This window comes from Salvia hispanica, chromosome 4 (assembly GCF_023119035.1).
Source record: "Salvia hispanica cultivar TCC Black 2014 chromosome 4, UniMelb_Shisp_WGS_1.0, whole genome shotgun sequence".
NCBI lineage: Eukaryota > Viridiplantae > Streptophyta > Magnoliopsida > Lamiales > Lamiaceae > Salvia > Salvia hispanica.
Window position 1 is genome coordinate 32,441,040 of NC_062968.1, and position 69,426 is coordinate 32,510,465.

The 69,426-nt window shown below is 36.2% G+C and overlaps 7 protein-coding genes, 1 long non-coding RNA gene and 1 other non-coding gene across 13 annotated transcripts; 5 read left to right on the top strand and 4 right to left on the bottom strand.

Annotated features, from left to right (window-relative positions):
* Positions 1 to 3,127: 3,127 nt before the first annotated feature.
* On the bottom strand, positions 3,128 to 12,850 carry LOC125185150 (CAAX prenyl protease 1 homolog). The gene is made up of 14 exons (XM_048081640.1): positions 12,765 to 12,850; positions 12,259 to 12,403; positions 12,069 to 12,153; positions 11,886 to 11,981; positions 11,657 to 11,722; positions 11,480 to 11,578; positions 5,033 to 5,146; positions 4,818 to 4,928; positions 4,678 to 4,740; positions 4,426 to 4,521; positions 4,175 to 4,288; positions 3,749 to 3,820; positions 3,603 to 3,665; positions 3,128 to 3,379 (listed from the first exon to the last, which is right to left on the bottom strand). The coding sequence occupies exons 1-14, from the start codon at positions 12,793 to 12,795 to the stop codon at positions 3,275 to 3,277; spliced, it is 1,260 nt and encodes a 419-aa protein (XP_047937597.1). The 5' UTR covers positions 12,796 to 12,850; the 3' UTR covers positions 3,128 to 3,274.
* Positions 12,851 to 24,065: 11,215 nt separating this feature from the next.
* LOC125222203 (homeobox-leucine zipper protein ANTHOCYANINLESS 2-like) lies at positions 24,066 to 28,831 on the top strand. Its single transcript, XM_048124698.1, has 9 exons — positions 24,066 to 24,657; positions 24,751 to 24,971; positions 25,056 to 25,173; positions 25,262 to 25,894; positions 25,963 to 26,064; positions 26,130 to 26,336; positions 27,264 to 27,438; positions 27,520 to 27,887; positions 28,152 to 28,831. Exons 1-9 carry the CDS (start codon positions 24,487 to 24,489, stop codon positions 28,491 to 28,493), a joined length of 2,337 nt encoding a protein of 778 aa, XP_047980655.1. The 5' UTR covers positions 24,066 to 24,486; the 3' UTR covers positions 28,494 to 28,831.
* A 19,125-nt stretch (positions 28,832 to 47,956) lies between these two features.
* On the top strand, positions 47,957 to 51,563 carry LOC125218619 (shaggy-related protein kinase alpha-like). 3 transcript variants are annotated; one of them, XM_048120331.1, is made up of 14 exons: positions 47,957 to 48,138; positions 48,226 to 48,285; positions 48,805 to 49,044; positions 49,130 to 49,222; positions 49,321 to 49,380; positions 49,458 to 49,730; positions 49,832 to 49,906; positions 50,104 to 50,160; positions 50,247 to 50,387; positions 50,472 to 50,522; positions 50,600 to 50,695; positions 50,808 to 50,891; positions 50,989 to 51,091; positions 51,173 to 51,563. In XM_048120331.1, the coding sequence occupies exons 2-14, from the start codon at positions 48,226 to 48,228 to the stop codon at positions 51,241 to 51,243; spliced, it is 1,404 nt and encodes a 467-aa protein (XP_047976288.1). In that variant the 5' UTR covers positions 47,957 to 48,138; the 3' UTR covers positions 51,244 to 51,563. The 3 variants fall into 3 exon arrangements, with proteins under 3 accessions (XP_047976288.1, XP_047976287.1, XP_047976289.1); XM_048120330.1 differs by having other exon boundaries at positions 47,957 to 48,285; XM_048120332.1 differs by lacking the exons at positions 47,957 to 48,138; positions 48,226 to 48,285 and adding an exon at positions 48,555 to 48,672.
* Positions 51,564 to 52,818: 1,255 nt separating this feature from the next.
* LOC125218621 (E3 ubiquitin-protein ligase At1g63170-like) lies at positions 52,819 to 56,259 on the top strand. Its single transcript, XM_048120333.1, has 5 exons — positions 52,819 to 53,508; positions 54,168 to 54,287; positions 54,364 to 54,496; positions 55,324 to 55,488; positions 55,742 to 56,259. The coding sequence occupies exons 1-5, from the start codon at positions 52,949 to 52,951 to the stop codon at positions 55,916 to 55,918; spliced, it is 1,155 nt and encodes a 384-aa protein (XP_047976290.1). The 5' UTR covers positions 52,819 to 52,948; the 3' UTR covers positions 55,919 to 56,259.
* A 1,216-nt stretch (positions 56,260 to 57,475) lies between these two features.
* On the bottom strand, positions 57,476 to 57,546 carry TRNAG-GCC. The gene has a single exon. It is a non-coding gene; the product is annotated as a tRNA-Gly (tRNA).
* A 365-nt stretch (positions 57,547 to 57,911) lies between these two features.
* LOC125218456 (cell division protein FtsY homolog, chloroplastic) lies at positions 57,912 to 60,918 on the top strand. Its single transcript, XM_048120126.1, has 11 exons — positions 57,912 to 58,312; positions 58,556 to 58,660; positions 58,763 to 58,836; positions 58,910 to 58,968; positions 59,349 to 59,386; positions 59,663 to 59,783; positions 59,866 to 59,934; positions 60,022 to 60,104; positions 60,189 to 60,257; positions 60,412 to 60,474; positions 60,591 to 60,918. The coding sequence occupies exons 1-11, from the start codon at positions 57,989 to 57,991 to the stop codon at positions 60,702 to 60,704; spliced, it is 1,119 nt and encodes a 372-aa protein (XP_047976083.1). The 5' UTR covers positions 57,912 to 57,988; the 3' UTR covers positions 60,705 to 60,918.
* Positions 60,919 to 61,474: 556 nt separating this feature from the next.
* On the bottom strand, positions 61,475 to 63,353 carry LOC125219340. 3 transcript variants are annotated; one of them, XM_048121289.1, is made up of 3 exons: positions 63,009 to 63,345; positions 62,276 to 62,422; positions 61,475 to 61,778 (listed from the first exon to the last, which is right to left on the bottom strand). In XM_048121289.1, the coding sequence occupies exons 1-3, from the start codon at positions 63,243 to 63,245 to the stop codon at positions 61,635 to 61,637; spliced, it is 528 nt and encodes a 175-aa protein (XP_047977246.1). In that variant the 5' UTR covers positions 63,246 to 63,345; the 3' UTR covers positions 61,475 to 61,634. The 3 variants fall into 3 exon arrangements, with proteins under 3 accessions (XP_047977246.1, XP_047977248.1, XP_047977247.1); XM_048121291.1 differs by having other exon boundaries at positions 61,745 to 61,886; positions 63,009 to 63,352; XM_048121290.1 differs by lacking the exon at positions 61,475 to 61,778 and adding an exon at positions 61,845 to 61,982 and having other exon boundaries at positions 63,009 to 63,353.
* Positions 63,354 to 64,445: 1,092 nt separating this feature from the next.
* On the bottom strand, positions 64,446 to 65,309 carry LOC125218907. Its single transcript, XR_007176045.1, has 3 exons — positions 65,163 to 65,309; positions 64,791 to 64,937; positions 64,446 to 64,719 (listed from the first exon to the last, which is right to left on the bottom strand). It is a non-coding gene; the product is annotated as an uncharacterized LOC125218907 (long non-coding RNA).
* Positions 65,310 to 67,460: 2,151 nt separating this feature from the next.
* Positions 67,461 to 69,177, top strand: LOC125224520 (elicitor-responsive protein 3-like). The gene is made up of 5 exons (XM_048127931.1): positions 67,461 to 67,596; positions 68,168 to 68,233; positions 68,437 to 68,563; positions 68,673 to 68,787; positions 68,877 to 69,177. The coding sequence occupies exons 1-5, from the start codon at positions 67,527 to 67,529 to the stop codon at positions 68,937 to 68,939; spliced, it is 441 nt and encodes a 146-aa protein (XP_047983888.1). The 5' UTR covers positions 67,461 to 67,526; the 3' UTR covers positions 68,940 to 69,177.
* Positions 69,178 to 69,426: the final 249 nt, after the last annotated feature.

Here is a 69,426-nt window from a genome sequence, read left to right on the forward strand (position 1 = left end):
GTGCCTCATCATTTTCAGCATCATCATCCCCTTCAGCCTCCTCCTCCTCAGCAGCAACATCCATTTCATCCTCATACTCCTCCTGTGTTTGTAATCTTACTCCAAAATATTCATCAAGGTTAACATCAGAATAATTTTCGTCACCCATCATCTGTGTACTTGATCCAACATGCCAAGAAGCACGCGGAGGGTCACTACATCCTCCGCCCATCTGCGACAAACCTGCATCTCATCTGTACCCTGGACCGCCAATATGGACACCTGGCCGTCCTTCGCGCCTAGCTTTGTGAATGATTGGTCTTGTAGTGTCAATCGCTGATCGTTGGGTAGGGACAAAATCAAGACGTTCAGCCTCCCCACATATCGTCATACAAGTCGACACCATGTTCAAAGCACGTTGGATGTCCTGATGATACGCCGTCTCAGATCCGCTAAGGCAATGATAGACATTGACCAACGTCTCCATCTGCACAAAACAAAGACATTATTCTACTGATAATGCACTATAACTATAAAAACGACAAAAAAAATTTATTACCATCATCATATGTGTAGAGGCAGTCTCATGGATGCCTGGCTGGCCATGGATGCCGGGTCTAGTAATGTAAGTGACAGTGATTTTTCGAAACCAATCCATGTAGTCAGTATTCGAGGCATTTGGATACACCTGTTGTTCTATTTCTCCCCGGATCCTCCAATACTGAACGTAGTTAGCATGATGAGTTTCCCAGTTTGTGGCTGACTTGCCTCGCCTTGTACTTTCCCATCTCTCATAATTGTGGAATCGAGTCTCACTAGAAAAATTATGTTGGGGGTTTCCAAACTGTCGTGTAACTCGATGACCCAAATGAGTCTCCACAATATGATAGCAAATGAGGTAGTTGGTGCACCCCCAAACATTCATCCCACGCGTGCACTCCTCTGGTAGAGGACGACGATCCAAATACGGCTCCCAAATAAACTGAAAAAAAAAGGTTAATAAAACAAAAAATATTCAACATAGAAGATTAAGAAATATTTTAAAAGTGGCACCTGATTGTCATGCAAATGAGCCAATTGTTCCCTGTAATAACTTTGAACATGTAGCAGGGCTCTACCCAAATTCAATCGCCCCCTCCAACTAATAATTCCAAAACAATACAAAAATATTATAAACATGCGATATAGATAACTTAATGACAAAGAATAAAGATGTAACTTACATTATTCCACACGGTGCCGTACCATCATACTCAACCCTATCAACAATCTCAGGTCGAATATTGGGTATCCTCTCCCAAGCCCACATATGTAGAAGGCTCAATGGGCCACCGATATCTTTCCTCTTTTGACACGAAGCTTCACAAAGGTAGTGATATAAAGTGGCAAGCGCTGCTGCACCCCAACTAAGTTGTGAACACCGATTCTCGTCATTTAGTAATAGAATGTGGTGGAAGGGAATTTTTCTCCCCGAAGTGTCTGGGATGATCAAACAACCTAGTAGGAGTACCACAAATATACGTGCATGTTGCATGTAATAATGCTCAGGTAGATCGTCGTCAAGACGGTGTCTCACAACATCTTTCAGTTTAGTGGCATTAAATCCCCCCAACTTCAATTCAGCCTGACTAGGTTCTATACCCAAAAGTGACAAACACGTATCAACCCAATACTCACTCGTGTGGTTCACTTGTGGAAGGATAACTGGTTCACCATCGACCCTTAAACCCCAAAGCATCTCGATATCTTGAAGGGTCACTGTAGCTTCACCAACTGGAAGGTGAAACGTGTGTGTCTCGGGACGCCACCTCTCAATCAATGCCCCAATAAGTGAAGCGTCCAACATTTTTGGCTTTCCATAACGGTACACGCCACCAAAACCCATCCGCTATATATGCTCCAACACTCGGTCATGCATTGGAGATTGAAAAATTTTATTATCCAACTTGCGTGGTTGGAAGGTGTCCGTATCATTCCCAGAGATTATGCTTTCCGTTATGTGATGCGGTTGCAAGTAAAGTATGCTCGGGTTTTCGGGACCACAATACAAAGAATACTCCCCAGTTGATGATGATGCCATTGCTATATATACATTAATTAAATTTTGTTAGCATTGAACATGCACAGAGACATACTACTAGGCAAATCTAAATTGAAATAAGTAAATTTATGCAAATCTAAACTATAAATTTGTTGACGGAACTCATAAGGTCAAAGGTAAACTCATTTAATCCATTGAATTTTTTCTCCTCAATTCAAACAATGAAACCCAAAGCTTATTTTTTTTACTCTTTGCAATTCCACCATTGTTCTATTTGCTATTCAAATCTCAATTAAAGAATCAATTCATATATACAAAGTCATACTACAAGTTCAATGCCCCAATAAGAATTTCAACCACATCGGTACATGCCACCAAATTTGCTATCATATTCTAAGAATGCACACTTTCTTGTTTCAATTCTTGCAAAAAAAAAACCAATTATATACAAACCCTAGGCAAAGGGGAAACATGGATAGAGAGAGATATAAATACCGTGAGGGGAGGCGGAACGTTGGCGGCGGCAGGTCGACGGGCGGCGGCAGATCGACGCGTTCAGAAGCGAGGAAGAGAAGCAGCGGCGCGTTCTGTTCTGAATTGCCCAATTTTATTCAGGTGAAATACGCATTCTTAGAATGCGTTTTAAGTTTGAATTTTGACTTGCTGTTTGACTGGCGAAATCACCTTAGTTGCGCATTCTAAGAATGCGTATTTAAACACGTATTCTTAGAATGCGTAACACCCATTTACAGAAAAAAAAAAAAAAACCCGCCTATTGATGGAAGCATTTTTCCAGAATGCCCTATTTATAGAATTTAGCCCTATTAATTTTGCATTAAAATCCATGTTGCCTGTTACCAAAATAATTTTTTTTAGAACAGAGATAGTACCTTAAAAATTCATATGAAGCAAATCAAGTTTTATTAACATCATTTATTTATCGGGCCTAAGATAGCTATGCCTGAAAAAATGAATGTAATGAACTGAATTTTCATGTTGGTGGTATGATACAACAAAACTTGATTCAAAATGCTCCACAGAGCCATAAAAGAGACCCAATGTCAATATGCTCACTCTTAACTAAAATCTCAGTTTCGTATTTTTTCGTAATGCTATTTCGTGGTACTAGTTTCAACCTCGTTACATGTAAGCGGATGTCTGTCGGAATTCACAAAAATAAGATTACAGACATTTTCATTATTGGAGCAACAACTTAACAAGATTAATTTATATGCAACACCCATTTACTTGGGTTTAATCAGTCTTCTTATCAGGTTCATCGAGTGCAACTAATCGTTCGACCAAGGGTGGATGCGAAGAGTGGTAAGCAGAATACCAAGGGTCAATGTTGATGTCCTCCTGTTAGACATCAACAAAATTGTAAGCTTCATAACAAATCCCAGAAGGCAGCAAACAAATCAAAGAGACTACTACAATTTGTTCTACTTTCAAACTAACTAGGGCAATGGTAGTAACATCATAAATACTTCCAACTTCATGAAACAGTAAACACACCTCTATAGAATATTTTGTGAGGACTTAGTTGTAAGTACAATGCAACGGAAACCAAAAAATAAATTACCGGTTTTATAAGACCAGCTTGTAGAGGAACAGCATAACCAAGCTTCTTGGCAAAAGCATCAGCCTTCGGAGTGATACAACACAATAGTCTCAGTTGCTATAAATTTATAATGACAATCAATTTAGGACAAAACACAAGAAGATTACCTGGAACTCAAAAGCACGGAGCAATAGATTGAGTGAAAGGATCACAACATGCAAGAGAGGTATCACCATATGCTGCAACACCCAATATAGAATTAATACCCACAACAAGACACAATAATTAAATTCAGATTGTAAAAGAGTGAGCTGCCAAGTATACAATTCAGTATCAACAAACAACATAAAATACAATGTAACAGGAAAATAAATGTTGTTTAGGTTTATTATGTACTACAAGTGCATCGGCATGTCAAATGAGGTTTAAAATTTCATTCTAATGCAGATAAAGCACATAGCTCTATCAACAACATGAAGCCCATGTGCTAGCCTAATTATACGAGATCTCGCCATAAGTACAGCATTGGATGACATCAAATGAACAACAAAAGCAACCAGTGCACGTGCAACCCTCAAGGATTCAGCTCATACCATAAATATGATAAATCCAATAAGAACAGGCTGTGTATCAAACCCAAAACTTTGGAAGAGGTCTTTTGAGTTGCGAACAAGAATGTATCCCCCAAACTGCAACAATGTCAGGATCTGCATTGCCAATTACCATTAAGCATGAGATATCATATATGCACTCAAGTTTCAGATCAGTAATAGTGACTTAAATCATAAAATTAATAGCTCAAAAAATACTTTCACCTAAACTCCATCTAGAACAATCAACATACCTGAACTCCAATAAAGAATGTGTACACTGTATGATTTAGCTTCCAGTGACCAAGTTCATGAGCAACTGCAGCAACAACTTCTTCCTCATTATTGGACTACATAGAATATGAGAAGTGGGTAATCAGTAACATTCCATATTATAACTCTGAGTCTCAGGTTCTCTCTGTTTAGTTTGCAGCTATAGCCATGAACCAGGATTTTGGCAAGCATTTAATTATCACAAATGAAAACAGTAGTTGTATACTCCTTACCAGTTGTATTAACGTGTCATACAGGACAATTCTTTTGTTCTTAAAAAATCCATACATGTAAGCCTGCAGAAAAATGTTTACAAATGAGTCTTCTTGAGCAGAAATGAGGCCAAAAGTGTGAGAAGAAAAGCATTACTCACATTGCTGTGACTTGACCGTGTTGACCCATCAACAACAAATAACTTTTCTAAGGGGAATTTAAGAGATGAAGCAAGATTCTCAATCTTGGTCTTGAGTTCGCCCTCTGGAAGCTGCTCATGTTTTAGACAACATTGATTAGAAACTTATGTTATTTTGCGTTATCAAAAGAAAATGAGAAATTGCTATTACATTAAACAGCTTTTGCATTACATACAGGAGTGAACTTGTTGAAAAGAGGGGCAATCAGAACTGGATAAACAGTCATCATTATAAGGGACACAATTAGCATGAAGCCCCAGAGATATATGGCCAAGTAAGGACCTCCTTTCTGCAATCAATCACTTGAGAATGTTATACAGTTCACCACATAAAAAATTCTTACTGTTATGACAAATAGGGAAATTGTGAATCGAGAAACAAAAGAACGTAAATAGACACAGAATTTACGTGGTTCACCAACGTTGTGTTGGCTACGTCCACGGGCAAAAACGGAGAACAAATTGTATTATGACTGCGGTTTTCAGATACAGATTTATGTGCTCTACTCCCATATATATAGACACACATTAGACAGACTGGGCCTAGGAAACATAATCCTATCCCAATTAGGAAATCTAATCCTATACTAATTCAAGGCATACTAACAAATCTCCACCTTGACTTGAATTCTCCCTTACAGACGCATCATCATAACACCAGACGAACAAACTTCTCCATTCTTGCATCAGATTTGCCCTCCACAGGCAACTAACAGCTCATGACATTAAGCAACTCCAAACAATGTTGGAACTTGCTCTGCGGGACCGACTTGGTGAACATATCAGCAGGATAATCAGCAGTACCTACTTTCTTCACCTCAATTCTCTTCTCATCTCTTAGAAAATGATACCTCACATCAATATGCTTAGTCCTTTCATGATGCACTTGATCCTTGGCTAAACAAATAGCGCTCTGACTGTCACAGAACACAACAGCTTGATCTTGATGTAAACCAAGATCACCAACTAGCCCTTGCAACCATATTCCCTCTTTAGCAGCTTCTGTCAACGCCATATACTCTGCTTCAGTAGTAGACAAAGTAACTACAGCCTGCAAAGTTGCTTTCCAACTAACAACAGAACCACTAAGAGTGAAAACATAAGTGAGTATCACCTCCATAAATGAGACCAACATCAGACGTACCTCTCAAGTAACGAAAAATCCTCTTCACAGCCTGCAAGTGCTCCTTTCCAGGATTTCCCATGAACCTGCTAACAACGCTGACAGCATGCGCTATATCTGGCCTAGTACAGACCATGGCGTACATCAAACTCCCTACTACATTAGAGTACGGGACTCGAGACATGTACTCCTCCTCAACTTCGGATTTCGGTGCAAGATCAGATGACAAATGAATGTTTGTGGCACTTGGAGTATCAATAGCCTTAGATGTAGACATGCCAAATCTTGACAAAATCTTCTCAATGTAGCTCTTCTGTGACAGAGAAAGCTTTTTCTTTTCTCTATCTCTAGAAATCTTCATGCCCAGAATTTTCTTCGCAACACCCAAATCCTTCATATCAAACTCAGCACTAAGCTGAGCTTTCAACTTCTGTACTTCAGACTTCGACTTCGCAGCTATGAGCATATCATCCACATATAGAACAAGATAGACCATAGAACCATCGTCAGCTTTGTTGTGATAGACACAACAATCATACGGACTCCTGCTGAATCCCAGCTTGATCATGTAACTGTCAAACCTCTTATACCACTGCCTCGGAGACTGCTTTAGTCCATACAAGGACTTCTTCAACTTGCACACATAATCCTCCTTGCCCGGAACCACAAATCCCTCTGGCTGAGTCATGTAGATATCCTCCTCAAGCAATCCGTGTAGGAAAGCCGTCTTCACATCTAGTTGCTCAAGCTCCAAATCATAATGTGCAACTATCGCAAGTAACACTCTGATGGAAGTGTGTCTGACCAGAGGTGAGAATATCTCATTATAGTCAACCTCCTCCTTTTGCGTGAACCCTCTTGCAACCAGACGAGCCTACTAATGCCCTCATCTGGTGTAGTGTCTTCCTTCTTCTTGAAAATTGAAAGTGCAGGTTTTCTCTCGGTCAACGTATATTTTGAAAGTGTATCCAACTGATCAGGATGAGATTCCCGACCTAGCTGAGTCGTTGGCACGATAACCGGAACCTGGTATCAAACAAATATTCCTCAACCCACTTCTACTGATTAGTATAATGGAGGTAAGGGTCGAATCCCACAAGGATGGACACGTTCGGATAACTGCGGTGACATTCCTGGGTGTTTTTGGTTAGCTACCACGCTTGGGTTGAGATTTTACCTAGGCAAGAAATAAAGATGGTACTCTACTGACTAGTAGGCGTGAAAATAACAGGCATGTGGTTGTGTTCGTGAAAATAGGGGACAAGGTGTCTCAGAGGTATATGAAAAGTAGACAGTTACTAAAAGAGGAAATTTAGATAACAAGGTATATCTGGTGATTGGTTGGCTCTCTGACAGGTCTGGAAGGTACAACTGAAAAGTAGGGAACAAAAGCAAAAGTAACTTAAAAGTAAAGTGGTCCAAACTAAAGTTGATTTTGACGTTTTCTTCTTCACCAAGCATTAACAGAAATCAAATGAACACAAACACCATAACTAAACTCAGATTCATGACTTCAAACTCAAGATCTATTGATTTAAAGTACTCAAACTTAAGATGGACGGCGGACTGCAGTCTTACCTCTACTGACTGACATGCAAGGTGGTGATTACAGTGCGGATCGAAAGACTCATGCACGAAAACTCAGACTGAAACATAACTATAAAATTCGATCGACAATCACAAATCTAGCTTACTCGAAAGAAAAATACATGCACGCACTTAAAAGTTAAAGGCGATAACTAAATCTAACTTTCCTAGGCAAAATGAAGCAAACTCAAACAAAAGAGACATTCGGAATAGAAATTTTATAACTAAAATGTTTGGATCTTCACCAAGTATTTCAAAAGGCAACAAAGATAAATGTTTGCACAGATCCAACGAAGAAAGCAAGTAAAGATTAAACTAGAAAGCGAGTAACGATTGTTTTTGCCACTCCGGGCGGTGAAACTGCTATACTACTACGACGAACTGGCTGGAATGGTGGGATGATGACTACTCCGGTAGACTTTTGGACGTCAAGTGACCATAGCTCTGGCGAGGAACGAGAAAGTGGATGATGCTGAAGGACTGATCTTCTAGAGAGAATTCTACTAAGTGTGTATGAGAGCCGAACTTCGAACGTTTTTTTTTGTCTCTCTCCAAGTGGCTTCTTTTATGGGGAGGCTTGCCCTTGCTTCTAGGGTAGATTTCCTTCACGAATTTGACCTTTCTACCCTTGTTAATGACCATCCCAGCTATCCTTCTTCTCCATCTCGAGCCTTTTCTCTAGCATGCATCCTGGTCAGTATTGCACCCTTCTAGCGCTCTTTTCACTTGCGTCACATGAATCGTCTCCTACTGACTTGGATCCTTTAATCCCGCACACTTTAGCAACTGTTTTGCAGATAATACATGCATTTCACGACATACTGATCAGTAACCAAGGCTTAGAATACGACTTATCAAAAATCCATTTGCAAGTGACAATCTTTCTCCCCTTAGGCCGTGGAACCAATTCCCAAATCAGGTTCTTCAAAAGTGATTCTATCTCTTCTTGCATTGCAGCGAGCCACTTGGCACGCTCACTGCCTGAAATAGCTTCCTTGTAGGTAGGTGGTTCATCTGCCGAAGGCTCATCTTCGACCTCATTGGCAACCTGCAATGCATATGCCATCATATCCTCAAAACCATACCTCAACGGAGGCTTCACATTTGTCCTCCTAGCTCTGTCAATAGCAATGCTTCTCTGACGAGCTTGTGGATGAACATCCGAGCTAGAAGTATCGGCGGCTTCAGCAGTAGTGTGTTGATCTTCTCCACCTTGGAGTTGTGATTCACTCACATCGTGAGTGACTTGCAGCTCCACCTGCTCATCAACACCATCCAAATCCTCTGTAGCAATAGACTTCACAGTAGAGTTAAGCATAGAATTTTCATCAAATACCACATTCCGACTGAGAATAATTCTACCCTCTGAAGATGACCAAATTCTGTACCCCTTAACTCCATCTCCATAACCAACAAATACTCCATTCTTAGCTCTTGGCTCCAATTTACCTTCACTCACATGATAGTAAACAGTACTCCCAAAAACTCTCAACATAGAGTAATCTGCAGGTGAATCAGACCATACCTCGTACGGTGTCTTGCAGTCAATGCCAGTGTGAGGTCCACGGTTGATCAGATAACAAGTCGTGTTTACTGCCTCTGCCCAAAACTTCCTAGTCAAACCGGCTTGGAAGAGCATGCATCTTGCTCTCTCCAACAACGTCTGATTCATGCGTTCTGCCACACCATTCTGCTGCGGTGTATGTCTAACGGTGTGATGGCGAACGATCCCTTCACTCCTACAAAACTCATCGAACTCAGACGAACAAAATTCCAGACCGTTATTTGTTCTCAATCGCTTGATCTTCTTCCCAGTCTGGTTTTCAATTAGAGTCTTCCACTCTTTGAACTTCTTGAATGCCTCACCTTTATGTTTCATCATAAACACCTAAGTCATTCTCGAGTAGTCATCAATCATCGACACAAAATACTTGTGTCCTCCAATAGACTCAATACGTGAGGGACCCCAACAATCCATATGAATGTAGTCAAGTGTCCCCTTCGTTCGACGAACACCTTTCTTTGGAAACTTGCTGCGATGAAGCTTCCCTAACACACAGTGTTCGCAGAAATCAAGTTTCTGCACCTTATGGCCCAAAAGAAAATCACGATTCGACATGATTCTCATGCCACGTTCTCCCATATGACCGAGCCTCATATGCCACAGCTTGGTCATATCCTTGGTTGCAACCTCGGATAATGCAATATTAGAAGAATTTGCTACGATGGAACCTCTTAGAACATACAAGGTACCCCGTTTCAAAGCTGTCAGAACCACCTTCGAACCTTTCAAAATACACATTACTCCACCTTCACCTTTGAAACTGAACCCCTTACTATCAAATGTACTCAGGGATATCAGATTATTCGTCATCTGTGGAACATGCCTAACATCGTTCAAGGTGCAGAAGACCCCATCATGAGTCCTAATCTTGATTGAGCCGATGCCAACCACCTTGCAGACAGCACTGTTGGCCATGGTAACATTGCCTCCATCTATCTGCTCATAAGTGTTGAAATACTCCCTGTGAGGACAGAGATGATATGACGCTCCAGAATCCAAAATCCACACATCATTACAGTGTGGCTGTTCATCCGCAACCAAGGCCAATTCTTCTTCCGAATTTGTGTCATCAGCTTCTGCCACAGTCGCAGAACCGTTAGCATCTTCCTTCTTGCACAATTTCTTCTTTATCCTTGGACAATCAGCCTTCCAATGCCCTGGTTCTTTACAATATCTGCAGATGTCATCTGGCTTAGGGCCTTTAGGACCTTTTGAACCTTTTGAGTTCTGTTTCTTCTGTCCGAATATCTTCTCGTCCTTTACCCATAACAGATAATCCCGATGGCGATCTTCTGTGGCTGAACTCGTTGCCTGTTGACGATCCTCTCTGATGTGGAGAGCAGATCGAACATCCTCCAACGAAAGAGTTTCCTTGCCAGTCATAAAAGACTCAACAAAATTTTCGTAAGATTCAGGCAGAGACACAAGCAAAATTAAAGCAGCATCCTCATCTTCTACTTTAACTTCAACATTATGCAAATCTAGCAAAATTTTATTCAAATTTTCCAGATGATCCCGAAGGGGCGTACCTTCCTGCATGCGTAACCGAAACAAACGTTGCTTCAAGAACAACTTGTTGGTTAGAGACTTCGTCATGTATAGACTCTCCAACTTCGCCCAAAGAGCAGCTGCCGTCTCCTAATCCGCAACTTCGATGATAACATCGTCAGACAGGCTCAATATGATGGTCGAGTGGGCCTTTTCGTCTAAGATTGTCCACTCCTTATCATCCTCCGTAGCCTTCTTTGTTTTGAGCGGCTCCCACAAACCCTGCTGCTTCAGCAGAGATCGCATCTTGATCTCCCATAAACCAAAACTATTTCTCCCGGTGAATTTGTCAACCTTCACGTTCAGAGCAGACATCTCGATTTACCGGACAAAACCTTCGCAGCGGAATTCAAAACCCTAGTTCGAAAACCAAGGCTCTAGATACCAGTTTGTTATGACAAATAGGGCAATTGTGAATCGAGAAACAAAAGAACGTAAATAGACACAGAATTTACGTGGTTCACCAACGTTGTGTTGGCTACGTCCACGGACAAAAACGGATGAACAAATTGTATTATGACTGTGGTTTTCAGATACAGATTTATGTGCTCTACTCCCATATACATAGACACACATTAGACAGACTGGGTCTAGGAAACATAATCATATCCCAATTAGAAAATCTAATCCTATACAAATTCAAGGCATACTAACATTTACCATAAAAAATTGCAAGAGACAGAGAGAAATATTGAAATGCAAAAAGGACAACAACATGTAAAGCAGCCATAACTGACTATTGTTTAGGGCTTAGAACTTATACAATCTATTAGTCTTAAATATAATATAAGATAGAAATACCTGCACTATAGTGATGATAGCAGCTACAATAGGAGGACAGATCACTATAGCTAATATAATTTCTTTGATCATGTCCTTAAAGAATAACAACAGTGTTTGCTGTCAAATAAAAAATAAATTAATCACAACTTTCAAGTTGTTAAAACCGAGTTATCAAAGTAAACTTAAACTACATACATTGTTGGAACCATGGCGGGCCTTAATGACAAAAGTTAAGTACAGAGAAAATGGTAAATAAGTTATCTGCAAAAATAGAAACCAATAGTTAAAAAAAGGCCATCAATTTGTGTATAGCTATAGCAGTAACAAGCCGTAGATTATGGTGATTTTTAAACAGTCAACAAATCCATCAAGTAACCGTTTGTTAGTCTTTGTAAAGAAAATACATGGAAACTCATAAACACACCTTAAACGAAAGCATAAAACCAGCTAAAAATGCAAGAGTGTGCAATATCTCATTTTCAGCATTAAAGCCAGCATACACCAGAACCTCTCCGCACCTCTGCAGTTAACAAGAAAACAAAATACCGGTAAGACAAAGAAACAAAGTAAGAGACCAGATAAGAAGGCGCGCTATAAAATGACTCACCTTCCAAAACCAGGGCAATACGCCCAAGTACAAAATTGCGACGTCGATGACTATAAATACAAATTTGTGCACAAAATTGAAATTGCTGGAGAGATAAACATTTATAACCAACCCAAGACACAACTGGTTAGTTAAAGAACAGATACACATTGACAGTATAAGTTATTAATGAGTGTTCAATGTTCAACACCTTTTGAGAAGAAGAGTAGCACGCGACATTTCAAACCTTGTTTGGCAGATTACTCTTACGAATGGCTTTGGCAGTGGCAACTTAAGAGCAGCACGCTGCCTCAAATCAAGATACGTCTCTAAAATGTACACCATTATCATATAACCTGGATCGAATAGAAGCCAAGACAAATTCAAGGAAAAAGATATAGTGGCATAACCCGTAGCTAGAGGCAGCTAAGTGTCAATCAAAATATAAATAACCACAAAATTACACCAACTCATTTCATTGGCATTCCCAAGAGCAGGTGAGCGAGTGTTAAGATATCTCTCTCTTTAGTTCATTGATTATCAATTCCATTATCGCATTTGATCTTCCATAATTGGTGTGTTGAATTTTGGTGTGCTCTCTGTTTTGATTGTGAGGAGAGTAACCGCCAAACGGAGATCAAGGCAAATCAAATGAGAACGATCAAAGATATACATACATATCACACAGAAATAGATAGAAGTGGGAGTGAAACCTACCGATGATCGCCTCAATGTAGGGAAACGCCATGGCGGAGGATAGAGAAAGTGGTTTTTTTATCTAATGCAAATGAGATCAACTCTTTTATGTGCTGCCATAAAAAAGGACCCGAAAATGAGATCAACTTTTTCTAAATGGAGTATAATCCTCCATCTCTAATCATTTGGCATCATTTGATCGACAAGATTTAAGTAAATGTAATAAAAAATGAGTAAATCTGAAGTGACAAATTTTAGGTATGGAAAAAAAAGAAAATAAGTGATAAATTTTTAAGCACAAAACTGTTTAAGCTTTGGAAGAAAAGTCAACAAATTTCGATCAATTTATCATGAACCGAGGTTTAAAAGAAATAACCATACAAAAGAATAATATAGATATGGTTTTTATCATCCTGGCCCATTCTCATGTTAAGATGGACCAATTAGAGTTGTAGATGGGTGATTCTATGTAGTCTTTTTTATTTTATTTTATGATTCTGTCCTTTTAAATATACAATACAATAACTCTCAATTTGAAATCCTAACAAACTCTAAAAAATAAATTTAACTCTTTCTAATTACACATACCAACATGTTAGTCTGTTAAATGATGTAATGCCAAGCTTCGACATAAATTTTCCAACTCATAACATTGTATAAAAATTTAAATATCAAAAGAACAAAAAGATTACTAGTATTGTTTATCTCTACTCGATCCTGCAAGATCTTTTCATGAGTTGCCCTTAATTACCTAAATGTAGTTAATTAACTGAATAAAGTTATTATTCTAAATTTAAAAGGCCATTAAATAATTGTAGTTAGCACTCTGAGGTAGAGGTATTCTCCTACTAAAACCGATGTGTTCGATCTGCTAACGTGCATATGGTCTGTTCATATCTTCTGCATTTGGCTGAATTAATACTCGATTTATTTAAGCTTATACTCCCTTCGTCCCCGATTAAGAGTCACACTTTAACCGGACATGAGTTTTAAGAAATGTAAAGAAAAGTTAGTTGAAACGGTTAGTAGAATGTGAGACCATTTTTTTATATTGGTTTTATAATAAAATGTGAGTGAATTGAGTTAGTAGAATGTGAGACATAATTACTATTTATGGTAAAAATGAAGTGTGACTCTTAATTGGGGACGGACCGAAATAAAAAAGTGTGAGTCTTAATCGGGGACGGAGGGAGGATGTGAAATAGAAAGCTCTAGTCGTCATCGAAGTCCTTTTATTGAGACGTAGCTTGTGCATCTAGCAATTTTATGACGTATATTACCAACTCTCATGAATACATTGTATCAATTCAATTAATTAGAAAAAAAAATATTCATAATTAAACTCCTACGACTTTATATAGGTCAATCCGTCAATGTGTAGATAATATTATTAAATACTCCCTCCGTCCCTATTAAAAAAATGGGTGGAAAAAAAGTTAGTGGAATATAGGTCTCACTTATATATTTATGTTTAAATGAAATGTGAGTAAAAAGAGTTAGTGAAATGTGGGACCGATTACCATTTATTATAAAAGTGAACCGAGACTCTGATTCGCGGATGGACTAAAATAGAAAAACGAGACTCCTGTTCACGGGCGGGAGGAGTATTGGATATTTCATTTATGAGATTTGGTTAATTATACACATGCGTCAAGAACATGTAATACAATAAGTCAATACTCAAACTTTTGAAAATGAAAAGGAAAGGAGTAAATGTTGTAACTTTTGTAGTCCAACTTGAAATTTGGTTCAAAGTTAATTATAAGCATCCAAAATTTGTATTCTATTTTGACTTTTGAGGAACATTTTTTTGTGTTTGTTTGTAGTATAATTTATGTTTAATTTTTTCTTCTTTTTATGTTCATAATAATTAAATGTCCAAGGTGTTATGTCAGTGGCATTTAAAAAGATAAATTTGCCGATTGAAATTATGGAATCTCAATCTCAAACATGAAGATGTATAGAATGCATAAAGGTGAGAAATCATTTAAAATTAAATCGTTAATTGGGAAGTGTACTTGATAGGGCATCCCACATCAAAATGAAGGCAAAGTATTATCATATATAGTTATAAAATAAGAATTCTAGTCATATTTTGCAATGGACCAACTTTAAGCATATGAAAACGTTGTGAAAATTTTGTAGTATTAATCTTGTGAAAGTATTATGGACTCTAATTGTGTTGGGCTTTGATTTTATTCAGTTGGGCTGAAATAATTCATGTGGCCCATCTTATTATTGATGACCCATATTGGTTTGGCCCAATAACTAATCTGGGATGCTCCGATGGCTGCCACGTGGCTGCCTCACAAGGATCATGGTCTGGGGCCATTGGATTTAGGGTGTGCTAGTTATGAGTCTTGAGACTCATTGCATTCGCCTCATTCTATTCCAGACTATTCTCTCTCTCGTTCGATATGCTTATGCTTCTCTCTTCTCTCTATCTAGATTCCAGCACCGTTCGCCGGTTATCTTCTCCGGTCTCCTGTTTCCGCCGTTGATTCTCGGTTTTAGAGAGTGTCATCGGCTTAGATTCTGAGTGTTTGAGTGCTTGTGCATTCCTTCGCAGATCTAGGTTTTGTCCAACTTCTCTGTTGGATTCTTGTGTGATTGGAGGCTTCCTTGAGAGTTCGTGTGTTGCGAAGCAGTGTTCTGAGAGGTTGTGGTGAGATTCTTGTGACATCGGTAGTCCCTGTGTTGTAGCAGTTGGAGTATCCCTAGGGTTAGGGTTTGGTTACTTCACGGTGCTCCCTTGAGACTTGTTGGTGAAGATTGAGGAGATCCTTGGCCCTGTGAAGTCGTGTATGTGCGACCTGAGCCATATCCTAAATCTTCTGAATCTTTTGTTGCTATTTCAGATTAGATCCGAAATGATCACTTTCTTGTATTACTGACTTGTGTATTCTAGTGTGCAGGGTTCCCCAATCAGTAGAGGCTTGGATTCCAGATCCGGTTAAGGATCTGAAGTTAGCTAGGGTTTTGATTAGGGTTCATACACTATAATAGAAACTTAGTCAGTCTTCTTGTAATCTTGCAATAGATTGCTTTGTAATTGGCTTGTAACTTCTGAGATTAGCCATCTCAGAGATCAATAATCAATAAAAGAGGTTCCGGTAATTAGTGAATCCCGAGTGATCTGATCCCTACAAATCTTTTTTTTTTAAATGAATTTTATAAAAACGTTGAATTTTATAAATAAAAATCAAATTTTGGAGAAATAATTCACAGCCTCGCATCGCAACTGCGATTTCAACACCTCTGTAGAGGCCGCGCCGCGCACACGGCTGAGCTGCGGATGGCCTAATCGACTTATAAAGTATAGTCATCCTTTCCTCAATGTATATAATTAATTACTACATTAATTGTAGAGAAATTGAGAGTAGGCCATATCCCCACTATTTATTATAACTAACTACTTTCAGGCCATCATAGCCTGATTATGCATGAAGAATGGACCAGCTTGATTATGCATGAAGAATGTGGTCCAATTCAGCTTATTTTAAAAGTGCCTAACAACTTGCAAAGAAGGTTGTTCCATTGGCATATTAGTTTCAAATCAGAAAATGCATAAAATCATAAGTATGGTGCTTATAAAAGAAAAGTATCCTGATTAAGACTATATTTTCAGAATAATATTTATATTTCAACCTAGTATATGATTGAATGATACATACTAAATTTGTGATGGATAAAATAAATTATATCAAGGAATAATTTGTGACTCCACAAAAAGGGGAAAATGATAGCACGTTTGAGCAAAATATTTGACAATATTATACTATGATCAACTTAATAAAATTTTATTTACGGATAAATGCTTTCATATTTTGATATATATCACCACTCAAACTTTTGGTGTAGTGGGCCAAAAATTGATGTATGTGCGTGCTGACAATTTATACATTTAATTGGTTGGAACTTTGCCATTTGCACCTGATTATTAGAAATACTAGCTAGGTCATTAATTGATTCTCTACATACTTTCTTATTTTCGACATAAGCTTTGCGATTGATACCAACCCTGCTAAATTTTAGAAAATTGAATTTATTGAACACATATGCATACATGTGTGTGAGTGAATTAATAACATGCATACATCATAATACAGTTTAAATTCTCTCCTTTTTAGACTTCAATAAAAAAATATTTGAAATCGGATTTTTTTTGTATATAAGGTAAACTTGTATAAATGTTTTAGTTCACTCTAATTTTTAAGCTTTCAATTTAAGGTGAATTGGCGTGAATGGAACTAAAATGTAATCTTCGGACAGCCACTTTGACCAATTGAGTATGGAATTTAATGTGGCGGAATTACTGGATTATCTCTTTCAAACTTGGTTTGTCTTATTTATGAAATCGTTACCAATATCCAAATTAATCACACATATATATTGTAAAAACACGTACTTATTAATTCAATTTTCTGTGAGGTTGAGTTGTAAATAGGCCAATATGCGTAAACCTTTCATTTAATAATATTTGTATGCTTATGCATGTCTAATGAGAGTCAATAAAATTATGTGCATGGGTTATTCTAGTAAAATGGTTAAAGCATGACGCCAAAGTCTCATGATCGAGTTCATTGTAACATAACCTTTAAATTTTTGTTTATCTGTAAAACAAAATACAAATCACACTTAAATTAATTTTTTAATATCCAATTGTGATTAGCTCGTAAGAAAACTACTTATTTAACCAAAACATCAAATAAAATAAGAAGCTTTTTGATTGAATAAAAATTACTACTACTATTTTTAAAGTATATATAACCAGTTTATATTGATTCTTCTTGGTGGAGGGAGATATAATGATATATCGAACATCCTCATTCCCAATGATCTCATTGGATGACTTTTGAAAATTCATAAGTTAATTTATGAAATTATTATACTTCATAATCTACAATGCAATTTAACAGAAAGTTGATTAGCCTAGGTAAATAAACCGTAGGCATACACCAGTGGGCAGTGGATCAAGAATTGCTTTTTATGTTGATCTACATTTCATAAATCTTATCTTAGTACTAATGAATAAGTGTCAAGAATATGCCAAATGACTCCATACTTTGGATTTCTTTATAAACTTAAATTGTGAAATACAATTTCAACCCCTCGTTAAAATAAAAAAGTTTCTCTCTCCTATACATGTTAGTACTTAATTGTTTATGTTTTAAAAATCACAATTTCTTTATCTCAAAAATTAAGTTTTAAATCAGCCATTATGGTACATAAAGGATGGTAGGTTTAATCAATAAGCTAACGTCAAGAATATTAGTGATAACGAATGAATAAGAATAATATGGACACTTAGTTCTAATATAAGGAGAGTTTGAAGAAGCTGTGTCGAAAAAGTTAATCAAATACTTATCAAATAGGAGTATGAGTATGAATATGAATATCATTATTACATATTACGGTATCGTTCTGTTGTCAATTTGTCATGACTAATTATTATATGATAATCCATCTAAGATTAAGTTGTGAGATTATTTTAGTTGAAGGAGGTGGCTATTACTATTTATCATATGGTTATCTATCTAAGATTGAGTTGTGAGATTTAATCTTATGAACCAAACACACTACATATTTAATCTAGAGATATATAATCTAGCAAATCAAAACAACTCCCGCTAGTTTTATAATTAAACATGGATGTAATGAGTAATTGGAATATGGGTTTGTTTTATATAATTAAAATAAGAAGAGATTTTTTGGTGAACGGATCATAATTAGGGGTGGTAAATCGTGTGAGTTGAGTTGTTATTGGGTCAATTTAATAATGACTAAATCCAATAAGGCATAACCCAAATCCGACATGTTAAGAAAACTTAAACACAAACACGAACCAGACCTGGTTCCTTTAAACAAAAACACGACCTATGCCCTACACGGACCCGTTATGAACATAATATAAAATTAGTCGACAAGACATGTTAATGATCCGAACATGATATTATACAATTAAAATCTGATACTTTCACAATTTAAACCTGATTTGCACGATTAACATAATACGCAAGAACTTAAAGAAAAAAGTAAAGTATATATATTTTTAAGTAATAATAATAATAATAATAATAATAATAGAAATATATTTAAATGGGATATCCGAATCTAACCCAATCCAACTCAAAATTGGGTTTTAATAGGATAATCCGATAAGGATATAAACACAATAAAATTTGACTCAAACTCATTAATTTTATGCATGTTTTTACTAGATTTTTATATCGTGCGGAAAATTGTCAAATGTTTTAACAATGGTAAAATGAGATTTTTATTAATGGAAGAAATAGTTCGAATTGCGTGTATTATAAATTGTTACTCCACTTAATATAGAGGTGGCCACGGTTCGAAAACCGCCGGTTCCGGCGTCGATTTGGGCGGGTGTAGGACTGCATCACTAAAGTATGGTGGCGTGCTTCCAAATAAAAATCTAACTCGCTTACCGATCCCATTGAGGTGGACCTTGAACTTGAGCCTGTGCCGTAGCCGTATAAGTCGGCTAATTGTGATTGAGCATCGGGGTTATCATAAGCAAAACCAAAACCGTCGTATTGGTGGGTACGGTTATACTTTTCTTCATATTCGGCAAAGAGAGTACGCAAACTACTTTCAAATTGAGCTTGAACAAGTGATCTATCAGGAATGGTTAGTTCAAAAACTCTCGAGGTTCATCATCATCATAAAAAAAATTTTGAAGTGGACTAAGATCAATAGAACGCAAATTTTGATAATAGAAATCTAAGATCTTAGTTGTGCCACTAATTTCCATTTCGGATCCAAGCCTTAGCAATTAAAAAACAGGGTTTGGGAAATTTTACTAAAATACTTCAACCATTTTTCAATCATATAAAATAAAACACCCTTAACTCGAGATCTAGCATTTTTCATGCATGTTTTAAAACCAAGTGCTATATACATGCAATGCTCTAACACACGAACAAATGTGCAATAGTAAACACCCGGTAATTCAACGGTCGCACATTTGAAAGCTTTGAACAATTGACATAAACGCATGCTTTGGTCCCAACAATTAGGCGTAAGAACTTTTCCCAAAAGGGTTATTTCCCAAAAAATCGCACAAAGCTCTTTATGCTCAAAGAAAATTGAGGCAATCATATGTAGAGTTCCACCCCAGTAAAACACATCCTTATAAAAAGTTGTATCCCGATGTTCCGTTTCCCGGAATTTTTTTTCCAACCCCCAAAAAACAAAATGGATTTTCATGCTTTTTAATAGGATAACATCTTTTGCAAAAAAAAAGCATCTTGTACACATAAGTTCAAAATATGACATACACGTTGCATTAAAAAAAGAAATAGAAAACACCTTTTGCATGGTGATATTCATTAAAAAACTTGAAAAATTTAAAAAAAACGTCGCTTTTGCGGTGTGTGGTGTGGAAAATCCCAAAAACAATTAAACGTTTGTTCAAAGCCCAAACTATTGCCCAAAAAGTAAAAAGTAATTCCCATTTTGCATGTTTTTTGGAAAAAGCGTCCCCTTGACCCCTTTCCTGGGGGTTCAAAAAAATAAAATTTCTTTAAACAGAGACCCCAAAAAAGTAAACATAAAAATTTAGGGTTTCATTAAAAGTGTTGACCAAAAGATTCGAAAGGACTATGGGAGTATTTAAAACAATAACTTAACCTAAAAGTTTAAAAAAAAGAAGGAAGGTATCATAAATAACGATCAAAACATCCAAAAAAGTCGACGTAATACCCAAAGACAAAATCACGAAAAGGCAAGGTCTCAAACCAAAGGGCCCAAGATCCAATATTCAAAAACAAATTTCCCAAAAGGGTGTATCAAAATTGGGAAGACGCCCCAAGAAAGAATATTATGTATGAAACCAATTATTTTGGGGTTTACTTCTTTTCCCTTTTTCATTGATTTATCTTACCATTACTAATTAATCAAGATCATGTTTATCTCACAAGATTATTTAGCCACCAACTACACACTACTCAACACACACATACACGACACACACACACACATACACGTCGCACGCACACACGCACACTACACACACACTCACGCCACACACACACACATGAACATATTCCCACATCCCTTTTATCCCACTTTCACTCAACCAAGATGCATGAGGGTTCAAGAAGACCGATTAATCGGTTAGAAAGAAGAAGTAGAAGAAGAATAAGAAGAACTCATAAACAAAATACCTTTTTAGAGAAAAACAATCGGTAGAAACAAAGTAGAGACTTGGTTCTTCAAGAATCTTGGCGTTCAAACTCTAAATTCTTCTCAAAGGATGACAAAATATTGGTGTGTGGAAGAAGAAAATTTGAGAGAGTGAGGAATGGTGGGGGACGAAAATTTGGGGTCTAGGGTTGGGGTCTTCTCTTATTTATAGTGCTCAACAAGATCTTTAGGTAATTAGAATAGAATATTTGGTAAGATTTTATTCTACACAATAAATAAAATAATATTGTGAAGTAGGGAAGAAGAATTAACAAAAATAGATCCTAGGGCAAAATCTCATGATTTTCGAAAATTAGGCTCCCAAAATAGCCAAGGCTTTGTTTTGGTATATTTTACGGAGTAGAATAAAATATCACGGAGCAAAATAAAAATAAGGATTCTCCCAACTTGGGATGGAAATAGGCGTCCCTATGCCTATTTAAATAAGGCATGGATTTTTAATATTGCCTAGAATAAGGTAAGGCAAGATCTCTTGAAGTATGGAAAGATTTGGTAGAATAATTAAATTCTAGATATGGAAGGAAATCAAGTAAGGAGTCAAATAAATAAAATAATTCTTTCCTTCCCAAATATAGTGATTTTCGAAAATCACTAATAAATAAAAGGGGGTTTTCGATTTTCTCTAGAGATAAGGAATAATTGGGTCTTGGATTTAATTTGGATAAATATCCCAAGAATTAAATTAAATCCGAAAAAATAGAATTTCTTCTTCAAAAATTCAAGGGGGTCGAAAACACAAGAATTTGGGTGGCAAGTATTTATGGAAATTTTCTCTAATATTCTCACTCACCCTTAGACAATTAATTTACCACATAATCTCATAATTCAATAAAGCACATGCCACATCATAAAATCAATAAGTTTGACTTTTCAAACTTTCAACGCAGACCCTAGAATCAACTCGGCCATAGCATCACATGCAATAAATGCATTCACGACTCCACGTCATCACTAATAAATTCTAGGGCTCTAAAATTAGGGTTCTAAATTCCGAGATGTTACAGCGTCAGTCCATACATCAGAGCAAATATTCACTTTGTGTCCCAAGTTACTCAAATATTGTGATAAATCTTTTTTCATTTCATAATATTGATTTTTGGTAGATCGTTGAATACTAGTTCTAGGTAGTCTTTTTGAGTTCAAATTATAACACTCTTTCATCGAATCTTCGTAATCTTGATTATTATAAATACCAAAAGGAAGATGATGCATGGCAACAAATTTAGCCATAACGTCAGTAGTATGCTTATGATCATATCTTAAAAGAGCGGAGGACGGCGTACCTGTTTGAGACGAACCGGAGGCGGAGCCATGGGCACTCGCACTTTGGAAGTTGAGTTGGGTTTGGCTAGCGCTATGCCCATATAGTTCGGGATGAATCGTCTGCATGTGACGGATGAGAGAGCCATATCCCCCGGACTTCTTGAATTTGTATTTTTTGGTGCAGTAGTTACAATATGCCATAAAAAATATCGGCACTTCATTAGCGGAAGAAACTATTGGGACCTTTTTGAAATGTTTCACAAATATATCAGATTTATATTTAGATTTTTCTCCGCGGCCGTCTTGTGAAGGGGGGGGGGGCATTTCCTCATTTTCGTGGTCACCGTCACTGTCCTCATTATCATCGTTCAGATTAACATTAACGTCATCAATATCGTAATCATCGACCGAGATGTAATTATCAGCATCGGATTCGGCGCCAACCGCGCCATGACCACCCAATTGGGCTAGTGCAATGGCTGCAGCTGCACGACGATCTTCTTCCATCTACAAATAGTAGTATATGTACGAATTAGAATTTAGAAGATGAACATAGAAAAATCATGAACTCAAACTTATTAAGTTATGTATAAAAAAAATAATATGCAAAATATTTTATAACTTACTTGTAAGCGAACAGCCTCAGCATGGGAAACCTCTTCCAAAATTTCTCGACGAGTAGGTCATCGTGATTTTTTCGGACGGGTAGATTGATCTTCGGCAATTCCTTTGCCCCGTCGATCACGGTCACCACCACCACGAGAAGAAGACATATTTTTTTTATAGTAATGTAGTTGAACAAGTTGCAACTAATATAAAGAACAAATTATGAAAATTGATGAACAACTTAGGTAAACAAGTAGAGAGCAAATTGAGAGAATGAGGTCGAGAATAGAGAATTAGAGATTGAGAGAGAAATCCTTGTTAACACAAGAATTGGGTGAGTAGAAGTGATGAAGAAGGGGGTATTTATAGATAAAAATGGGGGGGAAATCTGATATTAAAAAAAACAATTTGAAATTCAAAATTTGAAAACGGTCGAAAACCGCCGGTTTTCTGACCAAACCGCCGGTTTTTGCCAGAAAACCGCCGGTTTCTGACCGAAAACCGGCGGTTTCCGACACCTTTTCAGACCCTACGCTGCAACCCTAAACCCTACGCCTGAACCCTAGCTCTGAACCGTCGGGAACCGGCGGTTTTGTGTCAGAAACCGTCGGTTTTCCGACACAAACCAGCGGTTAACCTACCTTTTTCAGACCTACACCTGCAACCCTACAAACCTACCGGCGAACGGCTACATATTTCCGGTTTCGGCGGTTAACCGATTAACCGGCGGTTCTGAACCGGCGGTTAACCGTCGGTTCCGGTTGCATATTTTTTGAACCGTAACCGAACCGTAAAAATCGTGTAACCAGATATCGAACCGGAACCGTCGTCCGGTTCCGGTTCCGGTTCCGAACCGCCGGTTGGAAACCAGCGGTTAACCGGCGGTCCGGTTTGGTTTGGCCACCTCTATAATTAGTAGTAGTAATTTTGAGATGATTCGAAATTTGTTTTGCAAGTGGACCAACCCAAAAATAAAAATAGTGTGTGTGAATAAGGACATGGATGGGAGAAAATTCCAGGGGGTTGACAGTCTGTGTAGGAAACAAGATAATGAAGAGCGATTTCGGTGTTAAAAGCGACTCTCCTTTTTTCACCGCCGTCACACCCACAAAATAATCTATACATCTATAAAATACTCCTGTGTGTGTATTGAGTCAACCCACCCCCTTTTAGCTGTATGGTAATTTGGTGGTATATATATGCAGACAGTTGAGTGTATTATCTTCACTTGCTCCTTTTTTCCTCTCTCTCTATCATGTGCTTCTCTTCTCTCTCTCTTTTCCTTTTCAGCTTTTGTGGGCATGAAAAAAACTATCCTTTTGCAAGTCAAGCATGCAGATAAGCAAGAAAAGCCCTCTCATCTAGGTTTTCTTTCATTTCCATTTTTCTATCCTATTCCCTTGTAGAGAGAGAAAGCAAAAAGCTCTATTATTGTTGGTGTTGTGTAGAAGAGGATATCAGAAAGAGAGAGGGATAGAGAAGGAAGAGCAAGGCTTGCTTTCTTTCTCTTTCTTTCTCTTGCTACAGTGAGAGGCAGTTTTGAGACATTTGGATTTTAGGCCTTCTGTCTCCTCTCCCTCTCCATTTTTCATTTCTTCCTTTTCCTAGTTAATATATAACCTAGTAAGAACGTAAAGAAGAATTAATGAATTTTGGGGATTTTCTTGATAACAATTCTTGTGGTGGTGGGAGTGCAAGAATTGCGGCAGATTTGCCTTACACCGCCGCCACCATGGCCGCGGCCGAGATTGCTCCGCCGCGCCTCGTCTCTCATCACGAGCCTGTCTTCAACTCCCCCGGCCTCTCCCTCGCCCTCGTACCCCCACCTTTCTCTCTCTTCACTTTCCTCTCTCTCTCCCTCTCTCTAAAATCAACACGCCAATAATCAATTATCCTTGCTTCTGTGCAGCAAACCGGAATCGAAGGGCAGGAAATGGGGAGAATGACGGAGAAGTACGAATCGAGCAATGTGGTTGGAGGAAGACGAAGCAGAGACGAAGAGCACGAGAGCAGATCTGGCAGCGATAACATGGATGCCGCATCTGGAGACGATCTCGAGGTCTCCGGCCGCCCCCCGAGGAAGAAGCGATACCACCGACACACCCCTCAGCAAATCCAAGAGCTCGAATCGTCCGTTCTTATCCAAATATTCATCTTCCCCATCGCAATTTCCCCCCCAAAATATTCTCATTTTTTTTGTTTTTTTTTTCACAGTTTGTTCAAGGAGTGCCCTCACCCCGACGAAAAGCAACGGTTAGAGCTCAGCAAACGCCTTTGCTTGGAAACGAGGCAGGTCAAATTCTGGTTCCAGAATCGACGAACTCAGATGAAGGTAGTAGAGAGAGAGAGAAAAAAAAAAAAAAAAAAAACCTCGCTCTTCAAAATTCAATTTCACCAAAATTAATTCAATTCACTCACAGACGCAGCTGGAGCGGCACGAGAATTCAATTCTGCGGCAGGAAAACGACAAGCTCCGAGCCGAGAACATGTCGATCAGAGACGCAATGCGAAATCCGATGTGCACAAACTGCGGCGGCCCCGCCTTGATCGGCGACGTCTCCCTCGAAGAGCAGCACCTCCGAATCGAGAACGCCAGACTTAAAGACGAGCTAGATCGCGTCTGCGCCCTCGCCGGTAAGTTCCTCGGCCGCCCTATCCCTGCCATGGGCCCTAATTCAGGCCTCGAGCTCGGAGTCGGAATCAACGGATTCGGTGCCCTATCCGCCGTCGTCCCCAACGATTACGCCGCCCCTCTCCCGATCATGTCCCCGTCCAAATCCACCATCAACAAGTCCAATCCGATGGAGAGATCCATGTATCTGGAACTCGCCTTGGCCGCCATGGACGAGCTCGTGAAAATCGCACAGACCAACGAGCCGCTCTGGGTTAGAGGCATGGAAGGCGGAAGACAAGTCCTGAATCGTGAGGAATATTCTAGAAGCTTCACTCCGTGCATCGGAATGAAGCCGAAGGGATTCGCAGCCGAGGCTTCGCGCGAGACCGGTGTAGTGATCATCAACAGTTTAGCTCTGGTGGAGACGTTGATGGACTCGGTGAGTTAACTAGTTTTACTCTAATTCAACACGATCGAGTTTTGATTCATGGCATCATGTTTTCATAGAGTAAATGGGCGGAGATGTTTCCTTCCATAGTCGCAAGAGCCACAACTACAGATGTGATATCAAACGGCATGGGCGGAACAAGAAACGGCGCTCTTCAACTGGTAATTAATTTGATCATTTTCAAAATTTCAATCTATTTCAAAATTAACCTGGTCTGATCATTCAGATGCATGCGGAGCTGCAAGTCCTATCGCCGCTAGTTCCGGTGAGGGAGGTGAATTTCCTCCGCTTCTGCAAGCAGCACGCGGAGGGTGTGTGGGCCGTGGTCGACGTCTCTATAGATGCCATCCGGGAGCCCTCCGCGCCCTACCCAAGCTGCCGGAGGCTCCCCTCCGGCTGCGTCGTACAAGATATGCCTAATGGTTGTTCTAAGGTAATTGCCATTAAATTCAAACTAAATTATTCATGCATTATTTTGTTGCCTTGTTAGTTATTACATACACCTCCACACTCGCTTTCTTCACATTTATTGAGTCTCTCTCTCTCTCTCTATTTCTTAAATGGTCATCTCTTATTGTTTTAAATAGGCAACTGCATTTCTTGAGGCACATTTAATTCAGTCATACTATAGTATAGTATTATTATACCTTACCTTATTATTCTCCCTATATACTTTAATAATACGTATAAAACTATAAACTAATTGACCCTCAGTCATGATTCTCGCCATAGGAAATCTAGAGTTGCGAGCATATTTGACCTATCCTAATTTTTAGCTCATTAGTCAATCATCGACAAGATGCTTCTCGTGCGACGAAAATATTATCATAATACTTGGATTTTGGGCTTAAGATCGGTTGATTATAATAAGGTTTACTGCCTATTATTAAAATGAATAGAAGGCTCTATTACTCCTGTTTTTGCTCCTTGGGACACATTAATTATCATATGATCCTGATGCAATATTCTACGCTATCATCAAACAAAAGCTACGAGTACAACTAAACTAATATTATCATGCTTCTGTTCCGATCTTTCTGACACTGTCTCGATATTAATTTCATACTTAGATTAATTAATTTAGTACTTATTTCGTGGCCAAGTTATAATTTTGTAATCACCCTGTACCAATTTCTGTGCAATAATAGTCAACACCCCTATAAACTAGCTGCATTTGTCTTGTCACGTGACTAGACCTAGTACAATTCTCAATGTTTTCAACCCACCTCGTTGCCACCAAATGCTGCACCTACATTTTCAATAAGGAAAAATCAAATCAACATCAGATTTTGATTATCATAATTTTTCAAAATTAGGGCATGTAACGTGATTAGTAGTGATAAAATTTGGAAACATTTAGGTTACATGGGTGGAGCATTGTGAGTACGACGAAAGTGAAGTCCACGAAATGTACCGGCCGATGATCAACGCCGGCATGGGGTTCGGATCGCAACGATGGATAGCAACGCTCCAACGTCAATGCGAGTGCCTTGCTATCATAATGTCGTCTTCCTCTCCTTCAAGAGATCACACAGGTAACAATTTTCGATTCAATCAGCTTTGGATTAAATTATTTATTCATTTTTTCTAACAAATTGAATTGATCGGAGCTGCAGCGATCACGGCAGGGGGGCGGAGGAGCATGCTGAAGCTTGCGCAGCGCATGACCAACAACTTCTGCGCCGGCGTGTGCGCTTCCACCCTCCACAAGTGGAATAAGCTGCGGGCCGAGAACGTGGACGAGGACGTGCGCGTGATGACGCGCAAGAGCGTGGACGACCCTGGGGAGCCACCCGGTGTGGTGCTCAGCGCAGCCACCTCCGTGTGGCTCCCCGTGTCCCCGCAGAGGCTGTTCCACTTCCTCCGCAACGAGCACTTGCGGAGCGAGTGGGACATCCTCTCCAACGGTGGGCCCATGCAGGAGATGGCCCACATCGCCAAAGGCCAGGATCACGGCAATTGCGTTTCCCTTCTCCGTGCGAGTGTAAGTTTAATGAGGGATGTGCCCTTGAATAATTTGGATAAAAATATGTGGATTTGGCGGTATTAATAAAGACGACTGTAAAAATATGTTTTTGTAACATATATAAAAGTCAAAAGCATGATTTGTGTGAGGAAACGTTAAAAAATAGGAGGGGTCAGCTTCTGGGGCCCTTATTTGCAATTTAGATGAAAAGTGGGGTTGACTCAGAAGTGAGATCCGAATATCAGAAAAAGTGGAGGGCTAATTCTGTAATTGTCCCGACAGGCCATTAACTCCAACCAGAGCAGCATGCTCATACTACAGGAGACATGCACAGACGCGTCGGGGTCGCTTGTGGTCTACGCGCCAGTCGATATTCCCGCGATGCACGTGGTCATGAACGGAGGCGACTCCGCCTACGTGGCGCTCCTGCCGTCGGGCTTCGCGGTGGTGCCCGACGGCGGGTCGGGCCAGCGGGTGAGCGGGTCGCTCTTGACCGTGGCGTTCCAGATATTGGTGAATAGCTTGCCTACGGCGAAGCTCACGGTGGAGTCGGTGGAAACCGTCAATAATCTCATCTCCTGCACCGTTCAGAAAATCAAGGGCGCTCTTCAGTGTGAGAGCTGATCGATCTTCATCATGCATTGTGTTGGAATAGAAGATGAAACGGTGTTTTCAATTAGGGTTTGGATTTGATTTGGGGATTTTTGTTAGTGTTAATTTGTGATGAGATGTTTGAGGTATAATTGTGTGTGGCCATATACGGGGTGGTGAGTCAAGAACGAACCGCGTACGTGGCGGAACAACGCTTGTATGGTGGTGGAGCTGCCGTGGGATGGCGGTGGTTCGGGTATTGACTCAGGTGTACCCTTGAGTTGGCTGTGACATATCACTATTTGCATCTTGTAATAGCTTCTGATTTTTTTTGGAATATTGAATGATCACATAATTACTTTTGTTGCTCATTTTATTATTTATGTTTTTATTTCAAATGTCAGCAAAATAGATTTATGCATTTCAGGCATTTTTTGAAAAAATGGTGAAAAAGCACTTGAAAGAGTAACAGGTGTATAATATGTGGGTCACAAAAGAGCCTTATAAGTTCACTCTAAATTCAAGTTCAAGTCATTTCTGACTTATTAGTGGCTTTCCTAATCAGTTGGTCTATGATTAGATAATGATCACTATAATTATTTGGATGTTAGGATTCCGAATTTATCTAAGCAAGTCTCATTCTCTATTAACAATACTCTAATATTTTTTATTTCTATTTTTTTCTTACTTTACAAATTATGTATTAAAAATTTATGTCCTTTTCAAATATTGTCTATTTTTTAGGGACTGGGAGAGTATTAAAATGGAAACTTCTATTTATTAAGTAAATGGTAAATAGTCAATTTTATGTCATCGTAATTATCATTTAGTCACAATTTGAAATTTCGATCCGTTCCACACTAAGAGTCACAATTCACTTATACCACAAATAATAAGTAGGTCCAACATTCCACTAACTCACTTCACTCACATTTTATTTAAAACCAATATAAAGGAGTGGATTCATATTCCTCTAACTTTTTCAACTCACTATTCTTTATACTTCTCTCTCTTACTTTACCATTTCTCCACTTTAACTATTTATTATCATTTTTATAAAATGAGTGCGCAAAAGTGACCAGGACTCCTAATGTCTTCTCAACGTTATTCTCTTTCTTTTTTTTGATAAAAATAAAAGGCTCAAACCATAAGTGGTGAGCACAAGTTCACAAGGCGGCAAAACCAAGTACCTTGGAGAAAGCCAACCAAAAAAAACAAAACACCCCAAAAGTTTTTTTTAAAAAAAACAAAAAACAAACATGTACTAAGGCCTTCAAGGAAAGGAATCAACCCTCACCCAAAATCTCTGTTGGACAGGATGAATTTGGGTGTCAATATCTTGTCCACAATCTTAGTCGCCAAATCAATTTTTTCTTCTCAAGCTCTCAATCCGGCACAAAACCTTGGAAGATCATTTTATTTCGAATATCCCATATCGAACATGAGATAAAAAAGAACAGAGAAATCCGCACCTTTTTATTGGCTTTGTGAAGAGGAGTGCCCAGCCAAGAGAGGAAGCATGTCATTACTTTACAATTTCTCCACTTTAACTATTTATTATCTTTTTCATAAAACGAGTGCACAAAAGTGACCTGAACTCCTAATGACGGACGAAGGGAATATTTCTTAAAACGTGTGCTCACACCAAATATGACTCTTATTATGGGACGGAAAGAGCATATGCGGATATAGAAAATTATGTGCATGATAAACTTTTGTAAATAATTCGCGGTGTGGTATCATCTTCATGATTTCTAATATATAGTACAAGTTTAATAGGAAATGTTGTAACAATAATAGAAGTAAGAATTGACATGGGGTGATGAGGAAGGTGATTTTGTTCTTAGAGCATTTTCATTCGTGCTTTTAAATAAGAGCACGGAGGTGGGCCCGGATCCACTTTTACTCGTTATTCTTAGGCAAGAGTACAACACTCACATCCATGCTCTTCTGCAAGGACAAGCTCCAGGGTCCCACCATTCTATTATTCAATTTAAATACTTCAATTACTAAAACCATTTCTACAATATAAAAATACATTAAAATATAAAAATTACATGATTAAATCCTAAAAAATAAAAATTACATAATTAAAATCCTAAAAAATAAAAATACATAATTAAAATCCTAGAAAATAAAAAAAATACATAATTAAAATCCTACAAATTAAAAATTACATAATTAAAGACTAAAAAATACCCTCGTGGAAGACTAGTCCTCTATCCCCAATGTTCTTCGGAGACCCGTATAATTGGGAAAATTGAAAAATAAATTAAAAGTGTGTAGAAAACGGATATAATTTATTGGGAAGTGGAAAAATATTTTTTTTTATTTAAAAATGATTTTTTTAATTAATTTCAATTTTTTTTAAAAAAAAGGAAAAAAACAAAATCTATGCCGTTGGCAAATCGCAACCCGCCATGTAAGTCTGCTCAACGGCAAGGACATGCTCTTATTTAAGAGCACCGCCCTGCGCTGGCAAGGACAGACAACGTGCATTGGTGAGCAGCGACGTTCTTACCAGCGGCAAGGACGGACAACATTACCGCCGTGAATGCTTTTATGTTAGCCAATGCAAATGTAATACTTTATTTATCATAGTTTTTATATAAATTTATTCTATCTCTTCTACTCTTCTATCACAACCTTACATGTATTGCACCTGTTGTAATTTAAAATACGTCTAACGGGTGACTTCGTAATTGCTTTCTTCATTAATAGTTTAAGGTTGCCCTCTCATAAGTCATGCCTTGTACAATTTATTACTCTTATTTGTTTTTTCACTGACTACAAGATGTATACTACTAATATTCTTCTACTTACTTGAATAAAATGAGTATTTAATTTCAGATTTGTATTTCATGAGCTTTATATTTTTATATGGAGTGTACTAATTAGTTTTAACTGTTTTAACTTTAACTCCCTCCGTTAATGAATAGGAGTCTCAATTCTTTTCGCTACGAGTTTTAAAAAATGTTTAGAAAAGTGAGTGGAATATGAAATTCTTTTACCATTTATAATAATTATGAACGAGACTCTTATTTACGGATTGATAAAAATGGAAAAACGAAACTCTTGTTCACGGACAATAGGAGTATTTATTTTATTACAACGCTAGTTTTTCTTATGACTACGTATTTAAGATAATTTTTTGGATTGATGATTGATATTAGTAATAGTACTCTTTCGTCGACAAATTATTTCTTTACAGTATCTAGTTTTGATGATGAAAAGCAAGTAGAGAAGGCCGGGGCTGACAAGCATTAAATGCGTTGTTCAGAGATTGTTGGCTTCAATTTTATGCATACTCCGTGACTCGATTTTTATATACCACTACTATATTCAATACGATGACTCATTTCTTTGACGGCACGAAATTTTATGCAACTTTATTTTGTGTGTTAAATGGAGAGAGTAAAGTAAGAGAGAGAGAATAAAGTAGAGATAAAGGAATTTCCATTTTAAGCAATGAGTCATCTTAATTGGGACAAACCAAAAAGGAAAGTGGATCATCTTTAATGGGACGGAGGGAGTACTTTATTAGAAGTACAATATTTATACATGTATATGTGATTATTTGAAAAATAATTCCTTTGTAAAATAAAATAACCTAGACGATGAGAAGAAAGAACGTACTTTTTCAACAATGTTCTTTTAACACTAGTTAAATGGTGCATGTGATTGTACTAAAAGTAAATAACATATATAATCAAACATGATAAAATCACATTTTAGGTAAATAAATTATCTATCTTAACTGACACTAAATTATTAACTTTGTACCTATAGAATAATTTTGATTTTTATTTTAAATGTAATTTTCCATCCATTCTATATATACAACTATACAAGTGATTCACTTTTTCCTTTAGAATATTGTCCCATCTAAAATAAATTACTATTTCTTTTTTAGCAGAAAAATTATTCATTTTCTCTCTTTTACTTATCCTATCATCTATTCATTTTTGTAATTTTATTTTTATTCATATTTTACTCTCTATCCACTTATAATTATTTAAATAATTATTATTTTCTTAAATCTCGTAACAGAAGAAACGCATCGCTTATGCAGAATGGAGGGAACATGAACTTCGAAAAATATTCTAATTAAGACCGAATAAATTAAATAGTGTTAAACACATACAATATATATATATATATATGGTGATGATGAAATGATAGATATGAAATGGAACCTTAGCTACATTCTTGGAAATGGGGTTCCCCTCCATCATCGTTTCATAGATTAGGGTATAAAGTAGATTTTGAGAAAATGAAATAATTCTTTTTTTTTTCTTTAGAAAATAAAGAAATTTTGAGACACAAGATTCAAAGAAAGCAATGATATCATTTTGGAATTATTATATGCTGTCAATGTCTTATAGCATGGTAGAGAGAGAAGTGAAATGAAAGAGGACAATATGAGAAATTGGCACATTCTATGTTGGTAAAATAAAAAAAATTCCTAAAAATTGTCTGAACATGGTGAACTTTCATTTTCGATGCCTTCTATTCCCATCACAGCAAGGACCATAATCATTTGAATCTGCTTTATCATATCGCAATCTGTGTCGATTAATTTGGGAAAATTAAATAAACAATTCAGATGATTAATAAATGCTATTTGATTGTTTTTTATGAATAAACTTTTGGTATGATTTATCATTCATCTGTTGTATCAACAGATGGGTCGTTTTTAGGATTTTGCTGATTACTACAAGTACAACTACAGATTTATCTCCTAAAAATATGTAATTCGATTACTAATTTAGAAAAGTAATTAATTAAAGTGTTATATTTATGTAGACGAGATCACTTTTTTTTAAGCATAAAGTAGTCGGCTCAAGCCATCTTGGTGAGCAAGAAGTCCAAAAAAACAGAACTGAAAAATACAAGCAAAGCAAAGAAGCTAATCTAATCTAAAGAAAAAGCCGACAAAACTAACCTACCAGAAAGCTAACATGAGCAACCCTTATCATATAAGCAAACCACATACAAAATGAGCCAAGACTCATCACAACCAGCTACAAAAATAATAGAGAGCAAATACCCAAAAAAACACTTGTACGAGGAAAACCAACCTAAACCCTAAACCCTAAACCCTAGACGAGATCACTATACCACCATATAAGATTATAGTATGAGATATATACTCATACCAGATTAAATTCATGAAAGTCATATATATATGCTCTTCATTTTACTAAATATATAAGATTAATAAGTTTAATTGATAGAAACTCATAAAATAAATTGATAAAATTTATAACAAACATTAATCCCAAGCGGGTCAATCCTAATCAATGGAAGTGGGGGCTAGGTGAAAACTACTTCTAGATATGTCTATTACATGTTATTGTGATTGAGGAAATTGTTGGTGTATGTTTCAAGAGGTCTTTAACATCTCACATTTAAGATAAAAGGATAATTGTTTTTTTGTGAAACACTAAAAAGATTGATGTTGTCTATGGATCATAAATTTTAGTGAAGAAAAAGAAATAGGACAAGTAGCATAGATCAAATGGATGAGAAATATCTTCTTCTCACCATTTAACTTGAGGCCCAAACATAGGTAAAAAGGGAAGTATTTTTTGCATCCTTCTCTTACTATTTTTGTGGATGCACAAGAATTAGAAGTGCAATGCAAGAAAATGTGATGACTTGTGGAGATGAATTTACTTGATTTGGTTTGGTAAATTATGAGACATGGCCTCCTAGTTTTGCCTTTTCCATACTCTACTTTGATGTCATTCTCAAATCTTAATTATAGTTTGTTGGATCAATAGCAATTTGTAGAATAAATCGTGTAGAAAAAGTGGTCTTAAATGAAATTATAATATCACATGTGATCCATTTTAAAGCATGCATATTCTTCTCACCACATCGGTCATTAATGTTATGAAAATATTTTTTCATATGCAATTGTTCTACTTTCCCCTTAGTTATTGCTTTTAAGTGTTACTTTAACTAGAAGCACTAAATGATGCTATAACTTGTTTGTAACGAAGTTCAGGGTTCAAATTTCATTGTTTGCATTTTAAAGAATCTTATTCCATGTTACCAAGGATTGATTTACATTTAAATAAGTCTCATTTACAAATAAAATGCTTTTCGGCATTAATTATCTATAATGCCTTTCAATAGAATCAGATAAGGCTTTTTTCTTAAAAGTAAATGATACGTTCGGATGATTTGAAAAAATAGGGCTTTAAATTACTCCTTCCATTGCATAATAGGAATCTTTGTTTTAATTTATTTCCGGCACTTAGTTTTAAGGAAAAAAAAAGTTAGTAGTAGATTATTTCCACTTTTATATATTAATTTTATACTCCATAAAATGTGTATTTAATATCATATAATAAATGTGAAATGAGATTTTTATTGATAAACGAACCAAATTGACAAAATAAAACTTTTATATACTACAGTATTTGCAATAAAAACTGTTTTCTTTAAGAAAAAAAATATTAGTCCGGCTTTAATTTCTATTTACATCTGATCACATTCAAGTAAAGTTTTTTTTGCAAATAAAGAGTTTGACAATAATATATTTAATTTATCTTAGTAAAAGTTCTATTTGAACTAACGCAACAATTTTTATTTTTCATCTAACTAAAGTCTCATGTGCAAATAACTGTACGAAATTCTTATTTTGTTCTGAAGAAACTCTTACTGATTTATTTTGTAAAAAGTTTTAGGCTTTGTTTGTTAGTATCATGGAATTGGGCTTGCGGAATTGGATTCGGAACCTTAAATTACAAATCCAATGTTTGGTATGTACCGCAAAATATTTGGATTTGAAGTTGAATTACAATTATAATATATTCCTCCTAATTCCACCATTTGAATTCCATAACAACAGTAGATAATTAAAAATTTGGAATTCCAACTAGTTATAAAATTGGGTACCTTCACACACTACATATATATATATATCCTTTCTACCGAATAAAAAATTTGGAATTCCTTCAAATTCAATTCCGTATAATTCTAATTCAATTCCAACTCCGTGTACAGAAACCCTTTATTTAATTTTATATAAAAAAGTTGATTTATGGTTGCGTAAAATATTACTCCCTCCGTCCCAAGGAAGATGACCCCTTTCTTGGGCGGCACGAGATTTTATGCAACTTTATTTTGTGTGTAGAGAGGAGAGAGTAAAGTAAGAGAGAGGGAATAAAGTAGAGATAAAAGTGTTTCCATTTTAAGTAATGGATCATCTTAGTTGGGACAAACTAAAAAGGAAAGTGAGTCATCTTCAATGGGACGGAGGGAGTATTTATGAATAAAAGAAAATATCCTATTAAAAATATAATTTAATTTTAATAATATATATATTTTTTAATCACGCATTTATCTACCCTAATTGTCAAATTGGAAGGAGATGTATAAAAAATTAGGGAACAGATTAAAAAAAAGTGGGGCATAGGATGAGGAAGTAAGATTTGGGCTTTTGTGAAAACTTGATCACATGCAAGTGGACTCCACATGCTTGACTTCTTCAATTCTTTCGAGTCCAAATCCACCTCCTCTATATGGGCTCCATTTTTATTCTATACTTTTACTACTATACCGTGACAATGATGATACAATAAATTTGGTGATTTTTATTTTCTAAAAATTAACAGGTACCTAGGCCCCTACGAAATAATGGATACTACTACAAATTGTACAGAACACCTAGCTTATACAGTCCTAATACACGACTGTATTCCTTCTAAGCTCTAACTATATATACTCTAAATAAATGTACTTGATAAACTCTAATTATGAATTGGTAAATTTTAATTCGAGAGATTAATTAATTTTAGTTAAATTGGGTGCACATAAGTTTTTGTTAATGCCCTAGTTTACTCTTTGATTCTAATGCGGTAGTTTTGAGTTTTAATAAATCAATGAAATATGAATTAATGCATTATTGCATAATGATATTAATGTTACTATTTTCGACAAAATTTACACCTATGTATATGTGAATATGTCTAAGTGCGATAAGTTTCTCAATTGTCGTATTTTTCCAAGCCGGGTTAAACAATTGTACACGCGTTAACCAACACGAAATAAACTCCTAGATATTCTAAACTAACGGTTGATTATATGAACTTAAGCTAATACTAGTAACTAATAAATTCACAAATAGTGAAAATGAAATTACAAAAAAAGATTCTAGGGTAAAGATAAATGCAAAATTAATTAACTTGCATAAATCTACTTAACAAAGATACAGCGAACCTTTGGTTTCACATTTAGCTAGGTTCATGTTCAAGTAACTTGGCGCGCGTGTATAATATTTTCTCCGTCTCACAAGAGTATGCACTTTTGGTTAGGCGCGTGTATGATATTTTCTCCGTCTCACAAGAGTATGCACTTTTGGTTAGGCGCGTGTATGATATTTTCTCCGTCTCACAAGAGTATGCACTTTTTGTTAGGCATGAATTTTAATGCAAAATTGGTTTAGTACGAGAAAGGTAGAAAGAAAAAGTAATTAAAATATTATTATTAGAAAAATGAGTCAGCCTCATTAGAGAGAAAATACTTTTCAAAATTAGAAAGTGCATGTTCTTATGGGATGAATGGAGTATTAATCAATGGTTATATATGAATCTCATTTACCAATTACCATGAGCACAATAAAAAACTGATCAAAATATTAATTGCAAAGCAAACCAACACTAAAAAAAAAAAGGTGTTTTGCAAGCACCAAAATGCTTGCAAATAACTAAATATGCTAGCAAAACGTCATTTTGCAAGCACATTGCGAGCACAAAGGGTGCTAATCATTTCGCTCGTTGCAAAAATTGCAAGCATTTTAGCAAGCATATGCTGAAAAATTGCGAGTACATTGGCCGGTGTCGCAAAATGCATGGCTTTCAAAATCTAGTGCAAGTGAAATCAACAATGCATTTAATTCCACCCATATTGAATTATAACTCCCTAGAATAGATATTTAGTTCACAATAAACCTCCTTAACTGTTTGTAGTTCTGTAAATTTTCTGAGAAGAATAAAATTAATCTGAATTAATGAATTCAAGCTAATAATATATCAAATCAACAAAATAATAAGCACAAAAGGCGATGATTTGTTGATGTGGTGTACAAATAGGTTGCGACCATTTGGTTAATATTAAGTCGAGTTATAATTTAAAATAGGCCTCTATTGGTCACTTCCACGTTATAATCTTATGCATTGTTATATGAATGTTGCTACAACCTACAAAGTGCTATTTATTTTAGTTATATATATGTCGAAAAATCAAGCCCAAAGTGAAATTTTGTCCATGTTCTTGAAAAGTGATAGTTCTAGAGGTGGGACTAATTAACTAGACATGGAAATAAATAAGGGGATAGTTGAAGATGAAGTTGTCCTAATGTAGACATGCATAATTAATGAAAAGCAAATCTAAAGAACACGCGTAAAGGAAATTAATGGAGATAGCATCCTTAAAAAATATACAAAAAGTTAATTTGTCCGAGATTACGTATCACAATTGAAATAAGTGAAACAAATGTTTATTGAAATTTCAGTGTCAGTATAATTAATTTTAAAATAAAAAAAAATCACTTGAAATATGATACGTTGATTTGGACTAAAAATTAGACAGAGAAAAAAAATACCGATATAAGGGACGTGATCAATTGCTAACTTTCTTAAGTTGCTAACTTGTTAACTCATCAATACAGTGTATTAAAAATGTCAACACATAATTTTGTTGAACTTCAATATAATGTGTTGATATTAAGTGTTGACATTTTAATATCACCGTGTTGATATTTTTAATACACTGTATTGATGAGTTAGCAACTTAAATAGTTAGCAATATAACGCACCTATATAGTAATAATTATGTTAGCGCATACTATATGCTTTTAAATCTTATTTAACCAGTTTCATAAATCTTAATCACACACAAATTAATTTAACTCAACCCTTTTTTTTGTAATGTCTCTGTGACATCATATATATCATCTCAATAATCAATATAGTTAAATATTGACTTTTTATGTCACTTCATTATCGAGATTATTACATGTGTTCTTATCATTCTCGAAAAATCTATTGGCTTGTCAATTTTCAAACTGTTTACAAAATTTAGCATAATACTAATGCTATTAATTTCTCGAAATAAGCAAGTTGTTGTCTTTGGTTACTTTATAAAAACGTTTTAAAATATATTTCTACGTACGTATTATCTCTCTCCCATCTCAGAAGGTTAATATATCAAAATTTTGAAGGCTTTAGTGAGTGTTCATTTCTTTCTGTTAAATATGGGCTGGTGTTAAAAACAAATAATGCTATCTCAAAATAATGAATGAATAAATAATCATATAATTAATTGGTAATGAATCTCTTTACATGCATGTACTATTAATCTTATAGAGCATGTTCTAAGTAGTGATATAAATGGGACAGAGTGTAGTGTTACGAACATACTTCAATTATACTATATGCAAGTATGTAACCCTCGTGATTGCATATTTTTGTGATTACAATCATTACATGATTCAATTATATACTGACAAAAGATTTAAAATTCATACGTGTAATGAACTTACAAAATGGTCTAAAATTTTATAAACATTTCACGATTTTTGCTGAAAATATCTTATTTTTTGGGTCAGTCTATGAAATAACAAACAGAATGAAAAATCTGTGATATTTTATAATAATTTTAAAGTTTGAATGATATACCAAAGTTTATACTTAGTTTTTAGAGACCAAATATCCCAAAAAGAAATAAATGCGACTTAGCCAGAGATGAAACATTGAAACATTGAAATGGTTGTTGGTACTTTCACCTTGCAAATAGGTAGCATATTCTTTGGGCTTATTATCTTAACAATGTTTGTTAGAAATCAATCTTTGTAGTAAATATAGATTGTACGTAAATGATTATACATTACTACTAATATAATGCTGTAAATATACTGTTAAATGTTCTATTAGGAGATTTATCACGTCACTTTCAAATGTCACACTAGATAAAACGTAGTACTATAAAAGAGTCGCAATGAATAAATATCATATTAAGACATTTTCGAAGTGTTACAATAGATAATGCATAAACATTTATTTGGATACAAGTTATAATGAGTTGTGAACCAGTTGTTATTTGAGTAAAGAAGTCATATTATAATAAGTTCGGTTGCTATGATTTATTATTATATAATTATCCATCTAAAATTAAGTTGTGAAATTATTTTTGTTAAATGGGTGACGATGATGAATTATCATATGATTATTAATCTAATGTATTAAATTGTGATTCAATATCATGAACCAAACATAAATATATATATATATATATATATATATATATATATATATATATATATATATATATATATAATTATGAGATATAATCTTGCAAACTGAACACACCCACGATATTGAATTATTTATCCATGCTTACCTTGGTCTTGTTTGGTTATCTTTTCATTGAGTTCCATTATTTGACCTTGATTTTTTTACCTGTGAGATTGAGCATATGCCGATTGATATAAATTATCATTAATTCATTATAGTAATTTATATTGGGACTCATTTTGAGTTTGTGATTAAAAATACAGAATAATAAAAATCTCATAAAATATTGATGTATGATCTATAATTGAAGATATAATTCTGAAATGAGTTTCAATTGTTTCTGTCTGTGCAAATGTCTATACTAATTAAATTGTTATGGGCCATTTATCACTATGTGGTGAACTATTGAATTACGGGCTTTCTGTTATTGTTCTAATAAATGGGCTTGCGCAACAAAATTTATGTGATCCATTTTCCCTTTTAAATTCACTAGTAAACAAAAAAAATTCCCATAATTTGGTAAATATGTTAGGCATGTGATGTTTAGGTGATATAAGGACTTGCTAGTCGATATGATGTGTATATGCATTATATGTACAATACAATAATTGAAAAAATGCGAGAGAGACTCTCTAATTAGGAAAACGAACACATGAGCGGTGCATGACTCACAACTTCTCGACCAAAATGAAATACAACTCGAAATGCGTACAAGAGTGTCCACTATAGTTGGTCGGGCCAAGCCACAAAGTATGGCCAGGCCACAAAATCGTGGTCGGGCCACCAACGCCCATATTTTCCACTATAGTGGACATGCCCAAGCCACCAAATAATTTATTTTTTTTAATTTTTTTTACATTTTAATTCTACTACAATAAAAGTTATTGGACTATAATAATTAAAAAAATGCATAAGAATTAAAATTAAAACAAAATCTTCGTTGTATTATAGAAAGGGGTAAAATTATACAACGAAAATTTTCAACGTCTCATAAACTACATTCCCAACGCATATCACGCTCTATCCCCTCCTCCACTACGATTCCAAACCTCTTCGACCAAATCAGTCTGCAGTGTCGTATGTGATGTTTCCTTCCGCATATCGGCGAACCGTTGGATCAAGTATGCATTACTACGCGGTACACCCATCTGCAGTGGGGCGGTTGCAATACTGTGTCATCTATTATCATATTGTGCAATATGATACATGCATACATGATGGAGGCGACATCATTTTCGTGCCATTGTCGAACCGGGCACCGTAGAATGGCCCATCGCGCTTGGAGGACACCAAAAGCACGCTCAACATCCTTCCTAGCACCCTCTTGTTTGGCCGTGAAATAGGATTGTTTCGGCCCAACCGGCTACCGGATCGTCTTGACAAACACGGGCCAACGAGGGTATATCCCATCGGCTAAGTAGTATGCCCTGTTGTACTGCGTCCCGTTGGCCATGAATCTGACCGTCGGACCCTCACCCCGACACTTATCATTGAAGAGATGAGACGAATGCAGTACGTTGATGTCGTTGTTCGACCCTTCGACACCAAAATATGCGCCAGATTCGCAATCGGTAGTCAGCAACAACTTCCAGTATCATTGTGGGGTGTCTCCCTTTGAATCCAGATGTGAACTGCCCCTTCCAAGCAACCGGGCAGTTCCTCCACTCCCAGTGCATGCAATCGATGCTGCCCAACATCCCCGTAAAATTATGCACTCTCCCGTGCATATCTATCAATCTCTGGCAAGTAGGTGTGCTTTCCTAGTGTGTTCAGAAGGAAATAACAGGTCCCCTAGGTCCAGCAAATCCACTAGATCACGCGGTCTAGGAACTCGTTGGTCGCAGGAAAATCCTGGTCGTCGGACACACAGAGCACTTCTTTCAAAAACCCTCAACCACTTTACTAAACCTAGTATAGGGAAGTAGGGATCGATCCCACAGAGAAGGATGCGTAATACTTATGTTCAAGGATTTGGATTTGTTTTTGGTGTTGGCTGCTGCCACGCATTTTTTTCTTGGGTTGAGGAAAACAAATTAAACTTGACTTGGGAATCTTAAAACTCCTATGCTATAGCTAGACCTAGGCGAAATAATAAGAGAACGTTGCGAGAAAATTAACTGCTCGATCACCAGATCTAAGAAAACTACTCCAATTACCTAGACCTAGGAAATAAACTGATTGTGGGGACCATGACTGAAAAAGAAGAGTACGGACGAAAAGCTGGCAGAATAACTAACTATAGTACTAACTAACAGCGACATCATCTTCTACAACCAAATTGCGCAAAAACTCATAAGAAAATCAACATGAACGAAATCAAAGCAGAGCAAACTAATTCTAATTCAAATTTATGCATAATCAACGAAGAACTAAACAGATCTGCAGACGCTAGACGAAGTAAAACAGAAAACAAGAAGAAAACTCAAATCCATCTAACAACTTCCTTTTCTCACTTCGGATCCAACCTCAGACGCTAAATCCACTCCGGATCCAAGCGTCCAACACAAACTCCAACCAACAGAAACACTTCATCACTTCAGATTCGAACAACAACCTCCAATCAGTCAATAAACCACAAATCTATCACCAAATTCCCATATCAAACACCACAACATCAAAATAAAACAGAGATCGACATAATACTTGTAAAAATAAACTTCCAGCAGCGAGATCTACGTAAATCAACTCAAAATATCACAACTAAACACAAATCAACAAAGCGAAAAGATAACAAGTATCATCAACAGCCAAGTCGACTCCCAAAAGTGAAGTTCGACCGCAAAAGTGCAGAACAAACGGAATTAAAAGAGATTGTATCTTCGTCCACACGCGGACGGTGTTGCAACTGCGAAACTTCTAAAGAAAAGAACCCTTCGTACCCGACTACCCCAGATCTCCCATTCCCAAGTGTGTGTATGTGTGTGAGCTAAAAGAGTGAAAGTAAGTGATGATGTGCGTTGCATGCTCTTCTATATATAGGCGTTGGAGTGGGGCCCAGCGAGGTATAGATAGACTTTGTTGCCCTCAGCTATTGACTCCCTCTGTCACGCCTTTTTTTCTTTTAAATCCTGCTCACTTCATTCCTTTCCTTCGCTAGACCATCTCCTTCAAGCATTTCCTCGATCTAGCGATTTTTCTTCACACACCTGGCTTAGGAAACGTGTTAGACCCAGCAAATTATAACGCTTTTCACCATATAACCGAAGCATGAAATTAGCCTTATCAATACTCCGGACCGAAGATGGCCTGGATACTATTACAAAACTGCCTCAGCGTCGTTAGGGCAGTTGTTTCACCCAACTGTAGGTATTCGTCGAACATATCAGCGGGTCCGGCATAGGCAAGCTGATGGGGTTTGGAGCCCCTTGCACAGCGGAAGACTTGTACAAAACAAATAAATCAGATAAGGATCTATTTGACCGATTATGCGATTAATCAATTCACATGTTAAACAGATAATTGCATGCTAGAACGCAAATAATTCATGCTCATAGAAAATAAATCCTAAACATGATTTCTACGGTTTAGAATTACCGATTTTGATTCTCCAAAGAATCGTCGATTGCTTGCGCCTTCTCCACGATGATCTTCAATACTAGACCACGGATCTTCTCCCTGGTTCCCGAACTGTATATCGATATCAGGGTGGGCTGATCTTATCAAAATACTAGGACTCGGATAAAGAAAACAGAAGAAATCCTTTTGGGAATAGGTGAAGAATTCGAAATTCTCCACAGCTGGAGATTTTCAAAATTGTTGAAAATTTTAAGAAATAAAATTGTGTTAATTATGTCTCCTTTATTCTCCTATTTATATTAAGTTCCTTTTGGGCCCAGACAGGGATCTATGGAAGGTTTTGGATATGGGCTCCCCCAATTAGCTTTTTACTAATTAAATTGAATCCACAATTTAATACAAGCTTATATTGGAATATTACGAGCAGCCACTACAGAAGTAATATTGAACTCTCCCCATCCAAATCCGAAATTACAAGTAATCCGGGTTTCCACTTTGTTTATTATTTATTTCCCGCGCTTAAGATATAAATGTCCATTAATTAATTAATGTCTGATATGGACTTAATTAATTAATATCTTATTAATTCCAAGAGTGGACTTAGCAAGAATCATTTATTTATTATTCGTAGATTAATAAAACTCCAACTGGCCAGATTTTCCGAATAATAAAACCTTGTTCGAGCTCCTCTTGAGGACATTATCAAACGAGACTCACCTCGCGCACGTTTTAACATAATAGCAATCCTAGCACCGCTAGATATTAATCACCACTACCCAATATATCGGGATTATTGGGTTGCGAAAAACCCGCACCATTTGATAAGTCAAAGTAGTGCATAATCAATACCGTATGCTCAATGCTAACATATGTAGATTAAGAAATAACATTTTATCAAGACCTAGTCTTTCGGTAGATAGCATAAAGACACGTCTTGCTGTTAGATCCGTTCAGTGCTATACCACACCAATGTCATCTTATTTCAGTAAGGCTTAGAAATATGTGGACTGACATTGCAACCTTTCACGATAGGTAGTCAAAGCCTATCTAGGTTGTGAAATTCTTCTTTTTCTTTTGCAAAGCATTGCATAGATCCGACCGTGTTACCTTAAAGTGGACGACGCCCACAACCGGTCTACTAAGCAAAAGACTTAGACTTTGTTTACTTCTTATGCATTTAAATGTTTGTAAAATATCTTATAAATGCACAAGCAAACACAATGTAATAATAATAGTGATTCTATTCGTGCGAGACTGCTCGAATAATACTGAATCGGGTTAAAAGTGGATTGTAGAGTTTTACGTGTACAAGCAAGATTCTATTCACGCGAAACTTGCTCGAAACATGCTTTTCAAGTATACCAAACAATCGTGGCGCCCGTGGCCACTGCAATAGGAGCGCTGCGGCCTGGCCACAATCGTGGCGCTCTCGTGGGTGCCCCCCCCCCCCCCCACCCCACCACGTCCGCCCATCCGACTCACTATAGGGAGCCGCGGCTGGGCCACGAGGAGAGCCACGAGCCGCGGCTCTCCTATAGTGGATGCTCTAATACATTTAAAAATTACAAACAACAATGTTCCCCAATACACTGTCACGTTGCCCACACCCAACACAAAAAGATTTGAATTGAATGAATCTGGGTGCACTGGTACCTCAATGGATGATTAACATTTCAAAAAATTAATTATGTAATTTTTTAAATTAAATTCTTATTTTTGATATTCACATATTAATTTAATAAGGATAGATAAATATGATTGGATATTATAAGAAAGAATTAAAAAAATCAAAGATGTGACTTATGAATAGTATAAGTGAGAAATTAGATAGTACTAGTTATTTTCTTAACTTTTTTTGCTTAGAGATAAGATACCAATATTCAATACTTGTCAAAAGGGTCGAGCGAGTGAGCGGGATTGTGCAGACAAGAAAAGATGAAAAAATATATATACTACTATATAATTAGTAGGATACTGTATTTTTACCCCCAAAAAATAGTTAAAAGTGCCACAAAAAATCGATAAAAATACATACATATCTTTACGTAACACATAATTTGGACTGTTTTAAGCTGAAAGGCTGTATTTCTTCTAATGAAGGGCATTTAATATGTGAAAAACTAATCGACATTTTTCATAAAGAAATAAACCACCAACATCAAAAAAATTAACTTAGTAACGGCTTATAATGAGCATGTCATCAACTATTTTCATCACTTACATTATATTGTTTTAATTATTAATAATAATATTTTTATGATGGGATTCATAGTTTTTTTTGTTATAACTTTTAATTGAGATTATTTTAAGGACATAGAAAAGGTAGTTTTTTGCGTTTATTATGGAGCATGAAAACTTCAAAGTGGTTTCATTCAGATGAATTGAAATTGCAAGGTTCAAAATTCAAATATTTTGCTATGTATTTAAAGCTATTTAACTAAACGTCATAAGCATTAATGACCTTACAACTGATAAAAATATTTATGAGAATTTCACATTAATGTTACTGTAAGAAAATGGGTCCTTCCAAAATCTTGGATATAGTAATACCATATAAATAATAATTCTGTTTGACTACAACCTAGCTACGATTGTTTAGTGCACATGCCAAAAGCAGAGAATGATTAGTTATAATGCAAAATTACAATTTAAGACCCGAATAATCTATGATTAAAAAGTAATTTCGCTAATGTGACAGTTACGTGTATTTATACGATTAAAGACCAAAATTGATCCTAAACAATTTTATATTTTTGGTCCTAAACATTATATTTTGGATTTTGTGGTCCTGAATATATGAAAATTTGATCATTTTGGCCATCCGTCAACATTTCCATTAAAAACTAACGGTCAACGGGTTTAATCCCGATTTTGAACAAATTAAACTTTTAATTCTGATTTTTACTCCCTAATTAATTCCCTAATTATTTTTACACTTCAATTTCATTTCCTCTCATCTTTCATCTTCTTCCTTCCTCTTCCTCTCAAACCCTAGTTATGGAGGGTTCGACTTTCAGCAAACCACCCTCCCCCACTATCTTCTCATTGGGAGGGTACGAATTCTAGTGTATATTTGTTAATGCGACAGTAGAAGGAGGGAAGCCAAGGCGGTGGCCGGTGGGGAATATCCCTGTTTTTACTCCTTTTATTTTTTGTTAAACAAAAACAAACTTATTTTTTTCATAATTTAATTTATATTTGATGGTTTGTGCACAATCAACCATCAACGTAGAAGAATTTATAGAATAATCATTGAAATTATTACGACATTATGCTCAATGACATTCTTGACCAAGATCCACCAAGATCCTCAATTATACTACTTGTACAATATTATCAACTACACCAATATCTGCAATAATACTATTTGTTCAAGATCATACAAGATTCACAAGGAACAAATGGAGTATTATTTGGAATTTTCCGTTTTATTTAATAGAGTAATATTTAAACTACAACTGATTCTGTTTCTCTCCCGTGCCGTTGTCTCCCCAAGGCCTTCCTCCCAATAATCCAAACATCTCCGCCGCTATGAGAGAGTTCTGGTCGCAGCCTGACTCCGAGGGCTACCGTCCCTGCCTCGGATTCAGCCTCGATTATCGGAGATCTTCGGCTAAGATCTCTAAAGAGAGGCGGAGATTCCTTGTTGTCGACGTTTCCGGTGGCCTCAACCAGCAGCGGAATCAGATCGTTGATGCGGTTTCCGGATAAGGGGAGAAGATAGTGGGGGAGGGCGTTTTGCTGAAAGTCGAACCCTCCATAACTAGGGTTTGAGAGGAAGAGGAAGGAAGAAGATGAAAGATGAGAGGAAGGAAGAAGATGAAATTGAAGTGTAAAAATAATTAGAGAATTAATTAGGGAGTAAAAAATCAGAATTAAAAGTTTAATTTGGTCAAAATCGGGATTAAACCCGTTGACCGTTAGTTTTTAACGGAAATGTTGACGGAGGACCAAAATGATCAAATTTCCATATGTTCAGGACCATAAAATCGAAAATATAATGTTTATGACCAAAAACATAAAATGACCATATATTCAGGACCAATTTTGGCTTTTACTCTATTTATATTTATGATAGTTTAGGTATTACTGTTATTGCAATTGAGGAGCAATAAATACAAATTACTATACATATTGCATGAATAAAGATATCCAAACAAATTCACAACTAACTCCATTCAGCTGATTACATAGCACTATATTGTAATTTTTATTTTTTTTTAAAACGGCATGAATTTTAATTCAAAATTAAGAAAGTAAAAATGAGATAAAAAGAAATTGTGTTAGTGAAAAATAGATCACTCACACCTCATTAGAGAAGAAGAAATTTCTTTAAATTAAAATTTTTTATTTTTAAACAGAGTTTTATTGTTTAGAGGACGGAGGGAGTATAACTACAAATTCCCAACAAGCTAAATAATTTAATTTAATATTTCAAATTTTGAAATAAAAAAGTGTGAATTAAATGCAGGCCAAAAAACCCACTTGAGAAAACCCCCACCAATCCACACCGTGCGATCGCGTCAGCAAAGAATCGACAATGGAGATTCAAAGTCAAAGCGATCAAAGATAAAAAAAAAATGGTTGGAATTCGGAACGAAGATGATTAGCTTTGAAGCTTTGACTGGAGGAAATTAATTGAGTGTGTGAAGAGAGAGAGCGATTTTATCAGCATTTATTTTTCTCGGAATTTCTTTTCTTTTTGGTCTCTTCTCTCTCTCTTCTCTCTCTCTTCTCTTCTCTTCTTTTGTTTCTGTTTTGAACGCAGGGAAGAAAGAGAGAGGGAAAAAAAGAGAAACACATTTTCTCATTTCGTATTGTGGACTGTGCTGTTTGTTCGGTTGATTTGATTGGAGGTCGAAGAAGAAGAAATTTCCATCTGATTCCTTTTTTCTGCTGGCATCTTTTTGGATTTGTTAATTTCTTATTTTTTGGTGAATAAGATGAATATGATGCGGCGGCTGAAGAGCATTACTTCCGGCCGCTCCTCCGTTTCAGATCCTGTAATTTGTTTTCCTTCTTCAGTAATGAATTTTATTTTATTTTGATTATAATCAAAATGTTAAGCATTTTTGGAACTATTTGGCGAAAATGTTTGGAAATTTGATGGATTGTATTTTTGGTGGTTTCCATTTGAGCTTTTGATGATTTGTCCTTATATTCGATGTCGTTTTTAGCATATATGTTATTCTTGTGTATAGAATTATATTACTACTACATTCTTACTTTCTTAGAGTTGATATGTTGATACGTGTGGACTTCTTCCAAAGTTGAGAATTTGATAAAGACAGGAAAGCTTGTGATTTCGGTGGATTTTGTTGCTGTCTGGTATTAAGTGGCTCTCAGTTGAAGCTGCGATTTGTACTGTCTCCTTTGTTAAATCTTTGAAGGTGTTTATAGTGAATAATCAATGATGCATTGGCACCGAATTTGGTAGCATTTGTAGGATTTTTGGAAAGGAAGTGGAGTGAATCACAAAAACAAAAGCCAAATTCTGAAGTTTGATGATCTGTTTGTCTTAGGTTGGGGATTCTAGCACTATCAAGAGGGTGAAGGTGGATCAAGAATTCAATCAGAGACTCCCGTGTGGAGTAGAGGCAGTAGAGAACAGTATGAGGGATCCGGAGCAGCACAAAGCAGGTGAAGCTGTTGCTAGCACATCTAGTAGCAATCATGATAGACATGACAAGCCTGGCCACGATGAGCTTCCTAAGGAGATGAATGAGATGAAAATCACAGATGATAATGAGGAGAGTGTCAAGGTTAGATTTCGATTCTAGTTTCCTGTAACATGATGTTAGTTTGATGGATAAGTTTGTTGACATGGTAACTGGTTGCTGTTTCCAGGATGTGGAGCCGACAGTCATCAGTGGCAACGGGACAGAAACAGGTCAGATAATCGTGACTTCAGTTGGTGGCCGTAATGGAAATCCAAAACAGGTGATTGTGATTGTGCTTACTGGTTGTGGTTGATCATGTTAGCATCTGTTTAATATGAATATGCATGCATGTATAATTTTGTGATATCTTCTCCTCAGACAATGTCTTACATGGCTGAGCGAGTTGTTGGTACTGGTTCATTCGGCGTTGTCTATCAGGTAATTTGGAAGAAATTTAAGTAGTTATGAGAGGCAGTGCAGTATATTCTGGTGTCCTAATATGATTTTTGGTGTAGGCTAAATGCCTTGAAACGGGTGAATCCGTGGCTATAAAGAAGGTGCTTCAGGATAGGAGATATAAGAACAGGGAATTGCAGGTTATGCAGTTGCTTAGCCACCCAAACGTTGTGCAGCTGAAGCATTCCTTCCATTCTACTACAGAGAAGAATGAGGTGTACCTTAATGTTGTTCTCGAGTTTGTACCAGAAACTGTTTATCGGGCTTCCCGGCACTACAGCAGAGTGAATCAGCACATGCCTGTCTTTTACGTGCAGCTTTATGTATACCAGGTACATTCCATTTCCTGTGATAGCTATTTGTCTTCTGAGTGGTTTCTTCTATGTTGAAATTTCGAATCATGGTTCCTGTTGTTTCTGATCCAAATTTGCAGATATGCCGGGCCCTAAATTACATTCATAGAGTTATTGGAGTCTGTCACAGGGACATTAAACCACAGAATCTACTGGTATGTATATTCATTATTTTGTCTAAGTGGTGCATTGTTGTTTCTGAATTAATTGAGGCTTTCTGCTCGAAATATTGAAGTCTTCACATTTTCCGCTGCTCTATTCATTTATGGATTCACGTTGCTCAACTGCAGTGAATTTTCACGCTTTTGCCAAAGCAAGAGTTGTTCATTTTCTCTTCTAATTTATGCTGCAGGTTAATCCTACCACACATGAGCTTAAGATATGTGATTTTGGGAGTGCAAAGATGCTGGTATGTAATATCTCTGCTGAGTTTGAATGAAGTCCTACCAATAATGCTTGAAGATCTCTCATTGAGATTTGTGTTAATTGGTTCAGGTACCCGGTGAACCAAATATCTCCTACATCTGTTCACGGTATTATAGGGCTCCCGAGCTCATCTTTGGAGCTACAGAATACACGACTGCGATTGATATGTGGTCAGCTGGCTGTGTTATGGCTGAGCTACTCTTGGGGCAGGTAGGCATGCATCTATTCTTTCTCTGCGAAACATCTGCTTAGGTCCAGTCGGAATTTAGTGATCACGTTATTCTGTACATGCAGCCTCTCTTTCCCGGGGAAAGCAGCGTTGATCAGCTAGTTGAAATAATCAAGGTATGTTTGTATATTCTTTACACCTTACATCTTTTCTCTCGTTGCATCCGGAACCTCAGCTGTTAAATTTTGTGTAGGTTTTGGGAACTCCAACGAGGGAGGAAATCAAATGCATGAACCGAAACTACACAGAGTTCAAATTTCCTCAGATTAAAGCCCACCCATGGCACAAGGTTCGTGAACCTCGACTTGGAAGCTCTTTCCCTTACCCTTCCCTGTTCAGATAGCTACGTACTATCCAAATAATCCATGTAAAATCACCATTGACGAAGTTTTCGTTCACAGGTATTTAACCGGAGAATGCCAGCTGAGGCAGTGGATTTGGTGTCGAGGCTCCTCCAATATTCCCCGACTTTACGTTTCACAGCTGTAAGTACTTCATCTTTAATACTCGTCAATAATACATACATACACACACGCATTCCAATTTCCAAGAACTTGAATATGTCTCTCATTTTTCATTTAGTTGGAGGCTTGTGCACACCCTTTCTTCGATGAGTTGAGAGCACCAAGCGCGTCCTTACCAAACGGGCGACCACTGCCTCCTCTTTTCAACTTCTCACCAGAAGGTGAGTGTTTCGCCTACACCCTTTAACCCTGAGCGCTATCTCCGCCTCTCAGTTATTAACTGTTGGATCTTCATCTTGCAGAGCTGGCTGGCGCACCTTGCGAGCTGCTGCAACGGCTCATTCCAGAACATTCGAGGAAGCAAACTTCATGAAACCAGGAAAACTAAGTAGAAGAGATTGGTGATGTAGAAATTGGAGTTCATCGAGTGGATGACAAGACGGTTCTGATGAAGCACGATGAATGGCTGCTCGGAAATCCTCCTTAAACGGTGCTGACTGCTTTGTACATATGGATGCTTGCAAACCGGAGATGGTTTTATTAATTTATCTCTCTTGTATTTAGTTCTTTTTGATCAAATTTTTGTTCCCATTAAAAGAATGAGATTCCCTTTTTGCGTTTTCGTGATTCATTCGATTTGTAAGTTTCTTACTCCGTCCGCCTCACTCTAAGCAGAACATCTTTTATTTGGCATGAGATTTTGTACTTTGTTGTTTTATGAGTTCAGCAGATAGAGAATAAAATAGAAAGAGTGAGATTTCTATTTTAAAAAAATGCCATTTAGGATAGGCATTCGAAAAAGGATAACGTGTTAGTTAGAATGAGATAGAGGAAGTATAATATAACACATCATTACCATGCATTAAAATTAATTATAATTAATATTACTATGATTATGATAGTGAGATATATTCAGGTCTGAACGTTAAGTATAAATAAAACTTAAAACACTTGCAGTCCATTGGATCCTATGATCTAACGGTTAGATTAATGCCACGTGTCATCTAATAATGTAGAATTTTAGACTAATAATGTAGTTCGGATAATAATGTAGCAATTTAGTTTAATAATGTAGCATTTTAGTCTTACAATATAGTACATTTCTAGTCTAATAATGTGCCTCGCCTAATAATGTAGATTTTTAATATGATAATGTAACTAATCGCAACCATCCAATCTAATGATCAAAGAGCTGTGATTTGTGCTGTGTTTTACACTAAAATGCTGTAAGGACCCTAACACACCCCTTATGATTATGATTGTATTATTATGTAATTTTAATTTGTAGAGGCACACAACTGGTCCCCGTATGTGTTTTAATGCGCAATTGATAAAGTAAAAGAGAAAATAAAATATGATATTATTTATGATGAATGAGTCCTATTTAAAGAAAAAATAAAATAAAAAATTTATAATTTTAAAGAATGAATTAAAATGAAAATAGTTTCTGTTTACTTATAGAATAATATTGATAAACTTTTTGTTAATAATGGATTGTAGAGTTCAATATTTGATTTTTTGCGTGCCATTATTGATTCAGTAGAATAAATTAATTATTCCATAGGTATGAGTTGGCGCTCGACCAATCATGTAATTGCAACATGGATAAGCCATTTTATCCTTTTCACTTTCAATCGATCCCGTCATGTCTACATCACTTGACTTGACTTTTTTTTTTGTACTCCTCGTCCCACTTAATTAGGCCTTAATAACAAAAATTTTGTTGAATATGTTTTTATAAAAAATAGAGGAGGAATGATTATAGTGAATAATTTTGAGCACCAATAGATCATGGCATCATGCTGTTTTTTTTCCGGAACCGATTTTTGTTGTTCCAAAAATCAGTTAGATAATTAATATTATTGTAATTAATTTTGTTAGTACTAAAAGTTTATCAGCACTAATCAAGAAAACCACATTCAAACCGATAAAAAATAAATTCTCGAAATCTCTCACACACTCGCATCAGATCTTCATCTCTGACCGTCCGATCAATCCAGCGTCATTACAACGTTGTAACAAAATTCCAATCAACAAACACCGTCGCACCCCTCTCCCGCTCTCCGGCCAAGAAAACGATGTCGTCTAGCGCCGAATCTCCGCCCCCCGCCGCCGTCGATCCAACGCCGTTACTTTCCGATCAGATCTTCCGCCCTCGCCGCCGCCCTCGCTTCCTCCGCCGTGCACCCAGCCTCCGCGGCGCCGCTAACTTCCTCCGCCGCGCCAGCAGCCGGAGCCTCTCCTTGCGCGAGCCCTCCGTTCGCGTCCGAGAAGCGGCCGCTGATCAAATCGAGGAGCGGCAGAGTGATTGGGCTTACTCTAAGCCGATTGTCATTTTAGACCTCGTTTGGAACATCGCCTTCGTTGTCGTCTCAATTTCGGTGCTGATTATGAGCCGGAACGAGACGCCTTCGATGCCTCTGAGGCTCTGGACTGTGGGCTATGCGCTGCAGTGCGTTCTTCACGCAGTGTGTGTTTGCTGGGAGTATATGAAGAGGTATTCGGAGCGGAATTTGGAAGGGGGCGACGGACCTCAATTAGGGCATGTGAGGAATTACTCCAATTCGAGCTCCGGGAGTGATGATGTGGATTCTGGTGGTTATTTTTCCGATCACCGCCAAAGTGATGACGAATCTAGGTATAGTTTAATTTTGTGCTATCCATTTTTAGGGTTTCTAAAAATGTTCGATTTAGGGAAAATGTTCTTATTTTAACAGAGTTAAGTATGTTGTGACTAAATTGAAATAATTTGCAACACAAATTAGAAAGAGCTCTATTTATGATTTGGTGATGATTGTGCTTGAAAAAACTATAGTTAGTTGAATTGTGTATCTAAGGTTTGTGAATTAGGCTTTAGATTTTGTCTTGTAGAACTTGTTTCAATTTTCAGTTGAGGAACTGTTGGTGCTTGATGAACCAAGAGAAGTTTGCTTGCAAGGTGCTGAGTGATTGCAACTTCTCTGTTGATTGAATTAGTTGTAAGTAATCTAGCAAATTATTGAATTAATTTGAGTCAACGGCCATAGTATACCAAATACTTATTTATTATATCCACCTGAATTAGTTGGAAGGAATGCAGTAGGGAGAGAATTAATTTGAGTCAATGGCCTCAGAATGCCAAGTGGTTATTGATTACTACATTATTTACTGGTACTAGCAGCTTGATGTCCTTCACCTTTTTTCTGATTGTGTAAATATTATCCAAGAAGCTTTCCATTGACCGTTTATGCTCCTTATTATCCAAATTAAGTGACTTGTATGATTAAAATGTTAACTTGCTGATATTTTTCTTGGCAGCGTTGCTAAACATCTGGAGTCTGCAAATACTATGTTTTCATTCATTTGGTGGATAATTGGTTTCTACTGGGTTTCTGCTGGTGGCCAACGTCTGACTAGTGAAGCACCTCAGCTTTACTGGTTTGTCTATGCACTGAAGCTATTTCAGTTTTGCTTATGTCCAGTATTTACAAACTCTCATTTTTTTCCCATGCAGGCTGTGCATAACATTTTTGGCTGTAGATGTGTTTTTTGTTGTCATTTGTGTTGCTGTAGCGTGTGTTATTGGACTTGCTGTTTGCTGCTGTCTACCTTGTATCATTGCTATCTTATATGCTGTTGCGGACCAGGTAGGTTACATGCTAGTATCTTTTAGTTGCCGCAATCAGTTAAGTTTTGCCATTTTTAAACAGATTTTGCTCTTTCTTGTAATTAAGGATTTGACCTGACCAGCTTAACAAACTGAAGGAACTTTCCTCATTAACTTGAGTGGCCTGTTAATATGCTGTGTGGTATTTTTTATGATGTTAATGACGCCAAATTTTCTGAATAAGTTGGGAAGGATAATTTACCTACTGTTACGAGGTGCAGTAACAGTATGCTATCCGTGTACCTGAATGGCTTGCAAGTGCAGGCAGTACTAATCTAGGGTGAAATCCCAAAATCAACATAAAGAAAAAGGGAGGTGGAATATTTGAAGTTTGGGACTGTCTGGAAATTGTCCTTCTAATCAAGCCTGTAGATATTTTGTGGCCCCTCTTAATTTCCCAGTTACTATCATCTCGATATCAAATGACTTTTTACTTTTAGTGCTTGTTAGTTCTGCACTGACAAATGAAGGGAATGTTATATCTGCTATTGTATTAGACATCAAAAATTAATTTCATAGCCTTGTGTAAAATCAGCCACATGGCCATGACGTAGTTTGCAATGGCTGGCTAGGCTAGGATAGGCAGTGCAGCAGCTGCTTCTTAAGGATGTTCTTTCTGTCATTGACGTGTCTAGTACTTTTTGTTACTTTTTATGCCGTTGCTAATTGTGATCATGTAACTTTGAAATGTTCCGCTTCTGTAGTTGTGATGGCCGGACTTGAATTTAAACCAACAAAGAATTGTGTGGGACTTCAGTGATGTCAGTTTATGCCATAAAGTGTGTGTTCTTCTTGTTTGTGTTACAGGAAGGAGCTACTAAGGATGACATTGAGAGACTACCTAAATACTTATTTCGTAGAATCGATGATTTTGAGAAGCAAAGTGGTGAAATTCAAGGATCATTTGGTGGAATAATGACAGAATGTGACACTGACTCACCCATAGAGCATGCCCTTCCTCTGGACGATGCTGTATGTCCACCTATACTGTTTATACTTTCTGTATTGTTACTTTTTCAATCCAGAGCGACGAGATATCTCCTATCATATCATGGCATAAGTCCACTTAAGCATAGTTTTATGTGTCTGTACAGTAGTTGCTGTTGGTCACCACTCACCAGTATTTACCTCAGCATATATTTAGGGGTGATTGAGATTTGCCTTTTATATTCTACATTAAATTAGAATACAACTGATTATGACTAATCTTGCATTGGGATTGCAGGAATGCTGCATTTGCCTCTGTGCTTACGATGATGGAACTGAACTGCGGGAGCTCCCTTGTGCCCACCATTTTCACGCAGCTTGTATAGACAAGTGGCTGTACATGAACTCTACATGCCCTCTTTGCAAGTTCAACATACTCAAAAATGGCAATTTGAGTGGTAGTGAAGAAGCATGATCATTGAACCACATCGCTCTGGGCATTATTATTCTACATTGCAGCCTGGATGCTGGTGTGTGGTCTCGTCCCTGCCCCGACCGTTGATGCGTCGCGAGGCGGAAGCTTCCCGTATATGGAATATACCTACTATATATATGCATAGCCCTTTCTTGTTAAATATACAAAACTGATGTTGTAATGTTGAAACATTTTGTTTCCATTCCAAATTTTATAAATGTGAGCTACAAGAAGTGCCAGTTTTTTGGTTTCTCACGAGTGTTTTGTAAGAGGACAACCATGTATTTACGCCGACGTCATTCGGTGATTTTATGTAAATCCTTAGGCGCCATTATTCTCTATATTCTAAGCCTGTTGATTTCTCAGTACCTACATTTTCCTTTTAAAACTCCTTAAAAATAGAAAAAAAAAAAAAAAGTAATATGTACTGAAATGGTAGTAAAATGTAAGTTTGAGAAATGACAAGTGATATTTTTATATTTGAATTTTATGAATATTATTTATGAAATCTAAAGGTTTATTACTTTACATATATTACTTTTATGTATTTTTATAATTAATTTTATTGATGTTTTATATGGAGTATTATTTATTTTAAATATCTCAAATATTTCCACTTACTATTACTCCCTCCGTCCCACATAATTTGACACACTTCACTTTTATCATTTTTGGTAGTGACCCCATATTCCACTAACTCATTCATACTCACATTTTATTATAAAACTAATACTTTAAAAGTAGGATCCACATCCCACTAACTTTTTCAACTCACTTTCCATTAGATTTCTTTAAAACTCGTGCCGGGTCAAAGTGTCCTAAATTATATGGGACGGAAGGAGTATGTCTTTTACAAACCTCATTGATGAATTAAAACATGACTTGTTTACAATTAAACTAATGGACTCATATATTGTACGAGTCTACACTCAACTCAAATTAAAATTGTATGTTGGGCTTTATCTTGGTCAAATAACAAATACTATTATAATATTATTTTGTTCATATTTGATTATTTACAATATTATAATTGAATAATTTTCACTATAATATACTACTATTAACCGTCAAATTCTGCATGACATCGAGTTACATTCAATATATGTATTGAGAGAGAATGAGATTATATTTATAACTTTCTAAATAGCATTACCACCGGATTATATAAAAAAAAATCACGATAATAACATAATTTGAGAATATACTTAAAAGAGATTACGATCATGTTTTTTAATTGCATATAATATTATGTTATTAATGGAAATGCTACGAGTTGGGACTATTACACAAACCGTTTCCCATTTCATACTTCTTTGATTGTATCTAAATTTAATAAACAAAGTATATAACACATTGTGATTTTAAAAAATCGTAATTACTATATCACAAACCTATAACATATTATTAACCACATATATTGTCATGGACGAGATTTTACAAAAAATAAAATAAATAAATAGGTGACCCTCTACTGATAACTAAATCATTGTCAATTAATATAAATTGTAGGTTTGTGAAAAGCTAAAAAAAACTTTTTGAACGAAAAATAAATTTATCTGCACCAGCCGGGAATCGAACCCGGGTCTGTACCGTGGCAGGGTACTATTCTACCACTAGACCACTGGTGCTAGTTACTTTGTTGATTCGTTTAAATAAATATAACAAGTTGGAAGTTAAATTTCAATTCGATTAAACTTATTGTAGAAACTAAGCTTGCATAAATAGATTTATTAATCAAATTGGGGATAAGATTGTTTTATCAATCAACAAAATGATTTAAAACCCTGAAATTAAACTTAAATAATAGTATTTGATTAATCATGAAAATTTTCTTACCATTCTTGAGTAATAGACACAAAACACGCCTATATAGTTCATGAAAAGCAACTAAATATAAACATTTTCTCACTTAACACCCACAGTCATATCTAATTGATAAATTAAATTAAATATGCATAGCCTTAGTCATATTTCTTGGGTGTATTTCATTTGAAAGAGCATACGGCGACGTATGATGGTGAAGTTGTAACTCTATCCAGTCTGGTCTCATCAACAAGCCAGAAATCAAGAATGTCATCTCCGTCTGGGCTCTCGCCCCTCCCCTCGAAACCGCTGCTGCCGCCGCCTCGGGCCACTTCCTCCGCCACTCTCCTCCACTTTCCATCCGACCACCAATATGCTTTCTCTTCCAGAGCCTCCCGCTTCAAGTGCTCCGCGGGAGACGCCGGCTTCTTCACCAAACTCGGCCGCTTAATCAAAGAAAAAGCCAAGAGCGATGTCGAGAAAGTCTTTTCTGGCTTCTCTAAAACTAGAGACAATTTAGCTGTTGTTGATGAGCTTCTGCTCTACTGGAATCTCTCCGACACCGACAGGGTTTTAGATGAACTCGAAGAGGTCCAAGATTCTACCTTTCTTCTTAATTCAAGCACCCCCAATTTTGTTAACATTATGATTTTGAAATTACCAATATTCCTTGCTCTTTCTAATTAGCTGCATTAGTTTGGGGTAGTTATCTATCTATCTATCTATACTTGAATGAGCATTTGTTTTCATGTAGAAAATGTGATTTCTGCACATTTTCAGATTTCTAAATGTGGATGTATGGAAAATTGTCATCTTTCCTGTTTTGAGGTGTAGGTGTTGTTAGTGGCTGATTTTGGACCCCGGATTACTGTAAAGATCGTTGATAGCTTAAGGGACGATATATACGCTGGCAAGCTCAAGTCGGGGCCAGAAATCAAAGTAATCATTTTCCAGATTTATATTCACATTAGTCAGAATGATCAGTAATGTTATGTTTCTCAATGCATTCACATTAAGTAGACTTGCCTCTGTGATTTCTAGGATGCTTTAAAGAAGAGTATATTGAATTTGTTGACGGCAAAGGGACTTAAAACCGAGTTGAAGTTGGGCTTCAGGTCAGACGTTAGTTCAAATAACAATGCTCATACTGAAACTCTGATATGGTGGCTAACATATGATTTTAATTAGGAAACCAGCTGTTGTCATGATAGTTGGTGTCAATGGAGGTGGTAAAACTACATCTCTTGGTAAGTTTTATCAAAATATCATGTTCATGCTGTGAAAACAATTTTTATGCTTTCAAAATGCATTCCTCCTTTTCCCCGATTTGCACATGGAGTTAGGATTAAATCTTGATGGTTAGTTTGTGACCACAGTCGTAGTCAATTATCCTGTTTGTGCTTGTTGGTTGGTGGCCGGGAGAATTTCTTGCCCCGTTTTTCTATGTTAAATGACTAGCCACTGAGTTGCTTAATATCGATGGGGCACCCTTGTGTCTATGGTGTGCTATTTTCGTCGTTCTAGAATGACTTCTGTATAACTTTTATGGTGCTATCCATTGTAAGTCTGTTGTTTGTCTGACGACATTGATAAATAATATCGAGCTTCGATTGTTTTCTTGATGCAGGAAAGCTGGCCAATAGATTTAAAAATGAAGGGACCAAAGTGAGTTGATAATTTTCTTGTTACTATCAGATCAATAACTTGTAATGTCATCAAATCCTTTGGTCAATAACTGTGGATTTTTGAAGCGACTCCATATGTGCGTATAATTCATGTGATGGAGTACCGAGTATGCTTCTAAGACGCCTTAGTTGTTTTCTCTTCGAGGAATTTTTTTGTAGAAAAATGCATTGAGCTAGTCGTATGTGCTACTTAATCATATTCAAACTTGGATAAATATTATCTCTCATTCCATCGGGTACTTTTAAAAAATGGCAGGTATTGTTGGCTGCAGGAGACACATTTAGAGCAGCTGCAAGCGATCAATTGGAGATATGGGCTCAAAGAACGGGTTGTGAGATCGTCGTAGCTGGAAATGAAAATGCAAAGGCAGCTACAGGTAATCGAGTGCCTGTCTACAGTTGAAATTTACCAATGCAGTGGTCTATTCCAACACATGATCTTGAAGTTTTCATGAGTAGTTCTTTCGCAGGCTGTTAAACGGGGTAAACTAGAAGGTTACGACCTTGTTCTGTGCGACACCTCTGGACGTAAGTTTGATTGCCTAATTTCACTTGATGCCCCACACTTGGTGCGAAGCTCTTATTAAGATGATATTGCTTATCCGTAATTGACAGGTTTGCACACTAATTACAGCCTTATGGAAGAATTGATCGCGTGCAAGAAAGCTATTGGAAAAGTTGTTCCCGGTGCACCCAATGTTAGCACTCTCCACTTTATTTAGCCCTTGAGACTTTTGTGATGCAAAAAATATGTTATAACCGTGATTTCTCGATTTTGGCAGGAAATCCTGCAAGTGCTGGACGGAACAACTGGTTTGAACATGCTTCCACAAGCAAGAGAATTCAACGACGTAATACATTTCCCTTTACTAGTGGGCATTTTTCTGATTGATTTGTGTTTGGCTACACTTACTTTAGACAACATATAAACCTCAGCAACGTATAAGATCGATGTTTAAGATGTAATATCACAAGAGCTTATTTCGCCAAACACTTGAATGCCAGGTTGTGGGAATTACTGGTTTGATTTTGACCAAACTTGATGGCTCAGCAAGGGGTGGCTGTGTGGTAAGTTTTTCAAAGATGTTAGGTTTGCATTCTTTTGAATGAAATTCTTGTACGTTTTGTCCAAGTCACTAGTAACGTAAGCTGATGTTCATTTGTTTAATGTATTGGGCTCATAGGTGAGTGTAGTTGATGAACTCGGAATACCTGTGAAGTTTGTTGGTGTCGGAGAAGGCGTGGAAGATCTCCAACCATTTGATGCTGAGGCATTCGTCAACGCAATATTTCCATGAAATTTTGTCAGCAGAGAGACTGTAAATTTTATGTGGTCTTAAAGAAGGAAGTCTCAACAACTTGCACTTGTATCTTTAGATCGAGTTTTGGGGTCTTATTTCGTTGTAGATTTGTGAATTTTGCAACCGGATCAACTTGGGACCGGAATAAAAGGGTTTCCGGCAAAGATTATCTTATGATTGTTTGAATATATGCATAGCTTGATTAATCTTAGAGAAGTATATTATCTTTCTACCACTTCAATTTATTCTGGAAATTGAGTTCTGGTTGTAGTACGTATGTGGAACTGAAAATGAAAATTTGAAGCCTTCAAAGCATTTACTTTCTTGCTTGAAATATATGTAAGAGAGTTTAAATGCACTACTTTTGCAATTTTAACACAAGCTTTGAAACGTTGCAAATAAATGTATGTGAGATATATTGTAGAAATTGTGGGCATGGAGGTTATAGAATGATCCGAAGTGGAGGAAGTGTTATTAGTATACATCATATAAATAAATGCCGATTTAAACATTTGCAAGAGGTATTTTATTGTGTAATGTCTCACATTTTCTATTACATTCTATAATTTCATAAAAAGATATCGATTCCATGACATGCACTTTAGCTATCATATATATGCATTCAACTTCCAAGATTACGAGAAAAAACCAACTTAAAAATAGAAACGTAGTTTACACACCATATAATTGGAAAACAAGTTTAAATACTAAATGAATATCATTTAAATACTACTCCATCATAGAAGCATGTTCAAAAGCAGGTCAGAGATATGAAAATTCTTGAGCATGGATCATAAAATAAACCATGGTTGTGTTCCATCAAACAAAGTACTATAAACACATACCCCTTCCGCTTTGCTAGTATGTCTAATCGAATGTATACTACATTAACAATGCCCCATTAAGTAGAGTATGGGAATAATAATCTCACAAACTCGACATGGGCATATTGTAGAATGTGGCCCGAGTCAAGAATGCCAGCCGCCCTGATTCCTTTAGGCGGAAATTAACTGCAACCACTGTTACGTTTCTCCCGGTCCTCACTACATTCGCATCAATGATTACTTCAGCCTGTGACATGAGTCACGAGTCAGCTGAAGAAGACAGATCCAATTATGTTAAAGATGCTTATTGTGAGAGAGACTTCAAACTACTGGAGGTTCCTGTGGTGGAAGTCACCTAATAGTTTCACCACTCTTAGACGAATCTTGGTGTGTAATGTTCACATTCACTCAAACGGAAATGAGATACAGTTGCAATTGCAGGTAAAGTCAACTACAAGAACATGGAGAGAAATACGTGTTCATGGGATTGAATCTCACAACACAATCCTAAATGGATAATCATGTGATAATTAGTCATAGCTACACTCTCCAACTAAAATAATCTCACAACTCAATCCTAGACTACATCTCATGATTATTTTATCTAATAAACTGAATAGCCACGTAGAAGACTAAAAAAGTACTATCATCTTTTTATCCTTTCCACACCTTTCAGTGCCAACATATTTCAAAAACTAGTGTCGAGTAAAATGAGCATCCGTGTTTATATCCTTAAGAACTCACATTATGTGGAGCAGCAGAGAGATATGAGAGGCCAAGTTCTCCAAGGAAGAGATCTTTGTCGTCTCCAACGACTGTTCTAGCACAAGCAATGGCAACCCTCTCAGCAACAGCCCCAACTGCACCTCCATGCATTCCACCATATGCATTCTATGCGTCCAACCAGAATAGTTCAGTCAAGTGGGACAAAATCACAAAAATTAACTCAAAACAATCCACATTCATGAAAAGAAAACAAGCTAGAATGATGAATTTCAAGAAATTAGCTTACAGATAACCAACAAATTACTTACAGAAGCCAGGCTGCCTAATTTATTAGCTGAGAATTCCATATTACATGAGCTGGGCGATGATCATTTCTAAATTCTAAGTAACCATATCTAGCTCATAGTAGCTCTTAACTAGTCAATCACAATCGTGTTAAATACTAGCAACCATCTCGTTTAGCAGATGCGTTAATTACCCAGCCCTTTACTGATGAGGTTAGAAAAACTAATTTATCAGCAAAAATGATGGTAAAATTTACAAGATCAAGTAAATTCATTCCCTCTCCAAAAGCATCGGAGGAAAACTAAAACCTAATATGTACCTAACATTTCATCCGAATTACTAGTTTTTCCCCAATTTCCCAATTAACCTAGAATTTGGAGACCCGCAGAGATAAAGATACAGAAAATCCGAGAATCGATCAATAAACTATACCAATAGATTGAGAGAAATCGGCGGAAAGGATTACCAAAATTGGAGCTTTGACATGGAGAAAGCAGGAGATTTTTCCCCTTTGGATAGAAGTGACCTTAAGTCCTCCTCCTATAAGGTAGGAGAAAGAGTCGTCAACGTTGTGCTGTGGTTTGATTGTTTGAGCGACTCCCATACGCTTCAAAAATTCAGCGATTGCTTCGGAGTATTCTGTTGGTACATCACTAGAGACTGAGGCAGCTGCCACCGCCGGAGATTCTTTTATTGTGCTCATTCTCTCCCTCGCTCTCTCTCTCTCTCAATTCCAATTTCCAACCAACCACTTTCAACCTATGCACTATTGGCCTATTCTGCTCGTTTCATTTTTTCTTATTATGAAAATAGCTTTACATTTCTTGTTAATTAGGACTATATTTACCCACTACTGATATAGAGTACTAAATGAGCATTTAGATTTATAAATGACTAACAACTTCATTCGCCCTCGATTAAATGACCCAGTCACTCATAACTAATAATAGGGCCCAATCTATTCAAATTGAGTTTAATTTGAATCTAAAATTTGGTTGGCATTAGATTGATTTTCTTTTTCTTTCTATACGACCAACGGTATATTTTAAAATTCAACCAATCCACAATTAAAATTAATTTTTTTAACTAATGTGATAAAATAAAATATAAGGTATTTGGACTTCTCTGAGTTTTTCACATTTACACATACTAGTAAATTGTTTGAAATTGATTCTAAAATTTTAGGATTGGATATTTCACAAATAATTCAGTTTGATTCAAATAATTTTTTCTTTAAAATTCGTTTTTTCAGAATAACTTTAGGAACCATTTTAAACCAAAATCTTAGTAGGTGTGAGCAAATGAAACAAAATGGGCATAATATTATTTTACATGGTGTAATGAGAAAACTAAAATCATTATAGAATAAGTCTAATGACTACTCTTCATGTGATTATTTGGTTTTTGGGTAGAACCTACGAATTACTTCATAGGATCAGAGCGGATTATCCACTGAATGCTAAATTTAATTGACCTAACAATATATCCATAGACGAAAACTGAAAAATAATTGTCCCAAGAGTATATCGAGGGTCTAAATTTGAGTTAATCGGATAGAGAGCGGTTGGTCTAATCCGATAAAAAAAAAACCAACCCCTTCAAGATGAACCTTGAAGGATTTGAGCAAAGATATTAACATAGGAAACAAAAATAACAATAAGTAGTACTCCTTGATGTAAAAAGATAACTTAAACTACTAACATAAATTTAATGAACTACGGAGTATATCATAGTAATCAATTGATTTTAAGAAAGAAATCGGTGAAGTCAAACCAAAAAACAGAAAAAGAAATCAATTCCTATCAATAGGGCCTACAGGGAATAAAAAAAACTCATGATAAAACACATTTCAATACCAATTGTAATAGAAAAAGAAATAGAAATAGAAATGGCAATGGCATATTATTTGAATAGTTTTGAGCCAGTCGGCCGACTACTCACGTTGTACTAACTCATTCTACTCACAATCATTCTACTAATTTTTTTTACCCACTTTTTTTTAATAAAGGCAAACAATTTCTTAAAACAATTCACAAACGACTAGAAAGGTGCAGGCTGTAAAATGTAGCGCGACTCAAGTAGAGCAGTCGCCCCGTTTCCTCTGCCCGGAAACTAACCTCAACTATTGTCCGCTTATTGTGGCTGCTTACCAGAGACGCCTCCACAATCACTTGTGCCTGTCAGTGTGGCACAAATTAAATTACTTAATTCTCAAAGCTGTTGAATTAATTAAAATGTGGAAACTCACATTACGCGGAGCTGAAGAGAGATAAGAGATGCTAAGCTCTCCAAGGAAGAGATCCTCATCTGTCCCAACTACTGTCTTAGCACAAGCAATAGCAACCCTCTCTGCCACTGATGCTACTGTAAGACCATGCAGCCTTCCAACTCCATTCTACATATCAAATCAAATTCTCCCATCAATTTCAACAGCAGCTAGGATCCAATTTTAAAGGTGGTGAATTCTATTGCAATTTCAAGTTACATTAGGCAACATCAACATATACATTCCGAATCAGATCTGAGAAATAAAAAAATTACACAGAGAAATATATACAAAGAATGAAAACATGCAGCCAATTTCAATTTGATCTAAAAAAAGAGATTAGATTGGGTATACCAGAACGGGGGGTTTAGCAGTGAGAATGCAGGAGATTTTGGCCTTGTGAAGGGAGCTGAGTTTGAGAGCTCCGCCTACAACTTTGGAGTAAGCGCCCTTGACGTTGTATTCTGGTTTGAGTGGGGTGAAAAGCCCCCATTCTTCCAGAAATGCCATAACTATTTTGTAGTCCGTCGCCGGAATTTCGTTGCTCGCCATACTTCTTCTTCTCGCTCTGTTGCAATCATTACACATATTTATACTCAAAACGCTTCTACTAAGTGAAAGCGCAGCGTCATTGTCACGCTGCTTTAATTTGGAGCTATTCAATTCTTACAGAGGAAAGTTGACAATTTTTCATTTTCTTGTCTTTTCCTTGTACCAAATATTTCCTCACCACCTTACATATACTCATATACTTCCTCCGTTTCATAGTAGTTGAGACATTTGTTTCCGACACGAAGATTAAGAAAAAAAGTGTGTAATGTATTAAATAAAAAAAATTAAGTAAGGAAAGAGGAAAAAATAGAAAGAATAAAATAAAAGAGGGAGAAAAGTAAGTGAAAAGAAATGTGATTTTTACTAAAAAGAGAAATGACTCCATTACTATCAAAATAACAAAATGACTTCACTACTATGGAACGGAGAACGTACTAGTATTGTAATATTGAGAATATTCTGTGACTTAATTTGTTGTGTTGCCACAAATATATTAATGAACGAAAAAAAAATATATTTCATATAATAGTTGATAATATTATCTTGTACTCCCTTCGTCCACGAATATGAGTCTCGTTCATCTTTTTGCATTTGTTTTATAAAAATAATATAAATAGTTAAAGTGGAGAAATGATAAAGTAAGATAGAGAATACTATATTTTAACTTTAGTGAGAATCTAATCATTCCCATGCCTACTTTTATGTGACTATGTCTATAATTAATTACTATTACATGAAAGTTGGTATTATTAAAGAGATGGGAATATTTCACAATTCATAATTTTGCTATTCCATTAAGCTAATTAAATATTTTTTGGAAAAACTTAGAGAATGTCCAAAAATATTTTCCTTTTTACATTATTCCATTAACAAGAAATGAGATGATAAAAGAGAGAAATAAGATAAGAGAGAAGTTGAAAATAAATAGAAGTGGTTAAATTTTCTCTTATGGCTGAAAAATGTAAAATGAAAAAGAAATGATCTTAAAACAAAAAACAGCACCTCAAATGAATTAAAACCTTAATACATAAACATCTTGTGAAAATCATTTTCATAAGTATTGGATATACATCATACATTCACCCTATACCAAATTAACAGTGTATTCTTTTTTTCTTCTAAATCGCGTGTAAACTCAGTAGTTTATGAACCATTTATATAGTTCACTATTTTTAAAAATGTTGGCAATTCATTATTTTAATTAATGTCATCCATTCTTTAGCATAATTTTATAGAAATGAAAATATTTCAGATGTACTAGCTTTTTGTTTAGTGTGTGCCATGCAACTATGAATGTTGAATGATAAAATTTAAAATCTACATTGTTTTATGCTTCGTGGTTGAACATCTCTTCTTTAAAACTTGTTATTACTATTATGTTTTGATTTTTATTCAATTAATTATACGACGTAGGCAAATATTGGCCATCTAGGTAGTTAGAGTTTAATGGCTAAAACCCAAAATTTCAACATTGCTTCGTCATGTACAAGTAATGGCTAAAATTTCAACATTACGTCGTTCATGTCTAGAGGCTAAAATATCTAGTTTCGAATTCAATCATATTTGGGCAAGGCAATCTGGTTTACAAATCATATACGGCATAATTTAGCATACGTAAATAAAATTGTTAGTACATAAAAGTCATATTTTAAACAGATTATTATAATTTTTAAAAAAATAAAATCATAGACACACACAGTACACGTTAATCCTTGCGTGACTTGAACCTTATGGGCTAGAAAAATGCTTTTCATTGTTCAAAATAAAATAAAAAATTCTATTTCCAACTAAATTATTAGTAGTAATTTTTTTTTATGTTGATGAATTCATGAAAATTAGTCTATATTTATTTTTATAATATAGTAATTTACATTTTTTTTTCTTTCATTTTTGCTCCTATATTTTCTTTATATATCAACCTTCAATCTACAATATTACAATTTTTTTATATAATTTACTAATTTTTCATTAAAATTCAATCTCCAACTATTAAAACTATTCACATATATTTAAATAAGGAAATAATTATTGAATACTAGAATATTAGGTGGGTCCCGACGTCTTCAATTACAAAATCAGTTATAAATTTGACAGAAGTAGAGTCGAACCACTCTGTCAAAAGGATTCTCAATTTGCTCTGTTTTTGAGTTTCATTTTGATCTGAAGATGAGCACCCGCGGAACCCTTGAAGTTCTTCTTGTTAGCGCCAAAGGTCTCGACAACTCCGATTTTTTATGTATGTTTCTTTCTTCACCATAATCCTCTCATTTCCTGTTTTTTACATTTGCAAAATTCCGTGCTTTTTTAACATTTGCAAAGATCCACATTGATTAATAGTTTCGATGTTTCAGTTGTTTTGAGATTCACGATTCTTAGTTAAATTAGTAAGCGATCCACCGATGAACGATTGATTCGTTAGATTTGGACTACTTTTCGATTTGATTATTTTGCATTTCATTATATCGTAAAGTTGATGAAAAATCTTCTCAGAAGCTAGGTAAAAGAAAAGGTTTGATTTGCTTAAGAATGTCACTTGATTAGTGTGATTGAGAGATCAAAACTGCTGATTTGATGTTGTTAATCATGATTAGATCGTGTTGGATTCTAACAGAATCCTGATTAAGAGCGGCAGTATTTGTATGTGCTAATTATATGCTGATCGATTAGATGATGATCCAGGAATAATTGACTGCAAATAGTGAATTTTTACCGAAATTGTATGTTTCACTCTTCCCATCTGAATAATCTGTGGTTTATGTGTTCACTTATGGACTAGTACTGCTCTGTCTTGATCTCCGATTTGGCAGCTAAGTCGGATCCTTATGCGGTCATCACCTACCGAACTCAGGAGAAGACTAGTGGCATTGCATCAGGTACATTTTTGTTCCATATTGCTCTGCTTGCATAGTTGCATATGCATGGTTCAATTAGTAAGAACTAAGAGCACTTGCATATTTGTTGTTTCGAGAGTTCTCACTGTTTTAACCAAAAAGAACAATTCCTTATGAACATAATCACAAACTCATCAGAGGCTAGTTTTAGGCTTTCTCTCATTGATCTTTATTGTTGTATCCAGTTCAAGGATCTAGCTCCGAGTGGAATGAGAGCTTCCTCTTCTCTATATCCAGCGATGGGACTGACCTCAAGATCAAACTAATGGACAAAGATACGTTTACAGCAGACGATTTTATGGGCGAAGCAACGTAAGTAATATAGTACTGTATATTATAGTATCTTGTAAAATTCTTGTCCACAGTTGATGTATGATCAGCATTGTTGTCTCATGATTCTTGAATTTCTTGGCAACACTAGAATTCCTCTCCAGCCTCTGTTTGTTGAAAATAACGTTCCCCCCATGGCATACCATGTCGTCAAAGATGACAAGTACTGCGGAGAGATCAGAGTTGGCCTCACTTTCACTCCCCAGGTCTGAGACATCCTATGAATCATGGTATTTGGTTAGTGTATGTATCGTCGTGTGTCTGTTCCTGAAATGATGTTTATTTTTCATTGCAGAGGAGTAGAGGCCTTGAAGAGGAGAGCTATGGAGGATGGAAGCAATCATCGTGCGTGGAGTGAGGAAGATGTTGGAATCAAGAGTCAGTTTGTGAACTCTCATGTGATTGCAACTGTTTGCTGTTTTGATCATTTAAGGAACTACATTGTGATGGATTTTTGCTGTTTTGATCATTTAAGGAACTACATTGTGATGGATTTCAAGTTTCAGCAGTATTGGTCATGATGTGCTTATATGCATCTGATCTTATGCTCTTTCTGTTTTACCTAACAATTCAATTAGACAATTACTGTTATATATGATGTGGTGTTATTTATTCATCATTCATTATACTGTATTATCTGAATAGAGGCATTCATTTTTTAGGTCTAGTATGGAGTAGTATGTATAGATAAAAATAGTACAACTACATTATTTAATAAAGAAGAATAGGATTTTGGAACATGTTATGCTTTTAATAATAGTATGTATTATTTTAGCTAATTTGGATCGACTCATACCCAATCGAAACTCGTAAGGATATGACTTGGGGAAATCTTAGTAACAAGG

What these genes read in the sequence shown, in the direction of transcription:
- LOC125218621 (XM_048120333.1), top strand. Translation starts at nt 52,949, where the DNA reads ATGTCGTCTAGCGCCGAATCTCCGCCCCCCGCCGCCGTCGATCCAACG. An exon ending in GAAGCACCTCAGCTTTACTG is followed by an intron (nt 54,288 to 54,363) that starts GTTTGTCTATGC and finishes TTTCCCATGCAG; the next exon opens with GCTGTGCATAACATTTTTGG. An exon ending in TATATGCTGTTGCGGACCAG is followed by an intron (nt 54,497 to 55,323) that starts GTAGGTTACATG and finishes TTTGTGTTACAG; the next exon opens with GAAGGAGCTACTAAGGATGA.
- LOC125185150 (XM_048081640.1), bottom strand. Translation starts at nt 12,795, where the DNA reads ATGGCGTTTCCCTACATTGAGGCGATCATCG. An exon ending in GCTACTCTTCTTCTCAAAAG is followed by an intron (nt 12,154 to 12,258) that starts GTGTTGAACATT and finishes TTATCTCTCCAG; the next exon opens with CAATTTCAATTTTGTGCACA. An exon ending in CCCGCCATGGTTCCAACAAT is followed by an intron (nt 11,579 to 11,656) that starts GTATGTAGTTTA and finishes TTTATTTGACAG; the next exon opens with CAAACACTGTTGTTATTCTT.
- LOC125218619 (XM_048120330.1), top strand. Translation starts at nt 48,226, where the DNA reads ATGAATATGATGCGGCGGCTGAAGAGCATTACTTCCGGCCGCTCCTCC. An exon ending in ATAATGAGGAGAGTGTCAAG is followed by an intron (nt 49,045 to 49,129) that starts GTTAGATTTCGA and finishes TGCTGTTTCCAG; the next exon opens with GATGTGGAGCCGACAGTCAT. An exon ending in CATTCGGCGTTGTCTATCAG is followed by an intron (nt 49,381 to 49,457) that starts GTAATTTGGAAG and finishes TTTTTGGTGTAG; the next exon opens with GCTAAATGCCTTGAAACGGG.
- LOC125218456 (XM_048120126.1), top strand. Translation starts at nt 57,989, where the DNA reads ATGTCATCTCCGTCTGGGCTCTCGCCCCTCCCCTCGAAACCGCTGCTG. An exon ending in TGGTAAAACTACATCTCTTG is followed by an intron (nt 58,969 to 59,348) that starts GTAAGTTTTATC and finishes TTCTTGATGCAG; the next exon opens with GAAAGCTGGCCAATAGATTT. An exon ending in TTAAAAATGAAGGGACCAAA is followed by an intron (nt 59,387 to 59,662) that starts GTGAGTTGATAA and finishes AAAAAATGGCAG; the next exon opens with GTATTGTTGGCTGCAGGAGA.
- LOC125219340 (XM_048121289.1), bottom strand. Translation starts at nt 63,245, where the DNA reads ATGAGCACAATAAAAGAATCTCCGGCGGTGGCAGCTGCCTCAGTCTCT. An exon ending in ATGTCAAAGCTCCAATTTTG is followed by an intron (nt 62,423 to 63,008) that starts GTAATCCTTTCC and finishes TTGGACGCATAG; the next exon opens with AATGCATATGGTGGAATGCA. An exon ending in TCTCTGCTGCTCCACATAAT is followed by an intron (nt 61,779 to 62,275) that starts GTGAGTTCTTAA and finishes CTCATGTCACAG; the next exon opens with GCTGAAGTAATCATTGATGC.
- LOC125224520 (XM_048127931.1), top strand. Translation starts at nt 67,527, where the DNA reads ATGAGCACCCGCGGAACCCTTGAAGTTCTTCTTGTTAGCGCCAAAGGT. An exon ending in CGACAACTCCGATTTTTTAT is followed by an intron (nt 67,597 to 68,167) that starts GTATGTTTCTTT and finishes CCGATTTGGCAG; the next exon opens with CTAAGTCGGATCCTTATGCG. An exon ending in GCCTCACTTTCACTCCCCAG is followed by an intron (nt 68,788 to 68,876) that starts GTCTGAGACATC and finishes TTTTCATTGCAG; the next exon opens with AGGAGTAGAGGCCTTGAAGA.
- LOC125222203 (XM_048124698.1), top strand. Translation starts at nt 24,487, where the DNA reads ATGAATTTTGGGGATTTTCTTGATAACAATTCTTGTGGTGGTGGGAGT. An exon ending in CAAATCCAAGAGCTCGAATC is followed by an intron (nt 24,972 to 25,055) that starts GTCCGTTCTTAT and finishes TTTTTTTCACAG; the next exon opens with TTTGTTCAAGGAGTGCCCTC. An exon ending in TTTCCCTTCTCCGTGCGAGT is followed by an intron (nt 27,888 to 28,151) that starts GTAAGTTTAATG and finishes TTGTCCCGACAG; the next exon opens with GCCATTAACTCCAACCAGAG.